This window comes from Capra hircus, unplaced genomic scaffold (assembly GCF_001704415.2).
Source record: "Capra hircus breed San Clemente unplaced genomic scaffold, ASM170441v1, whole genome shotgun sequence".
Lineage (NCBI taxonomy): Eukaryota > Metazoa > Chordata > Mammalia > Artiodactyla > Bovidae > Capra > Capra hircus.
The window spans coordinates 198,683-270,771 of record NW_017189629.1 but is presented as its reverse complement, the minus strand read 5'-3'; the positions used below and the strand labels follow the sequence as shown (position 1 = coordinate 270,771).

Sequence of the window (72,089 nt, the reverse complement as noted above, 5' to 3'; positions counted from 1 at the left end):
TCTAACTCAATTTTGGGGAAAATAGCCTTGAAAAGGATTGTCTGCAAAAAGCATGAAATCTTTTAAAAATCCTCCTTCCTTCTATATCATAATGTGGCCTCGTCCTTCTTTATTTCTCAGTGAGAACAGCAGTTAAACATTAACATGGAATGGCTGGATGTTCCTAAAGATATTCATCACAAGAAAACAAAAATATCCATCCTTTCACTTCTACAGAAGTGAAATTGTTTGGCTGACTATCCAGTTTGAGGGATCCGAAAAGTCATTGACCTCTGAAACGGTAAAACCTCTCCTAAGAATTCAAATTAAGTATTCAGGGACAAGTCAAGAAATGTTTGAAATTTTAAAAGAATACACAATTGTTGAGCAGGCTGAGTTCCTCAAACAAGTACGTGCAGATGCGCATGAAAATTACAGAAGACAATTATTAAGGACAGCTTAGAGACCTGCCCACTGATCAATGCTCCTAGTCCGTATGGTCTTGTAAAATCCATAAAGCCAAGTACTAAGTTTGTCTTGTTGCAGAGGAATACCCAATACCTAGAATAGTGCCTTGAATTTGGTAGCACCTCAATAAACATTTATGAAATTTACCAAAAAAAAAACAGGTGAATGAAAAGTCAAGGCAACTATAAACTCCACGAAAAAATGGTGTGGCAGAAATTATTTCCTACCTCCTCAGTCGCCATCCCTCTTTCTTTGCTAATGGAGCTCTAACTTCGTTTAAGTATAGGTCAGTTTCATCTACTTCAGGAGTGTGGGGACTCCTCTCTGTCCCCCAGAGGGAGACTGTGCATGTGTGTTAAGTTGCTCAGTCGTGTCCACCTCTTTGCGACCCCATGGACTGTAGCTCGCCAGGCTCCTCTGTCCATGGGATTTTCTAGGGAAGAATACTGCAGTGGGTTGCCATGCCCTCCTCCAGGGGATCTTCCCAACCCAGGGATTGAACCCAAGTCTCTTACGTCTCCTGCCTTGGCAAGTGGGTTCTTTACCACTAGTGCCACCTGGGAAGCCCAGAGGGAGAATTAGTCGTTTAGTTGTGTCCAAGTCTTTGGGATCCCATGGACTGCAGCCCACCAGGCTCCTCTGTCCATGAGATTCTCCAGGCAAGAGTACTGGAGTGGGTTGCTATTTCCTACTCCAGGGGATCTTCCCAACCCGAGGATCGTACCCAGGTCTCCTGCATTGCAGGTAGATTCTTTACCATCTGAGCCACCAGGAAGCCAGAGGGAGAATACTGATTAGTAAAAGCCAATCATGCTAATTTATCCCCTTTGATGGTGACTGGTTTACAAATAAATAGGTGATACAATATTGGTCAATGAGACCCAAAAAACCTGCTGTCAAGTTTCTAAGAAAAGGATAAGAAGGACTTCCCTGGTGGTAAAGAATCTGCCTGCCAATGCAGGAGACATGGGTTCAATCCCTGATCCGGGAAGATCCCATATGCCACAGAGCAACAGGTCCATGCGCCACAACTACTGAGCCTTTGCTCTAGAGCCTGGGAACCGCAACTATTAAGCCCATATGAGGCAACTTCTGAAGCCCATGCATCCTCCACAACAAGAGAAGCCACTGCAATGAGAAGCCCGCTCACCACAACTAGAGGAAAGCCCATGCAGCAACGAAGACCCAGCACAGCCAAAAATGAATAAATAAATAAAATTGTTTTTAAAAAAAAGAAAGGACAGGAAGACAGGACATTCTTTCTTCAATACAGCTGATGTTCTGTGACCCTTGCAGCTGCTACAGCCCCCCTGTGACCATGCAGAGACAAGCCAGAGGACCAAAGCCAACAATCAACACAGCAGAAAAATGGAAAAGGCTTGGAACTTGCCTGATACTGTTGAGTTAGTCGCTAAATTAACCAATTCTGGAATTCCCAAGCTCTGGACTTCTTTTATGAGATGACAAAGCTCACTATTGTTTAAGTCATTTTAAGCTGAGTCTTCTGCCACTTACGGGGAAAAAAACACCCCATGAGGCTGATGTTATTGGTTGGCTACTCATTCCTCACCTCTTTTTTCACTATAGAGAGTGAAAACGCAGATACTTGCTTTTCCAGCTTCCCTTACAGCTGGGAGTTTATGTGACCTAGTTTTGGCCAATGAGATATAAAGGAAAATCCACTTGGAGTTTTGAGAAAGGAATCACCCCCTGTACAATCAAAACAAAAGAGAGAGGTACGGGAGGAGAATTTTCTTTCTCTTGTAGAAGCAAAACTGAATATGAAAACCAGGACACAGGGTGGCAAAATGGAAGGAGGGAAGGGACTGGGTTCTGATGATACTGCCAGGCCTCTGAACCAACCCATTGGCCCTCCTACTTTATACATGTTAAGAAAGTAAGAAACAGCCTTGTGGTTTAAGCCACTGTTGGTGAGATGGGTTTTCTATTACTTGCAGCTTAGTGTATCCTTACTGATATATCCACATTTACAGAGCTGTTGAATCAGAAAGGAAGTGTGGCTGTGAAGCACAGTCTAGCTCAGCAGTGAACGTTTGCATGGCCATAATAATGTATACAGTGACTTGTTTTAATCAAAAATTTAAAAAAGAACTCTACTGGGGGGAGCAGAGGGAAGGGAACAAATGGGATCAGGGTATCTGAAAAGGTCCAGTCTTCATCACCATGATAGTAAGCAACAGGTAACATCTAAACTTTAAAAATAAGACATACCTGGTGGTCCAGTTCCGGGGGTACAGGTTAGATCCCACATGTGACTTGGTGGGGCCAAAACCAAAAAAAAAAAAAAAAAAACCATAGTGGCTTAAGTGTATTAGAAATATGGAGAAATACATCAGGAGAAAGAAAGAAAAAACTGAAAATATCTGCTTTGGAAGAAAAGTGAAGGAGATAGGAAAGGCTGGGGCAGAGTGATTGCCCTGATTTATCATGAGCCTTTCAGTTCAACTTGACTCTAAGAAATGAACACATATTCTCTGATAAAATCTTAAATTAATTTCAAATCAGATAACATGCAAAAATGTTACAGATTTGGAGACACATTTCACTGATCAAACCATGTCAAAGAGAAACTAACCAAAAATATGAGTAACTACATGAGAGAATACTCATTAACATGCTGTGTGCTGTGTTGTGCTTAGTCGCTCAATTGTGTCCGACTCTTTGAGACCCCATGGACTGCAGCCTCCTCTGTCCATGAGGATTCTCCAGCAAGAATACTGGACTGGGTTGTCATGCCCTCCTCCAGGGGGCCTTCCCAACCCATGGATCAAACCCAGGTTTCCCACATCTCAGGCAGATTCTTTACCATCTGAGCTACCAAGAAAGCCCTTAACATGCTCAGGTATCTTGTAATAATTACAAAAATGGATGGACGTCACAAAGACTAGGCCGTTAAGGGTGTGTGGTGATGTGTATTTGTAATAAACATAGGAAATGTGAAGACAAAACCTGCAATTTTGATTTCCAGTTCAAGGCATCGATTTATCGGTTTACTGATACCAGTTTTGTGCATGCTTAGCCTAATACCCGAATCTCTTTGAATCCCTGTCGTAAAAAGCACTCAACATCCCAGCTGGGGAGCCAAAAGTAACCAATAAACATAAAGCACAGAACAGGGTAAGAAATGAATGAAGAGGAGTTGATAAGTGAGTACTGGTAAAGTCAGGCATGGCCTCTGGGCAATGTGGGTTTGACTTGGGCTGTAAAGAATGAATGGTACTTCTGGATGCAGCAAGGAGGAGGGTAGGGCTCTAGATAAAATACATAAGACAAAGTCATTATGGTAGGAAAGATCCTTAACATATAAAGAGCTCTCCTAGGGACTTCTCTGGCAGTCCAGTGGTTGAGAATACTAGCTTCTCCTGCAGGGAACAGAGGTTTGATCCCTGGTCACGGAATTAAGATCCCACATGCCAGTGTGGTATGGCTCAAAGAAAAAAAAAAAGCTCTGTTATTTAAAAAGAAAAAAGAAAAAGACCAGGAACCCAGTAGTAAAGGGGGCAGAGGATATAAGCAGATGTCATTCACCAAAGCGTGGGGGGGGGGGGGAACCCACAAAGAAATGCAAATGGATCTTAAACACTGAAAAGATTCCCAGGCAAAGAAAGAAAAATATCCAATAAATTCCATTTTCATCTCCCACATTTTACAAACATGAAAAAGTTTGATAATCCAGTGTGTGGCAGGCAAAATTCTAAGATACCAAGATTCCCACCTCATGGTATACCAGCAGCTTCTCCCAGTTCTTCATTCATACACTCATCTAGATGTTGCTGTGAAGAGATTCTGCAGATGTGATTATGTTCCCCAAGCAAGTGACTTTTCAGGGTAATCTGGATAGGTATAACCTAATCACATGAGTCCTTTAAATCTAGGTCTAGAGGTCAGAGACAGGGAAGGCAGACATCCAAAGCACAAGAAGATTTGATTTGTTGTTGTTCACTTAATATTGGGGTGAGGGGGCACGTGGCAAGGAAGGCGGGCAGTCTTTAGGAGTTGAGAATGGCCCCCAGCTGACAGCAAACAAGGAGAAGCAGACCTCAGTCCTACAACCATAAGGAACTGAATTCTGCCAACAACAGAAACAAGCTTGGAAGCAGATGTTTCACCAGAGCCTCCAGACAAGAACTCAGTCTAGCCAATACCTTGATTTTAACCTTATGAGACCCTGAGCAGAGAACTCAGCCATGCCATGCCAGACTTCCGACCTACAGAACTGTGAGCTAATAAATGGGTGGGGTTTTGAGCCACTGAGTTTGTGGTAATTAGAAAACTAATATGCTGTGTTTAAAAGGGTGTGGAGAAACCGGCTGATTCATTTCTCATTGGCCGGCATATAAATAGGTATATCCTCTCTGGAGGGCAAGCTGGCAATATCTATGAAAATTGAAGTTGCTCATCCATTTGACCCAGCAACTCCACCTTTATGGATTCATCCTACAGATGTACTCACACATGTGCAAGAAGATCCAAAACAACAACATACATTGCGGCATTGTTTGTAACCTAAATATTTAGTCTGCCACCTAAATATCTATCAATAGAAGACTAGCCAAATACATGATGATATGGCCCCCAAAATGCAACCATTCCAGATATACTGATGTAGAAACATCAGGAATTATATTTAGGCAAAAATGCAAGGTTTAGGTGGTGTGTAGAATGCTACTATCCATATAGGGCTCCCCAAAGATATACAATCAGATCTGTTGGTAAATGCACAAGATATTTTGGGGATATACCCGAGAAACCAGTCCCAAGAACACTTTGGGGAGTGGACTGTGTGACTAGGGGACAGAGGAAAGAGGAAGGCTGTTCAGGTTACCTTGGTTCTCTTGTGTGTGTTACGTGTTCAGAAAAAAATACAAACGGAAGAACAAAATGAGCTCTGCCCTTTGGCGTACTTGAAGAGAATGAAACGGTTTCATTTATTTGTTTTGTCTTCCTCCTTCAAAGGAGGAAAGGGAAACTAGTAGGAGCAATGGAAGGAGAGACTTCCCCTCTCTTCAACTGCCTCTTTCTACTTGGTACGAATGGTACTGAGAGAGGCAGGCCCCTGGGGGAGAAAGCGGTTACTTGCCTAGCACGGTGGCCAGTGAGCTCAGCATCTAGCATAACACCTTCACACAGAACGGAAGGCTATATTTCTTGTTGGTCTTTTTGTTCTTTTTAAAGTGATTTTATTTACTTTTACTTTTGTGGGCTTTCTCTAGTTGTGGCTGGAGGGGGCGCTATTCTCTAGTTGCGGTGCATGGGCTGCTCATCGTGGTGGCTTCCCTTGTTGCGGAGCCGGAGGGCGTCGGTAGTTGCATGATGTGGGCTCCGTAGCTGCAGTTCCTAGGCTCCAGAGCACAGGCTCAGTAATGAGGTGCTTAGCTGCCCTGCAGCATGTGGGATCTTCCCAGACCAGGGATCGAACCCATGTCCCCTGCATTGGCAGGCGGATTCGTAACCACTGGAGCACCAGGAATGTCCTATTTGTTTGTTTGTCTTTGGTCATGCGTTTTAGTTCCCCGACCAGGGATCGAGCCCGTGTTCCCTGCAATGGAAGTGTTGAGTCTTAACCACTGGTCCACCATGGCATTCCAGGGTATGTTTGTTTTTATTTTCTCCCTCCCTTCCCCCATCGACTATGTGTTTCATCTCTGAATCCTCAGCTTCAAGCAATATACTGGCACACACTTTGTGCTCTAAAACTGTTTACTGAATGCATGCATGCATGAATGAATGAATGAATGAACAAGCTTGGAGTGTATGTTACTGAGTACTAAGGGAGAAGAATGATTTTTGAGGTGCTAGGATCAAACTACAGTGGCTTTGAGTGCCAGCATGAGTTGTCTACTTGAATCATTTGAGGGAACAGCTTTCACACTTAAAAATTGGCAGAAAACACAGGCGTTTGAAATCAGAAAAATCTCAAAACCACTTGGCAAACGAGGCTGTGCCATATCCATGTTGTGTCACGAGGATGAATATTATTGCATGAAAAACGGCTGTCATTTCTGTAATTTCTTGAAGTACCCCAGAGCCTCAGAAAATGATATTCCCACTCTTCCCTTCTCAACCAGGGCTTTGAAAAGCTATCCACAAGTGGATAGGACCCTGTGCTTCCAATGCAGGGGGCCCCCTAGCCCACATGCCTCGGGGTGAGGTGGGGGAGCCTCGGCAGGAAAATGAAAGCCATCTCCAAACTTCCCTCTCAGTCCAAATAAAGATGCTCTTTTGGTTTCCTTTTTCAGTTGAACTGCTATGGAAAGTAACAACCGTGCCACAACTGAAATGACCCCAGACAGGAAGAACAAGAAGGGGCAAGTTATGTGGAAATCAGGGGTTGTATGCACAACCACTGCCATCCTCCGGAAATTGCCCAACATGCCTTCCTGGGCCAGGTCGGAGATGAACCAAGCAGGCCTGGCCACGGAAGTGACCTGCCCACCTGCCCTTGGGCACTCCCACGGCCTCTGCCATGCTGGCACCTAGATGGGGCCACCCTGCCCTGGTTGCCATGGTAGTGGATGGGAACTGAGTTGCTCCCATGTCCTCTGGCCCCAAGCCAGGACCAGGCTCCCTGCCGACAGGGAGCACTCCCTGGGGCTCTCGCCCGGCCCTGACTCACCTGTCCTGGCACTGATAGGTGTGGCCTGAGCAGGGACTCTACCAGTAAGGACCTGGGTGGCCTCCAGAAAATGAGCACCTGCTTTCCTGTCAGCCTGGGATCCAGCCAGAGTGTTCCAGGCCCCTCAGAAAAGTACACTCAAAGGGCTGGACGTCTTAATCTGCCTACCGTAAAATGTAAGGCAAGCATCAATATCAGAAGGATAGATAAGAGGAACACAATTCTTTCCACAGGGATTAGCCTGACTTGGCCACCCAGTACAGATGGGGCAGCCCAAGTACTTCTGGTGAAGCCCTGGCCTGCCCTGGCCTTTTTTTTTTTTGGCTGCACGGCATGCTGGATCTTCATTCCCTGACCAGGGATCAAACCAGAGCCCCCTGAACTGGAAGGTGGATTCTTAACCACTGGACCATCAGGGGAGCTCAATGAGATAGTTACTATTATTTGAAATTTACTGTTGGGAAGATTAAAGCACAGAGAGGTCATGTGACCTGCCTAAGTCACATAGCCAATAGCAGCAGAGCTAGGATTTAAACCAGGTTCTGGCCTCACTCAGGAAATAGCCATGTGTCTACAATTGTATCGACTTCCCTCTGACTGTTTTTATTCATTCTCCATTAGCCAAGCTCATGCTAAATTCCCCTTGAAACTCTGACTTTGCTCTTTCCTCTCCAGTCCCCGATCCAGCCCCAGGCCTAGACCCCCACCACTTCACTTCTTGATTCCTGCCCCAGCTTCTCAGTTGGCCTTTTACTGCCAGTCCTTGCTTAAAGCACACTTTTACACACAATCTGGGCTACACCTCCTAAAACCCTGCTTTGTTTCCATCATTATAATCATCTTTGGCTCTGCATCTTTGCCTGCAATGCATCCTGTATTCAGGGAGAAGCTCAGCCCACACCCGCATGTCAGTCTGCACAGACCCCCAACCAGCACGTGCCATGCACATTCTCAGGCCCCATTTCCCAGCAGAACACATTCTTCAGTCTGCATAATCCTGTCTCTCCTCCAAGGCTCAGCTTACTTCCCTCACCCTCCACCCCCCCACAGGCCACCCTGGCCCACAACTGTCCTCCCTCTCCACAACTGTGCTGTTTTCTAAGACCACACAGTCTGATCCTGAATTGTCCCATAGGAAACCCTTATGTTTCCCCAGTGTGACATGGGTGATGTTGAAACAGGAGGGGAGGGTGCAGGGCACAACCTTTAGAAGAATGACATAGCCGTTGAGGATACACAAAAACTGGTTAGGCCCAAGAAGGCAGAAAAGTAGGTTTCCAGTGGACCTTGAGCCTTATTATACTCTCATCGTTGGAGAAGGAAATGGCAACCCACTCCAGTACTCTTGCCTGGAGAATCCCAGGGACGGAGGGGCCTGGTGAGCTGCCGTCTATGGGGTCGCACAGAGTCGGACATGACTGAAGCAACTTAGCAGCAGCAGCACATTCTCATCGTAATACACTTCAATCGCTTATTTAACTTATATGCAGAGTATATCATGAGAAACGCTGGACTGGAAGAAGCACAAGCTGGAATCAAGATTGTCCGGAGAAATATCAATAACCTCAGATATGCAGATGATACCACCCTTATGGCAGAAAGTGAAGAGGAACTACAAAGCCTCTTGATCGCTTCAGTCATGTCTGACTCTTTGGGACTCCATGGACTGTAGCCCACCAGGCTCCTCTGTCCATGGGGATTCTCCAGGCAAGAATAGTGGAGTGCATTGCCCTCCTCCAGATCTTCACAACCCAGGGGTCGAACCACTGTCTGTTGGGTCTCCTGAGGGTTCTTTACCACTAGCACCACCTGGGAAGCCCTCATAATACATTCAGTTCAGTTCAGTTCAGTTCAGTCACTCAGTCGTGTCCGACTCTTTGCGACCCCATGAATCACAGCACGCTAGGCCTCCCTGTCCATCACCAACTCCCAGAGTTCACTCAAACTCATGTCCATCAAGTCGGTGATGCCATCCAGCCATCTCATCCTCTGTTGTCCCCTTCTCCTCCTGCCCCCAATCTCTCCCAGCATCAGAGTCTTTTCCAATGAGTCAACTCTTCACATGAGGTGGCCAAAGTACTGGAGTTTCAGCCTCAGCATCAGTCCTTCCAATGAACAACCCAGGACTGATCTCCTTTAGGATGGACTGGTTGGACCTCCTTGCAGTCCAAGGGACTCTCAAGCATCTTCCCCAACACCACAGTTCAAAAGCATCAATTCTTCAGCACTCAGCTTTCTTCACAGTCCAACTCTCATATCCATACATGACCAGTGGAAAAACCATAGCCTTGACTAGATGGACCTTTGTTGGCAAAGTAATGTCTCTGCTTTTCAACATGCTATCTAGGTTGGTCATAACTTTCCTTCCAAGGAGTAAGTGTCTTAATTTCATGGCTGCAATCACCATCTGCAGTGATTTTGGAGTCCCCATAAACAAAGTCTGACACTGTTTCCACTGTTTCCCCATCTATTTCCCATGAAGTGATGGGACCAGATGCCATGATCTTCGTTTTCTGAATGTTGAGCTTTAAGCCAACTTTTTCACTCTCCTCTTTCATTTTCATCAAGAGGCTTTGTAGTTCCTCTTCACTTTCTGCCATTAGGGTGGTATCATCTGCATATCTGAGGTTATTGATATTTCTCCGGACAATCTTGATTCCAGCTTGTGCTTCTTCCAGTCCAGCGTTTCTCATGATATACTCTGCATATAAGTTAAATAAGCAGGGTGACAATATACAGCCTTGACGTACTCCTTTTCCTATTTGGAACCAGTCTGTTGTTCCATGTCCAGTTCTAACTGTTGCTTCCTGACCTGCATACAGGTTTCACACCCACCAGCACCATGACAGCTCTGAAACAGAGCAGGACCCCATGGTCTTTGCTCCCCACCACCCCCCACCCGCGCCCACCCATGGCTTCTGCCTGCCTTTTGTCTGTGGAAAATTTCAAAGAATTAAGTTTAATCAGAGAAATGAGAAATGCAGAAACAAAGGAAAACAGTCCAAGGAGACCAAATCATAATAACGTAGTCATCAAGCATAGTCAAGGACCTTTAGTTCCTTCTCAAGGACTATAGATAATATTTTGAGCCACATCCTGTGAGCTGTCTTAGCGATACTAAAACCCCAGGTGGAGAAGTTAACCACATGATGGCCAGACTGTGCCCAGGACATGAGCTGCCACGGTTCTGAGAACTGGCCTCAGAGAAATGGGAACAAGTGGACCCTGGAACTGCAGATTAACTATTCCTAAATCAAGATGACCAATTTCCAGATGACTGTCAGAGCTGACTGTGCTGTTTCTGCAGGTAGCCCCTCCTTTTGACTATAAAAGCTCTTGCCCCACTGGTTGCCAGTTGGGGGGTGGGGCGGAGAGCCGGCCTTTGAACAGACGTCAGTCCTGACCCCGCCCACCAAGCCTGTTGCCGGCATCTGAAATAAAGCAAACTTTCGTTTCCACCATCCTGGCCTGTTTATTAGCTTTTGAGCAGCGAGTAGCCAGACCCACACACTCTTTCAGTAACAGTGCCAAGGCCAATCATAAAAGGCCAAAAAGTGGGCAGTGGTCCGGCTTCTGGAAATCCCTGCCCCTTCCTCTAAAGAGTTAGAACAATTCTCCCACTCATTAACCTAGGAAATTATCCAGTCCATAAAAACTAACCACCCTGTATTTCAGGGCCTCTCGCCTTCTGAGATGGCCCACACTCTATCTGTGGAATGTGTTTATCCCAAGGCTGTTCTTGCCTTTTGAGAGGGACTGCGTTCTATGAAATGTGTATCTCTCTAAATAAATCCACTTCTTACCTATCATTTTGTCTCTCACTGAATTCTTTCTGCAACATCAAGAATCTGAAAACCATAATTCCAAAAGATACATAGAGCCCAGTGGGTTTGTTTGTTTAAATATTTACGTATTTATTTGGCTACATGGGACCTTTATTTGTGGCATGTGGGATCTAGTCCTCTGACCAGGGATCGAACCCCAAGCCTCCTGCACTGGGCACACAGAGTCTTAGCCACTGGACCACCTGGGAAGTCCACAGCCCAGTGTTTGTTGCAGCACTATTTACAATAGCTAAGTTACATGGAAGCAACCTAAATGTCCATCAACAGAGGAATGGATAAAGAAGATGTGGTACACATATACAGTGGAAAATTATCAGTTGTAAAAAGGAACAAAATTGGGCTATTTGCAGAGACATGGATGGACACAGAAGAACTGTACAAAAAAGATCTTCACGACCCAGATAATCACGATGGTGTGATCACTCACCTAGAGCCAGACATCCTGGAATGTGAAGTCAAGAGGGCCTTAGAAAGCAATACTACGAACAAAGCTAGTGGAGGTGATGAAATTCCAGTTGAGCTATTTCAAATCCTGAAAGATGATGCTGTGAAAGTGCTGCACTCAATATGCCAGCAATTTTGGAAAACTCAGCAGTGGCCACAGGACTGGAAAAGGTCAGTTTTCATTCCAATCCCAAAGAAAGGCAATGCCAAAGAATGCTCAAACTACCGCACAATTGCACTCATCTCACACACTAGTAAAGTAAGACTCAAAATTCTCCAAGCCAGGCTTCAGCAATACGTGAACCGTGAACTTCCTGATGTTAAAGCTGGTTTTAGAAAAGGCAGAGTATCCAGAGATCAAATTGCCAACATCCGCTGGATCATGGAAAAAGCAAGAGAGTTCCAGGAAAACATCTATTTCTGCTTTATTGACTATGCCAAAGCCTTTGACTGTGTGGATCACAATAAGCTGTGGAAAATTCAAAGAGAGATGGGAATACAAGACCACCTGACCTGCCTCTTGAGAAACCTATATGCAGGTCAGGAAGCAACAGTTAGAACTGGACAATGGAACAACAGACTGGTTCCAAATAGGAAAAGGAGTACATCAAGGCTGTATATTGTCACCCTGCTTATTTAACTCATATGCAGAGTACGTCATGAGAAACGCTGGGCTGGAAGAAGCACAGGCTGGAATCAAGATTGCCAGGAGAAATATCAATAACCTCAGATATGCAGATGACACCACCCTTAGGGCAGAAAGTGAAGAGGAGCTAAAAAGCCTCTTGATGAAAGTGAAAGTGGAGAGTGAAAAAGTTGGCTTAAAGCTCAACATTCAGAAAACGAAGATCATGGCCTCCGGTCCCATCACTTCATGGGAAATAGATGGGGAAACAGTGGAAACAGTGTCAGACTTTATTTTGGGGGCTCCAAAAATCACTGCAGATAGTGACTGCAGCCATGAAATTAAAAGATGCTTACTCCTTGGAAGGAAATTTATGACCAACCTAGATAGCATGTTGAAAAGCAGAGACATTACTTTGCCAACAAAGGTCTGTCTAGTCAAGGCTATGGCTTTTCCTGTGGTCATGTATGGATATGAGAGTTGGACTGTGAAGAAAGCTGAGTTCCAAAGAATTGATGCTTTTGAACTGTGGTGTTGGAGAAGACTCTTGAGAGTCCCTTGGACTGCAAGGAGATCCAACCAGTCCATTCTGAAGGAGATCAGCCCTGGGATTTCTTTGGAGGGAATGATGCTAAAGCTGAAACTCCAGTACTTTGGCCACCTCATGTGAAGAGTTGACTCATTGGAAAAGACTCTGATGCTGGGAGGGATTGGGGGCAGGAGGAGAAGGGGATGATAGAGGATGAGATGGCTGGATGGCATCACTGACTCAAGGGACGTGAGTCTGAGTGAACTCCGGGAGTTGGTGATGGACAGGGAGGCCTGGTGTGCTGTGATTCATGGGGTAGCAAAGAGTCGGACACGACTGAGCGACTGAACTGAACTGGATGGACCTAGAGATTGTCATACAGAGTGAGGTAAGTCAGAAAGAGAAAAATATCATGTATTAACACATATATGTGGAATCTAGAAAGATAGTACAGATGAACCTATTTGCCAAGCAGAAATAGACACAGACATACAGAATAAATGTATGGACACCAAGGGGAGAAAGGGAGGGGTGGAATGAACTGGGAGATTGACATTAACATATAAACACTACTACGTATAAAATAGGTAACTAATGAAAAACTGTATAGCACAGGAAACTCTTTAAAAAAGGGGAAATACATCTTCAATTTGTTTAATATCCACACAGTGGGATACTACTTAGCAATGAAGAGAAATAAACTATTTCTCCTGTAACAACAACAAAAAGAACCTGAACTTCAGTAAGTCCTGAGATTAAGTATGTGATCTCAATTAAAAGACGGGGTGGGAGGCGCTTCCCTAGTGGCTCAGTGGTAAAGAATTTGCCTGCCAATGCAGGAGACATAGGTTCAAACCCTGGTCCAGGAAGATCCCACATTCTGAGGAGGAACTAAAGCCTGTGCACCACAACTGGAGAGTAGCCCCCGTTCTCTGCAACTAGAGAAAAGCACATACAGCAATGAAGACCCAGTGCAGTTATAAATAAATAAAATTATATCTTTTTACAATTATCATTCTAAAAATAAAAGATATATGGGGGGATTCCCTGGTTGTCCAGCAGTTAGGCCTTCTCACTCTCACTGCCAAGGGCCTGGGTTCAATCCCTGGTCAGGGAATTAAGTTCCCCACAAGCCACACAGCCCGAAAAGAAAAAAAAGGGACTTCCCTAGTGACCTGGTGGTTAAGACTCCGCTTTCACTGTAGGGGGTGTGGGTGGCATACCATGATGTGACCCCCCAAAATAAAAAAAGATTGGGTTCAAGTCCCAATCTGAGTTGTGCAGTTTCAAAGTCATACATTTCCTTGTAAATCACTCGTTTAGGGAACTTTACTAAAACGGCAATTACACAGATCCCATCTTAGACTTGCTTAACCAGAATCTCTGAGGGTAGGCTCGGATGTCTATATTTTTTTTTTGGTAATGGCTTAAGTGAGTTATAGGGCTTCCCAGATGGCTCAGATGGTAAAGTGTCTGCCCGCAATGTGGGAGACCTGGGTTCTATCCCTGGGTCGGGAAGATCCCCTGAAGAAGGAAATGGCAACCCACTCCAGTACTCTTGCCTGGAAAATTCTATGGACGGAGGAGCCTGGTAGGCTACAGTCCATGGGGTCGCAAAGAGTCGGACACGACTGAGCGACTTCACTCACTTTAAGTGAGTTATACCTTACATAAAATTCACCTTTCTTTCTCTTCTAGTTTTATTGAGATCTGGTTGACATACAATGCTGTATAAGTTTTAGGTCTACAGCATAATGATTTGGCTTACGTAAGTCATGAAAATGATTACCACAATAAGTTTGGTGAATATTCCTTGTGAGGAGAAAATTCACCCTTTTGAAGTATACAAGTTATAGTTTTTAATATATTCACAGAGTTTTGCAAGCATCACCACTGGCTAATTTTAGAACATTTTCATCACCCTCCCCCAAGGAAATTCCATACCCATTAGCAGTCACTCCCCATTCCCCTCTTCCTCCAGCCCCTAGCAACCACTAATCCACTTACTGTCTCTATGGATTTATTTATTCTGGAAATTTCCTTTAAACAAAATCATATACTGTGTGGTCCTTTGTGACTGCTTAGCTTTAAGTTTTCGAGGCTCATCTATGTTGTAACAGGTGTTAGTATTTCATTCCTTTTAATTGCTGAATGATATTCCACTGTAGGGATAGACCACATTTTGTTTCCATGCATCTTTTGCTGGATATTTGGCCTGTTTCCACTTTTTGACTATTATGAAAAAGCTGCTGTGAACATTTGTGTACAAGTTTTTGTGTGGACATAAGTTCTCACTTCTCTTGGGTAGACACTAGAATTGCTGGGTCATGGGATAACTCTTATGTTTAACTATTTGAGGAACCGCTGAAGTGTTTTCCACAGCAGCTGCACCAACAATAAGTGAGGGTTCTAGTTTCTCCACATCCTCGCCATATGTATTTTTAACACATTCCATGGGTATGACAAAGTTTGAGGATTCCTGTGCTAAATTCTGGAAGCCCTGCTTGTCTACCATCCTGAGAATTACCTGGGACTACTTTGAGGTGTTGGGTGGCCCTGGGTTGAATGACCTTCTGAGACAGGAGAGAATGGAGCTGGGCACAACCTCTAAACGAATGACATAGCTGTTGAGGATACACAAAAACTGGTTAGATCCAAGAGGGCAGAAGATTTGACCTCTTGTGGACCTTGAGCCTTATTACACACTTGTAATATATTAGCATATGCTAAATGACATAACCACAGACACCATGACAGTTACAATGCGGACCACAAAAGGCCAAAAAGTGGGCAGGGGCCAAATCCTGGAAATCCCTGCCCCTTCCCCAAAATAGTTAGAAAAATCCTCCCATTGTTAGCTTATGAAATTACCCAGCCCATAAAAACTAACCACTTACACAGAGAGACAAGCATACACCTCCTCTCCCTTTCTGAGATGGCCCACAGGCTATCTGTGGAGTGTGTATCTCTCAGAAAATCTACTTATCAGTTTGCCTCTTACCGAATTCCTTCTGGGCCAAGACGCAAAGAACCTGAGCTTCATTAAGTCCTGAGACGAGGTATGCAGTTTCAGCTGGGAGATTTGGGGTTCAAATCCCTTTCCTAAGCCAAAGATTGTAGGTTCAAGTCCCATCTGCGGTACGCAGTTTCACTTCCACAGAGATCCCCAGATGGAGGTGGTGGAAACAGCGTAACTAGGAGCAAAAGCATGGCAGCCCAGATGCTAAAACTAAAGGCCCAAGAAACTGAGGGCTTAGAGATATTTAGGAGGAAGTAGCTGCTCTGGGGGTAAGGCCTGAGACCCAGCCAGGTTCTGACTCAGCCTTTGTGTTGCTGTTTGTGTGTGACTGGGTCATTTAGCCTCCGGGGCAGGCCTCTATTGTGTAAAAAAAAAAAAAAATGAGGATGGCATTTGCCCTCCATCCTCACCCCTGCTCTCCACCCCCATCCCAAGAAGGATGCTGTAAGGTTAAAATCGGCTAATTGAAAGCATCTGGTGGTAGCCCTGGCTCACTCCTTTGCTTGATTATGCTATTGCCTCCTTCTAGTCCTCAGGTGGGAACCGGAGGGCGTGGTCCGTGGGCCAGGGGGTGCCACAATTTTCCAGACTGATCTAGCAGTTGTGATTCCTTCGAAGTGCTACAGCCCTGGTTTAAATCCCCGCCCCCACAGCTTTAAAGGACTCAAATAAACAGGAAGTTCCCGTTTCACCTCGATCTCACTGAGGCTTGGGCAGCATGTGGTTTTAGCTGTCTAGTTCTGTATCTCTCTTGAAGGACCTTTCAGGCCGAGGCGTGGCTCCTTTGTACTCAAAGCAGAGCGTCCTCTTTTTTGTTTGTTTCTGAGGTGTTTTTTTTTCTTTTTGCCTGTATGACTTCCTATCCAGAAATGATTCTAGTCCCCTCTCCCCTCCACACACATGGAGAGAAAAGGTGCTGAAATCACAGGGTTAGAATTCATAGCGAAGCCCACCACCCCACCCCACCCCCCGCCCCCGGATCCTGTGGCAAATCCACATGAAGCTGTTTGTGTAGGACTCTGACAGCTGTTACTCAGAAGCACAGTTCCTGAGAACACAAAGAACATTTCTTTGAACCAGTGAAACCTTAGTCCCTGGAACAACTGAAGGGTGTTTCCTTGCCTTGCCGGCGCAGGCTCCCTGTGGGGTGGGTCAGAGTCAGCGGAGCCCCGGCTTTTCTTTGTCTCTGGGTTTGTTACCGAGTCCCAGGGAGGACTCAGCCAAGGCCACCGCATGTCAGGCAAATGGTGGAGGGGGCGGGCGGGGCGGGGGTGGGGGTGGACGACTGCTGTACATGGAATCAGAGGTTTTGTTTCCTCTCTGCCATGTCGAGAACAGCAGACCCCTGCGAGAGGTCTACGTGGAAATAGTCGTTGAGGATAAACAACTGTTCACGGCTGACAGCCATCACCGATCAGCCCCGACAGGGCTCCCTTCTCCTACTTCCTGGAATTGTATTCCTTGGCTGGGAGAGGAGCAGATGGTGTAAGTTCATTTGCAGCTTTGGAATGAAGGCTTTCCCCTCTCCCACCTTTTTAAATAGAAAAACGAATGGATTCCACACGGTCTGCTGCCCAAGTCTCTGCTAAATTTTATCAAGCCTTTGTATGGTTCGCATGTCGCCTCGTGATCCAGATCTCAGTCATAAATAAACAAATAAGCCCATCGGAACCTCTGATCCTTTCCTTCCCAGAAATCGGATGAGTCACCAGCTCCTCAACCTCCCACTTGCAGAAGCCAGTGAGAGTGGAGTTGCAGAAGCCAGTGAGAGCAGAGCTAACTGGACTCTGCCCTGAGGGAGAAGCAGGTGAGACTTTTGCCCCCTGTCTGCTCGGCAGTCTTCTGGCCTTTCCAGAATGGGGTTCCAGTCCCAGGAGGGGGTAGGGGAGCTCTGTTCGTGACTGGAAGAGTCAAGAGGACTTCTCCTAAGAGGGCCAAGAAACTTCCCAGAGTTTTGAGGAAATGAGGCTACCCAGGTTTTCGGGCTGTGTCCCCAGCACCGTGTCCTAGGGATAGAGGCCGTTCAAGAAAGGGCTTTGAATTGGAGGGAGAAATCCATGGGGGAGCTCATGGTACACCTTCTTTTTTAAAAAAAAAAATTATTTATTGGGCTCTGTCGGGTCTTAGTTGCCTGCAGTACACGGAGTCTGTTGCATCATGTGGGATCTTTCATTGAGGTGCACGTAGTCTGACCAGGGATCAAACCCACAGCCCCTGCACTGCAAGGTGAATTCCCAACCACTGGACCACCAGGGAAGTCCCCAAGGTGCACCTTCTATTCCCTCGAGCTTGCTTAGGGTCAGCCCTCCAACTTCATCCAGCCCCAGACCAGACTTGGGGGACAGTGAGAATTGGACTCTGAATGCATCCACACTGACCTTCCAGAAGCTTCGGTTGGAGGCACGTTCCAGGCCTCATTCCATAGCAGCATCAGTGGATTGGAACTGCCTTGTTCCTTACCAGGTGCCCTGCCCACCCAGTTTGGTGGGTTGGGGGCAACTCTGTCCCCAGGGGGCAGTTTCTAGCCTGGCACTAGCGTCCCCCCACCTGGCAATGATAACCCTCAGACTCTAGGGCATCGTCCAGAATGTTGATGGTTGGCAGATGGCTCTGGAAAATGACCAAGGTTAAAAAAATAACTAAACAGTGCCTCCCATCCTCCCACCCCAACTCCCTGCCTGGCTATATGTAAAGGGGGACAGAGTCCCCTGTTTCAGGAATTTAATTCATTGGCTAATATTGCAAGCTCAAGATAGAGGACCTCTCAGCCATTCCTCCGCCCTGAGGGCAGTGCTGTCCTGCCTCCAGGGAGGCAGTGGCACTTCGGCAGGTCTCTGTGTCTCAGGCTGATGTTCCTTTGCTAGCCTGAGGTTGTCAATGAAAAGAAAAGAAGATAATGTAGGGGAACTCTCAGGACTGCTGCAATGTTCTATAATTTCATCTACCCAGGTGTAGACATGTGGCAGAATTCATTGAGCTGGTCACTTAGGATTTCTGCACTTTGCTACATATAAATCATATATCTGAAAAGAAGTATTGTTGGACTGAGAAAGAACAGAAAAACAAGACAACAGATGTGCAAAGGTACTTTGTAAACCATTTGTCTCATGGATTTTTAAAACTTTTTAGTGAAGTATAGCTACTATCCTGACTTCTAATATCAGGGATTCGTTTGTCTCCCTTTGAGCTTCATATAAACAGATCATTCAGTATGAACTCATGCTTGTTTGCCTTTTCCTTCCATATGATGAGACTCATCCATGTGATACCAATAGCTTGTTCATTCTTGTTACTATATAGTATTCAGTTGTGTAAGACACCAACCCTTTTTCTGTTCCATGTTGGTGGCAGGTATTTGGGTAGTTTCTAGCTGGGGGCTGTTCCAGAGTGCTCCTGTGAACATTTTTATCTTTGGGTAGACAACCATTTGCCTTTCTATTTGGTCTATACCTAGGAGCGGAATTGCTAGGTCAGGGAACGTATATATTCAGTTTGGATAGATATGTATTGTTAATTACTAAAGGACAATCCTGCAGCGTTCTCTTCACCAAGATAATTCAACATACAAAGCTTTAAATGAGCCCCTTACATCGATTTCACATAAAAAACGGTCACCTACCACCCCAGCACCATTCTGGAGCTCAGTATTTGTGCCAGCAGCATAGATTTACTTGTCTAGCCTCTATCCCTACTGCTGACACCAGTGGACACCAGTGGACACCAGTGAAGCTTGTTCAACAAGGCCCCATTTCCATATGTCACCATATCAAGGGTTTAGGGTTTCAATATATGAATGGTGGGGACAAGGTCAGGCAACAGTTCAGCCAGGAAAATCCTGTTCATTTCTCTGCTGGGTCAGAGTTATGGAGGAGACAGGTAGGGGTTGGGGGGCAGGCCACCTGAGCATGGCCAGGGCAGGACATGGAGCAGAGAGGAATCTTCCAGTAGGAGGAGCGGCTGTATAGCCTCCTTTCTTCCATTAGCTGGGGCTTCCCAGATGGTGCTAGTGGTAAAGAATTGCAGTGGCCTGCCAATGCAGGAGCCACAGGAGATGAGGGTTTGATCCCTAGGTCAGGAAGATCCCCTGGAGGAGGAAACAGCAACCCACTGCAGTATTCTTGCCTGGAGAATCCCATGGACAGAGGAGCCTGGTGGGCTACAGTGGCAAAGAGTTGGACACAACTGAGTGACTGAGCACACACACACACACATTTAGCTGGTTCACCACTGTGTCCCCAGCATCTGTAAGCAAAAGCTCTGGCATGCAGTGTGTGCCCCATAAATGCTGCTTTTAGAATCTATTCTTATGGGAATTCTCAGGCAGACAAAAACTGAGAGACTGGTGCAATGAGCTCCTATATTCCTATCATGCAACTTCAACATCATCTGGCCCATCTAATATCACCTACCGGCTGTAGGAATCAGCATTCCAAGGACAGCAAATGGCATGTAAAAGACACGGAGACATGAAGACTACATGATGTATGTGTTCGGCCTCCAAAGGGTTAAAGGGTGACCAGATCCAGGAGCGGAATCCTGCGGGAGTGGTGGTCCCTGTGACCGTTCCATATCTGGCCTGCATCACCCTGATCTCATCTTTTCCCACAACATACTAAGAGCCTACCAAGGGCCATCCCTGAGAGGGGTCACAGGGCAGCTCCACTTCTCTATCTAGGGAGAGAGACCAACAGGGGGAAACTAGCAATATGCCATGATAGTGCTCGGACAAGGAGGCTGTAGGCATCTGACCAGGCTTGGCAGTCAGGAAAGGACTCTTGGAAGGAGTGATATTTTGTGATGGTTATTCTCCATTTGCCCCCAGATCCATTCTATGCTTGGAAGCTGACCTTTAACAGACTTCAGCAACCAAGCTCCCTTGCCTCTCTGGCTTCTAGGTGATCCAGCTCATCAGAAAAACAGGCAGGAGACTGAGGTGGAAAAAAAAAGAAATTGGAGTCTCCATTCTTCTTTGTTTTATGCCCCACTGTAGTTCTGGCAGTGCCAGAACCATTTGTGGCCATGGCTTCTGTCAAGTGGCCCCTTTTCATGGCTTCAGCTCCTGCCAGAGCATCATTGCCTCCACCTACCCCTTCAGATCTATGGGTGTTAATGGCTTCCTGCTGTTGCTAGTTGCTGGGTGCCTCAATATCCCCTGTTAATTCCTTTCATCCTGCCAACACCTTTGCAAATGGTCCCTTCAATTAAAAAAATATATCTCTGACTCCCCTGCTGGTCCAGTGGTTAGGAATCCGCCTGCCAATGCAGGGGACATCAGTTCGATCCTTGATCTGGGAAGACTCCACATGCTTCAGAGCAACTAAGCCCGTGCAGCACAACCACTGAGCCCATGTGCCACAACTACTAAAGCCCAAACACCCTAGAGCGTGATCCTCAACAAGAGAAGCCACTGCAATGAGAAGCTGGCACACTACAAGGAAGAGTATTCCCACTCGCTGTAACTAGAGAAAGCCCATGTGCATCAGTGAAGACCCAGCACAGACAAATTTTTTTAAAAATCTCAAAAGTTCTGTATCAAGAAAGTAAGGAAGTGCTTGCGAAAGGATGGAAGAATGTTGAAAAGGCACTAAAGTCCACCTTTTATCCCCCCCACCCTCTGTTATTTATTTTTTTTGGCCAGGCCATGCAGCTTATGAGATCTTAGTTCATGACAAAGGATTAAACATGCACCCCCTGCAATGGAAGCATGGATTCAACCACTGGGGCCACTGGGGACACCCCTGAAAGAGCTCTTAATGGCCAAAGTTAGAACAATTTGAGGAACAAAATGAATAATGACAGTATTGAATTATATCCTATAGAATAAAATAAATATCCAGGAGTCCATACTAATAGTAATAACTGAATTAATGAATAAATGGGACTTCCCTGGTGGTCCAGAGGTTAGGACTTTGCACTTTCACAGTCGAGGGTGTGGGTGTGATCCCTGGTTGGAGAAATAGGATCCCACAAGCCAAGGGGTGTGGGCAAAACAATAAATAAATGAGGGAGAAGAGACAGCTCTTCCTTGCAGGAGAATTCCAATTAATAAATGTAAAAGGAATGAGGGGAAATACGAACAACACACAACACAGTAATAACAGTGGCGGGCAAGATCCACTGATGGATGCTAAAAGCCGAGAGCACAGAGAAGGCAATGGCAACCCACTCCAGTTCTCTTGTCTGGAAAATCCCATGGACGGAGGAGCCTGGTAGGCTGCAGTCCATGGGGTCACACACAGTCGCACATGACTGAAGTGACTTAGCAGCAGCAGCATATTCCCAACATCACAATTCTCCCCCTTCTTACTGTTCTCAGGAATAATCTGGTCCAGGACCAGGACCACCTCTTCAAATGACTGTATTTATAAAGACTTTTGGAGCTGCACTGAAACATCTGTAATAGTTAAACCAACCTGATTTTTCTTTTTTTTTTTTTTTGAATTGATTTCCCAAGGTACCTTATTAAAGATCTTTCAGAAAGCTCCAAAAAATACATAAATAAAAGCCAAGAGCAAAAGTGTGAAGGGAAACAGGATAGACACATAGTTTCAAACTATCTTCTCCAAGATATTTATTAATAACCAAGGAGGAAATAGTAAATTTCAATGGAGAAACACAGCACAAACCACCTTAACATCATCAGTAATGAGACACATTAATATCCTGTATCCCCAGATATGGTGAGAGGAGCATAGCATCATTATGTGGATTCTTGCTAAAAATGCATAACCTCAATAACCACAAGAAAACATCAGACAAACCTGAACGGAGAGATATTCCACAAAATACATGACCAGTACACTTCAGAGGCATCAAAGAAAGACAAGGGAAGAACCGTCAGAGATTGGAGGAGACTGAGATATAAGGACTAAATGCAATGAGGAATCCTGGGTTGGATCCTAAAACAGTAAAATAATATTGGTTTTTTAAAAAAGGTGAAATTTGAATTAATTTCATAGATTTTTGTTTTGCTATTATTCTTTATTTTTATTGAGGTAATATTGGTTTCTAACATTATGTAAGTTTCATGTGTGCAACATTCCTACTTCTGTATACCTGCAGTATGCTCACCACCAAAAGTTTAGCTTCCATGTGTCATCCTATAGGTGATCCCCTTTACCCATTTTTGCCCTTCCCCAACCCTACCCCTTCCTCTCTGGTAATCACTCCTTGGTTCTCTGTATTTACATATTTATTTTTGTTTGGTTTGTTTGTTCTTTTTTTTGTTTTTTGGACTCCACAAATAAGTGAAATCACACAGTACATGTCTTTCTCCATCTGACTTATTTCACTTAGCTGGATACCCTCAACATCAATCCAGTGTTGTTGTAAATGGATAACAGTTCATCTTTTTTATGGCTGAGTGTTGATTACTATATTAATCAGGTTGTACATTACATCCCTTGGTATTTACTTATAACTGGTAGTGTGTGTGTACCTTTTGACCACTGTCATCCAATTCCCCGTCCACCCTACCTGCTGCTTCTGACAACCACAAATCTGATCTCTTTTTCTATGAGTTTGTTTGTTTTTGAAATATAATTGATCTACTACACTGTTAGTTCCTGTTACACAACATAGTGATTTGATATTTCAAATGATGATTACCATGGTAAGTCTAGTTATGGTATGTCACCATACAAAAATATTACATAGTTATTTTCCCCACACTGTGCATTTCATACCCGTGACTCATTTATTTCACAACTGAAAGTCTGTACTTCTTAATCTCCTTCACCTAATTTTTTCTTCTCCCTACCCTCTCCCCTTTGGCAACCATCTGTTTCCCTGTATCTATAACTCTATTTCTGTTTTGTTATGTTTGCTCATTTGTTCTGTTTTTAATTTTTAATTTTATTTTACTTAGCCATTCTTTTGTGGGTTTTTTGTTTGTTTGTTTGTTTTTTGTTTTTTTTTTTTTTTGGCTGTGCTGGGTGTTTGTTACTGCATGCTCTTTTCTCTAGTTGCAGTGAGTCGGGGCTAATCTCTAGTTGTGGTGCACCGGCCTTTCATTGCGGTGGCTTCTCTTGTTTCAGAGCACAGGTTCTAGGCCACTCAGGCTCCAGGAATTGTGGCATGTAGGCTCAGTAGTTGCGATTCCTGGGCTCGAGAGCACAGGCTCAATAGTTGTGGCTCACAGGCTTAGTTGCTTTGCTGTATGTGAGATCTTCTCAGACGAGGGATCAAACCCATGTCTCCTGCTTTGGCAGGTGGATTCTTTACCACTGAGCCAACAAGGAAGCCCTGTTTGATTTTTTAGATTCCACATACAAGTAAAAACATGCAGTAGTTTTGATTTGCATTTCCCTAATAATTAGTGATGTTGAACATCCTTGCATGTGCCTATTGGCCATCTGTATGTCATCTTTGGCAAAATGTTTACTCAGCTCCTCTGCCTATTTTTTAATTGGGTGTTTTTTGTTGTTGTTGTTTCTGTTGCCAAGATTCACAGCATCACACTGAGCTTAAATTCCTGGTTTTGATCATTGTATTGGGTTGGCCAAAAAGTTCGTTCAGGTTTATGTACACTATTAGAACCAGGAAAAGCTGAGTGAAGGATATGTAGAAACTCTTTGTCCTTTTTTGTGTGACATGTTTGTAAATCTAAATTCAAAATAAAAACTTAGGTTCTGATTCTGGTTAAGATGATGGAGGAATTACTTTCAATCCTGCTTCTCTCACTAAATGCAACTGAAAATCCTGGGCTGAGTGTATGAAGCACCTTATTTGAGGACTGTGAAAAGGAAATGGTAGCAGGTAGACTGGGGATATATATCAGAACTCAAAGAATGGCCAATCCAGTGGTGAGATTCCTAGACTTTTTTTTTTACCTCCCATATCTCCTGGCCTGGATTAAGACAGTACAAATCCCAGAATTGTATACCAGATGTGGAGCGAAAGATATTCACATAAGTGTTCTCTTTCTGGTTCATAGAATGGGAAGGGGAGCCCCAAATGATAGAGAAAGTGGAAAAATACCTTTTTTTTCCTCCAACTCCAAACCCCAAGCAAGTCCCACTTTCAAAGCTACAGTCCCATGGCAGCAGCAATGGCAACAGTGGCTGAGCAGGTACCTAAAATTTCTCTCTAACCAAAGGAATTCTAACTAGAGGAACTGTGGTACAAAGAACTCAGGAAATCACTGTTGCTTTTTGATTGTTTTGTCCTTCAGCTTGACCGTGAAAACAGATAGAGGAAATTCCCTGGAGGTCCAATGGTTAGGATTCCTAGATTTCACTGCCAATGGCGTGAGTTTGGTCCCTGGTCAAGGAGACCCTACAAGCCACACAGCCAAAAAAATGAAATGAGGACTTCCCTGGTGGTCCAGTGGTTAAGAATCAGCCTTGCAATGCAGGGGATACTGATTCAGCCCCTGGTTGGGGAAGATCCCACATGCCACAGAGCAACTAAGCCCATGCGCCACAACTTCTAGAGCCCGTGACCTGCAACTACTGAGCCCACGTGCCCAGAGCCGGTGCTCTGCAACAAGAGTAGCCACTGCAATGAGAAACGCACACAACAAAACTAGAGAGTAGCCCCCACTCTCTACAACTAGAGAAAGCCCATACACAGCAATGAAGACCCAGCACAGCCATAAATAAACAAATATTTTTTAAAATTAAAAATGAAATGAAATGAAAATTAAAAGAAAGCAGACTCTGTCACAGCAGCTATATGGCAGAGCCACAAGGCTAAGGCCCAGGCTTTCTAACCATAGGACCAGGATGGGGGTCCTCTTGGAGCTGAGGAATATAGAGTGATTGCAAAGAGAAGGGAAATTGAGAAAGGGATCACATAAAGTTGTGCATAAAGTCCTGGACTCAAGCCCAAGCCCACATATATGGCCTTGACTCTAAAGAGTCAATACTGAAGATTTTGACGGCTAAGCTACGGAGCACAACACTGTCTAGCATGCAGATTGGCTCCTGGGTGGCCCACACATGGAGCAGATCTGAATAGCACTGCAAAATATTTCAAAACTAAACTGATATTGGAACCACAGCCTACAAAAGGAGAGGTCAGAACTTGGTGCCTAAACCTACCTGAAAGAAACAAACAAAAAAAAATCAACATTTTCCATAGAATCTAAGCAAGACTCAGAGTCTGATAACATAATAGTCAAATATCCATGACTTGGCATGGATATAACATGCCTTGGCATATGAAGAACCAAGAAAATCACAATAACTCACAAGGGAAAAGACAATCCATAGATACCAACCCTAAGGTGACCAAGGTGTTGGAAATGTCAGAAAACACTCTAAAACAGATAGTATAATCATGCTCCAAGAAGTATGAGCAAATACTCTTGGAATTATAAAAAGTGTCAGTAGAAAAAAAAATAGAAGCTACAAAAATAAACCAAGTAGAAGAAATTTTAGAACTTAAAAATTAGAATAACTGAAATAAGAAATACAAATTTGCTGGATGCGCTCAATTAAAATGGAGATAACAGAGAAGACTCAGTGACCTTGAAGATACATCAACAGAAATTATCTGATCTGAACAACAGAGGGAAAAAGATTTTTTTTAAGTGAACAAGGACTTCCCTGATGGTCCAGTAGTTACGAATCCACCTTCCAATGCAGAGGACTCAGGTTCCATCCCTGGTTGGGGAACTAAGATCCCACATGCCTTGGGGCAACTAAGCCAGTGTGCCACTACTGAGCCTGTGCACTGAAACCAAGACCCTACACAGCCAAAAAATAAAATTAATGACTTAAAAAAAAAACAACCAACATCCAGGATTTGACCAAAGGTGTAAGATTCATGTCATTGGAGTCTGAAGTAGAAAGGAGAAGCATGATGCAGAAAAAAATAGTTGAAGAAATAAATTGGAAAATTTCCCAAATTTGAAGGAAGACATGAGCATAAAGATTCAAAACGATTGGAAAAAAAAAAACATTATAAACTCAAAGAAATAAATCCCAGACACACAACCAAACTTCTGAAAAGCAAAGACAAAGAAAAAAAATTAAAGCAAAGAAAAACAATTCATTGCATACAAAGGAATAATGATTCAAATGACTAGATATTTCTCATCAGAAACCATAAGGCCAGAAGTTTAAAAATAACATTTTTAAGTGCTGAAAAATTTGTCAACTCAGAATTCTATATCTTGTGAAAATATCTTTCAGAATGTAGGCAAAATAAAGACATTCTCAGATGAAGAAAAGCTAAGAGAATATGCCACTGTGAGTCCTGCTCTAAAAAGAAGTTCTCTAGAGAGAAAGTAAATACCAGAAGGAAATATGAAATTTTACAAATGAAAGAAAAGAAAGAAAAATGGTAAGTATCTAAGTAAATATGATAGAGTTTTTCCTCCTAAGTTCTTTAAAATACATATGACATTTGAATGCAAAAATTGTAATGCTTCCTACAGGAGTTTTAATGTACATAGATGTAATACATACAATAACTAAAACATAAAAAAGAGTAAATGGTCTTATATGATGGGAAGGTTTCCACACTCCTTTTGGAGTAATAAAATATTAGTGAAAAGTTATGTATATGTATAATAATCCCTAGAGCAACCATTTAAAAAACTATATAGTGGGGGACTTCCCTGATAGTCCACTGGCTAAGATTCCAAGGTCTGATCCCTGGTCAGCGAACTAGACTCCACATTCCACAACTAAGACCTGGTGCAACCAAATACATAAATAAAAACCTACACAATGAAATAGAGTTAAAAAAATCCAATTAATAAATTAAACTGAAATGTTTAAAAATATTCCCATAATCCAAAAGAAGGCAGAAAAGGAAAAACAGGGGAATAAAAAGGCATGGGGAAAAACAGAAAACAAAATAATAACATGATGGTTCTAAATCTAATGTATCAATAACTACATTAAATGTAAGTGATTTTTTAATGTAGTGGATTACAATAAAAAGACAGAAATTTATAGGATAAATTTCTCAAAATGACCCAACTGTTTGCTATCTGCAAGAGACTCACTTTAGATCTAGGCATACAAATAGACTGAAAGTGAAAGGATGGAGAAAGATATTCCATGAATACAATAACCAAAAAGAGCGTAGAGGTGACTCTAATTAAGTCAATCAGAGAAGGCCAAATACTGTATGATTCCACTTACGTGAGGAACCCGGAATAGCGAAATCTGTAGAGGCAGAAAGTAGAACAGTGGTTGGGGGAGGGGGAAATGGGAAGTTACTGTTTTAGAGGTACAGAGTTTATTTTGCAAGATGAACATTTCAGAGATGCATGGTGGTGATGGCTGCACAACATGAATGAACTTAATACCAGTTCACTTCAGTTCAGTTCAGTCGCTCAGTCATGTCTGATTCTTTGCGACCCCATGGACTGCAGCATGCCAGGCTTCCCTGTCCATCACCAGCTCCCAGAGCTTGCTCAAACTCATGTCCATTGAGTCGGTGATGCCATCCAACCATCTCATCCTCTGTCGTCCCCTTCTCCTCCTGCCTTCACTCTTTCCCAGCATCAGGGTCTTTTCAAATGAGTCAGCTCTTCGCATCAGGTGGCCAAAGTATTGGAGTTCTACCTTCAGCATCAATCCTTCCAATAAATATTCAAGACTGATTTTAGGATTGACTGGTTAGATCTCCTTGCAGTCCAAGGGACTCTACCAGCTGAGCCACCAGGGAAGCCCTAGTCCAAGGGACTCTTAAGAGTCTTTTCCAACACCACAATTCAAAAGCATCAATTATTCGGTGCTCAGCTTTCTTTATAGACCAACTCTCACATCCATACATGACTACTAGAGAAACCATAGCTTTGACTAGACAGACCTTTGTTGGCAAAGTAACGTCTCTGCTTTTTAAATATGTTGTCTAGGTTGGTCATAGCTTTTTTACCAAGGAGTAAGCGTCTTTTAACTTCATGGCTGCAGTCACCATCTGCAGTGATTTTGGAGGTCCTCAAAAATAAAGTCTGTCACTGTTTCCATTGTTTCTCCATCCATTTGCCATGAAGTGATGGGACTGGATGCCATGATCTTAGTTTTCTGAATGTTGAGTTTTAAGCCAACTTTTTCACTCTCCTCTTCCACCTTCATCAAGGGGCTCTTTAGTTTGTTCTCTGCCATAAGGGTGGTATCATCTGCATTATTTATTATCATCTGAGTTTATTGATATTTCTCCCAGAAATCTTGATTCCAGCTTGTGCTTTATCCAGCCTGGCATTTCGCATGATGTACTCTGCATATAAGTTAAATAAGCAGGGTGATAATATACAGCCTTGTATTCCTTTCCCGATTTGGAACCAGTCTGTTGTTCCATGTCCAGTTCTAACTTGCTTCCTGACCTGCATACAGATTTCTCAGGAGGCAGGTAAGGTGGTCTTGTATTCCCATCTCTTTAAGAATTTTCCACAGTTTGTTGTGATCCACACGGTCAAAGGCTTTGGTGTAGTCAATAAAGCAGAAGTAGATGTTTTTCTGGAACTCTCTTGCTTTTTTGATGATCCAACAGATGCTGCCAATTTGATCTCTGGCTCCTCTGCCTTTTCTAAATCCAGCTTGAACATCTGGAAGTTCATGGTTCACGTACTATTGAAGCCTGGCTTGGAGCATTTTGAGCATTACTCTGCTACTGTGTGAGATGAGTGCAATTGTACGATAGTTTGAACATTCTTTGGCATTGCCTTTCTTTGGGATTGGAATGAAAACTGACTTTTTCCAGTCCTGTGGCCACTGCTGAGTTTTCCAAATTTGCTGGCATATTGAGTGCAGCACTTTCACAGCATCATCTTTTAGGATTTGAAATAGCTCAACTGGAATTCCATCACATCCACTAGCTTTGTTCGTAATGATGCTTCCTAAGGCCCACTTCACATTCCAGGATGTCTGGCTAGTGTGAGCGATCACTCCATTGTGGTTATCTGGGTCATGAAGATCTTTTTTGTATAGTTCTTCTGTATATTCATGCCACCTCTTCTTAATATCTTCTGTTTCTGTTAGGTCCATACCATTTCTGTCCTTTATTGTGCCCATGTTTGCATGAAATGTTACCTTGGAATCTCTAATTTTCTTGAAGAGATCTCTAGTCTTTCCCATTCTATTATTTTCCTCTATTTCTTTACATTGATCACAAAGGAAGGCTTTCTTATCTCTCCTTGCATTCAAGGAGAAATCTGCATTCACATGGGTATATCTTTCCTTTTCTCCTTTGCCTTTAGCTTCTCTTCTTTTCTCAGCTATTTGTAAGGCCTCCTCAGACAACCATTTTGCCTTTTTGCATTTCTTTTTCTTGGGGATGGTCTTGATCACTGCCTCCTGTACAATGTCATGAACCACCATCCATAGTCTTCAGGCACTCTATGAGATCTAATCCCTTGAATCACTTCCACTGTATAATTGGAAGGGATTTGATTTAGGTCATACCTGAATGGTCTAGTGGTTTTCCCTACTTTCTTCAATTTAAGTCTGAATTTGGCAATAAGGAGTTCATGATCTGAGCCACAGTCAGCTCCTGGTCTTGTTTTTGCTGACTGTATAGAGCTTCTCCATCTTCGGCTGCAAAGAATATAAGAATATAATCAATCTGATTTCAGTGTTGACCATCTGGTGATGTCCATGTGTAGAGTCTTCTCTTGTGTTGCTGGAAGAGGGTGTTTGCTATGTCCAGTGCATTCTCTTGGCAGAACTCTATTAGCCTTTCCCTGTTTCATTCTGTACTTCAAGGCCAAATTTGCCCGTTACTCTAGGTGTCTCTTGACCTTCTGCTTTTGCATTCCAGTCCCCTATAATGAGAAGGACATCTTTTTTGGGTGTTAGTTCTAGAAGGTCTTGTAGGTCTTCACAGAACCATTCAACTTCAGCTTCTTCAGCATTACTGATTGGGGCATAGACTTGGATTACTGTGATATTGAATGGTTTGCCTTGGAGACGGACAGAGATCATTCTGTCGTTTTTGAGATTGCATCCAAGTACTGCATTGCAGACTCTTTCATTGACTATGAGGGCTACTTCATTTCTTCTAAGGGATTCCTGCCCACAGTAGTAGATATAATGGTCATCTGAGTTAAATTCACCCATTCCAGTCCATTTTATTTCAGTGATTCCTAAAATGTTAATGTTCATTCTTGTCATCTCCTGTTTGACCACTTCCAATTTGCCTTGATTCATGGACCTAACATTCCAGGTTCCTATACAATATTGTTCTTAACAGCGAACCAGTGAACTCACCTAAAAACGGTCAAGATGATCAATGTTATGTTTATGTGTATTTTCCCTACAATAAAAAAAGTGTTATTAAATTTTTTTAAAGAGAATGAAAAGCAAGCTACAGACTGCAGAAAAAATATCTGTAATGCACATATCCAACAAAGGACCTCTATCCAGAATCAATCAATAACTCTTAATACTCAACAATAAGAAAACAAACCAGTTTTTGAAACAAGCAAAAGATTTAAACAAACAGAAAATATATATATGGTAAGTAGGCACATGACTAAATGGTCAACATCATTAACAATTAGGGAAAAGGAAAACAAAAGCACCAGGAGATACATAGTATTAAAATAGCTAAAACACATTACATATAGAATGGATAAACAACAAGGTCCTACTGTATAACACAGGGAAGTGTATTCAATATCCTGTGATAACCCATATTGAAAAAGAATATAAAAAAGAATGTATACATATGTATAACTGAGTCACTGTGCTGTACAGCAGAAATTAGCACATTGTAAATCAACTATACTTCAATAAAATAATTTTTAAAAAATAGGGATGAAAATTTAAAATGTGTAGAGAAAGAATGGCTAAAATTAAAAAAAAAAACATACTGACAACAGCAAGTGCTAGTCATGCAATGACATGGAAGGGCGGCTACTCTCAGATGTTACTGATGGGAGTTCACAATGCAAAACAGTTTGACAGTCTCATAAAATTAAATGTGTACTTATCACATGACCCATCAATCTGACTTGTAGCCATTTACCTGTAGAAACATAGAACTTATTTCTGCAGAAAAAGTTGTATAGGAATGTTTATAGCAGTATTATTCATAATCACCAAAACATGGAAACCATCCAAATGCCTTTCAACATGTGAATGGAAAAAATAACTGCGGTACGTCCATACAACAAACTATTTGCTCAGCAATAAAAGGAAAGGAATGATCTGTTAATGCATGCAATAACATGATTGAATCGCTAAGGTACGCTGAGTGAAAGAAGCGAGTTTCTAAAGGTTATATACTCTATGGTTTCATTTATATACCATTCTCAAAAAGATAAAACAATAGTACTAGAGAACAGATCAGGGGTTGCTGGGGAGGTAAGGGTGAGGGGAGGGTGTGACTTATAAAATAATACCTTTTGGGAGCATTTCAGGATGATGAGACTATTCTATATCCTGATTGTGGTGGTTACACAGGTCTATACATATGTTAGAACTCAGAGCTGTACACCCTTAAAAAAGTCAATCTTACTGCATGTAAATTGTTTTCATGTTGCCAAGTGTGCTTCGGGGTTTTTTGTTTTTTGGTTTTTTTTTTTTTAGGCCCCAGATGGATCCAATCACTAAAGAGATTTGGAGGATGTAAATTAGCCAGAGGAAGGGGAGGAAGTGTTTCTGACAGAACAGCATGTACAAAAGGCAGGAAGTGAGACAAAGACCCGGCAGGATCAGAAAAAGAAAGGTGGTTCCGTGTGACTGGAGTCAAGGGAATGATGAAAAAAATTTTTTAAAGAGATAGGAAAGATGAAGCAGGAGCCATGCGATGTCAACACATTAGGAATCTGGGTTTCCATGAGGGCAACAGGGACCCACTGGAGTTGTGGCTCACGGGCTTAGTTGAAAGTGAAAGTTGCTCAGTAGTGTCCGACTGTTTGTGACCCCATGGACTATACAGTCCATGGAATTCTCCAGACCAGAATACTGGAGTGGGTAGCTGTTCCCTTCTCCAGGTGACCTTCCCAACCTAGGGATTGAACCTAGGTCTCCCGCACTGCAGGCAGATTCTTTACGAGGTAAGCCACAAGGGAAGCCCAATGGGCTTAGTTACCCCTCAGCATATGGGATTTTCCCAGACCAGGGATTGAACCTGTGACCACTGCATTGGCAGGCGAATTCTTAACCGCTGGACCATGAGGGAAGTCTGGGGACTTTTTTTTTTTAAGTCTTACCCATCACCCAACTTCAACAACTATCACCTCATGGCCAATCTTGCTTAATCTCTACCCTGACCCACTTTCCCCTTTGATTATTTTGAAACAAATCCCAGACATCATTTCATTGTTAAAAATGTATCTCTAAAAGGTAAGGAGCCCCCTCTCAAAAATAACTGCATTACCATTATCACAACTACTGCAATTCCTAATATCAGGGTGCTTGTAAGAACTAGCAAGTTCAATGACTCAAAGAGAGAATTTTATCTTTATCATCTGAGCCACCAGGGAAGCCCTTAAAACAAGAGTGATGGTCATTATCACAGAGTCATTGGCTGTGGATGACTTGCTATTGGTTTTTCCATGTAGCAGGCTCACCTCTGTCCTAGTGGAACTATGATGACACAGTATCATTGCTCTCAATATCCCTGGGAGGAGTGTGTATATGTGTGTTGTCTTTTTAAAAAAATATACAGCTAGAGTTTTAAAACAAGGAACTTTATAATATTTGTAGAAGGGTCATGTAAATAATCTCATATGATGGAAAATATTTGTGTCATGAGAGATCATTGGATGTGTCCTTTTCCACTAGCATACAAGTTCTTTTATGTCTCAATTTTTTATTTAGAAAAAAATTAAACCTGCCGAAGACTTACAAACATAGCAGCCCAAAGGATGGAGAATGAGATACACAGGGATTTATGTTTCTTATGTAAAAAGAGGTCCAGAGAAAGACAGCTCAGGCTGGGGCACTGGCCTCACCGGGTCATCTAGAATACAGGCTGGCTTATCTTCCACTCCACCATTGTCAGCATATATTTTTGTCCTCATGGTTGCAGAAGAGTTCCTGCCTCTCTGGGTGTTATGCTCCAAGTTCTAGGAGAGAAAAAAAATAGTAGAGCCAAAAGTCTTCTCATGAGGTTTTATCGGGGAAGGGGCGCTCAGCTTAGGGACTTTCTACCTACATTGACCAGAACTGGGGCATAAGGTGATTCAAGCTGCAAGGGAGGCTGAGGAGCCAAATATTCTTAGAGAAGTACATCCATACTGAGCCAAACTGGAGTTCTGTTAGTGAGGAGAGCAGAGAGGGATGTGTCACAGATGGAGAGAGGATGGAGGCAGAAAGACAGCTGTTTCTGTGGTCTGAGCTGAAGGCAGCAGGAAGGGAAGGGACCACAAACGTGAGCAGTGTTCAGAAACGATGAGGCAGCTTTGGGTGACCGGCTGGTGGAGAGAGGTAGTGAAATAAGTTGTCAGGGTGATTCTGAGCTTTCTACCCTGGGAGAGTAGAGGAAGGATGGGGGTTTGGGGGGGTAAGGTTTTTTTTTTTGTGACAGTTGTGACTGTTTACTATTAGATATCCATTGATATCATGGGATCATAATATGACACTTTACATACATTGTCCCCTTAATTATCACAAGCTAAGTGTATGGGCAGGTACTGTTATTCCTACTTCACGGTAAAGAAGCTGTGATTCAGAGGTTAAGGTACTTGCTGAAGGTCACAGTTAGTGGGGTAGTGTTCTCTTGCATATAAAGAGACAACATCTTAGTTTTAGAAAGTGAAAGTGGTTTCATGCTATAGATCTTTGCATGGAGGGAAGGCAGTAGGGGAGGATGGCCCTCAATATATGAGTGTCAAGGTAACCAGGAAGCATCTGGCAAGCATGTACCGCATCTAGTGACCAGGAGACAGTGGAAGCACAGCCCTCTGTGACCTGTCCCCCACTAGCTGGAAGTGCAACCAAAGAGTCATCAGCCTCAGCGGCTCCCGCCGCACCTTTCCTAGGCAAGGGACTGGCCCAGGGTCCTGTCCGAGATTGCACATCTCTCCTTTAGGGCTTGCGTGGAACTTTTATTAGTTAGCTAGCAATGTCAGGGTAGGCCTCTCTGAAGAGGCGGCATTTGAGTTAAGACCTGAATGAGGAGGAGACAGCCATGAGAAAAAAGGAGGATCTAGCCGAAAGGATGATGTTGGCATGGTTAGGGGTTGGAACATTGGTATGATATTAATAGGAGCAGGGTGGATGGGAAGTTGGGAGGAACCTAATCAGGTAGCGATCAGAAACCATAAAGGAGGCAGGGAGACCAGTTAAGGAGGCTGTTAGAATAGTTCTGGTGAGAAAGGAAGTTATCTTGGACCAAGATTTTAGCAGCTAGGAAATATAGTGGAAGAAGATACTCCATCTATAACAGTGACAAATAATAACATAAAATACCTAAAAATAAACATCACATAAAATGTAAAAGATCTTCATTTCAAAAAAACCTAACAAATGTTTAGACCTAAACTGTCATTTAAAAAATAATAATAATAAGCAAGAAGCATCTATACTCCAATAAAAATTAAACTATAGAAAATAAAAATAAGCAAGAAGAGAAAAATTAAACTCTAAAAGAACATTGATATTAAAGATATTAAACCATATCACAAAGCCTCAGCAATTAAAACTATGTGGATCTAGCACATGACATAAAAGGCCAGGGTTAACACAATAGAAAAATTTCAGAAGTAAGTCCATTGGTATAATGGGAGTTTCATATCTGAAAATTGTTAACTGTGTTGGAGACTGTTAGGTACCCTCCCAAATACATTCACACCTTCTTTTCTACTAGTAGAATGTGCCCAGCTAAATTACAATTCCCAACCTTCCTTGTGGTTAGATGCGGCTGTGTGATGAAGATTTTGCCAAAATGGCATGAGTAAAGTGATGTGTGCCACTTCTGTACTGACACATGAAAATATTGGTTAGTGTGCCTCCTCTGGGTTCTTTGTCTTTTTTCAGCTTATCTATAATGCAGGTTTATTTGAACCACACAGATGAGGACAATGCCCTAAATGAGGGGTTCTCACACGTAAGGGCATCAGAATCCCCTGGAGGGCTTGTTAAAACACAGATCACTGGACCCCATCTCCATTGTTTCTGAGTCAGCAGATCTGGGGTGGGCCCCAAGAATTTGTGTTTCTAACAAGTTCCCAGGTGATGTTGATGCTGCTGGAGTAGGGATCATGTTTTGAGAACTACTGCCCTAAAGGTAGAGGAATAAAAGGGAAGGAACTTCAATCCGAATGACTGAGGGCAACAGAGTCACCTACTGACCTGTGAACATGAATTCTGTACTGGTAGGTAAGAGAAATCATTACTACCTTGTTTAAGTCATTGCATTTCAGAGCCTCTTTGTTACATTTTAACCCTATCCTAACTAATATAGCGTAGAAAAGACAGATACTTCAGTAGATGGTAACTGCGTCAAAAAGTAAAAAATGTTGGATCTATACACCATTATCATTCACCAAGATGAACTCCAAACAGATTAAAAAATTAATATATAAAATATAACCATAAGACATAGCCATAAAAATAGACATGTAACTATTATAAAAGAAGAAAACAGGGACTTCCATGGTGGTTCAGTGGTTAAGAATCTGCCTTCCAATGCACGGACGGGGGTTCAATCCCTGAATGGGGAACTAAGATCCCACATGCCCCAGGGCAACTAAGCCCAAGAGCTGCAGCTAGAGAAGCCAGAGGGTCAAAACAAAGAGCCAGCCTGCTGCAACCAAAACCCAATGCAGCTAAAAGTAAACAAACAAAATAAAAATGTGTTTTTTAAAAAAGAAGAAAACATAGAGGAATTCTTTGATAACATGTTGGAGTAGGGAAAAAATATGGAAAATATATGCTTCAGTTAGTATCTCCAGTACATCATTAAATAATAATTGTGAATTCTTCTGGTGTCTCCCCACCAACTATGATGCTGGAATAATGTTAAAGAATCTGTCTGCCAATGCAGGAGACACAGGTTCGATCCCTCATCCAGGAAGATCCCACATGCTGTAGAGCAACTAAGGCCATGGACCACAGCTACTGAACTTGTGCACTAGAGCCTGGGAGCCACAGCTACGGAGCCACAGCTACTGAGCCGGTGCACTTTAGAGCCATGCTCTGCAGCAAGAGCAGCCACCGCAATAAGAAGCCTGCACGCTGCCACTGGAGAGTAGCCCCAGCTCGCTGCAACTAGAGAAAAGCCTCCAGCACAACTGAAAATAATTAATTAAAAAAAGAGAATCCGGGAGAGAGGGCATTATGGATAATGCATTAATAGATGAGAGAGGGGATCCCCTGGTGGTCCAGTGGTTAAGACTCCTTGCTCCCAATGCAGGGGGCCTGGGTTCAATCCCTGGTCAGGGAACTAGATTATATATGCTGCGACTAAAACCCCGTGCACCCAAATAAATATTAAAAAGCAAAAAAAGAGATGAGATTGCTAGGTTTTTGAAAAAGGCAGAAATAGATGAAAAAGGCACAAACAGAAGACTGGTCCTTAAACAAGAGCCCTCCATACTTCCTCTACGAGAAAGTAATAGAAAGCACGTGAGAGGAGAAAAAGCACAATAAGGCCAGGGATGATGCGAGTTCCTTTCTTAAGCTTTTAAGCAGATCTATTATCAAAACACAGCCTTATCTTCTAGTGCTACACACTTTTATTTTGGCTGCTTGATTAAAACATAGTAACCCTGTAGCTATGTCTAACTTATTGATATTACCATTCAAAACAAATCTCACTAGTTGTTTGATCTCCCCTAGTAGATTCTCAGCCCAGGTGGCGTTAGTGGTAAAGAACCCGCCTGCCAATGCAGGAGACATAGAGATGCGGGTTTGATCCCTGGGTTGGGAAGATCCCCTAGAGAAGGAAATAGTAACCCACTCCAGTACTCTTGCCTGGAGAATTCTATGTACAGAGGAGCCTAGGTGGCTGCAATCCATGGGGTTGCAAAGAGTCAGACGTGACTGAGGGAGTAACACTTTCAAGTCCTAAGTAGATAATGAAGGACAGGGAACCCTGGCATGCTGCAGTCCATGGGTCACAGAGAGTCACGGCACAGCTAAGCAACTGAACGACAAAGTCCTAAGCAAGAAATGAGTAAGATCACTTGAGTTGCTGTGCTGCCAGATTTAATTTTTATCATCCTTAAATCTAAATTCCCGTCTCAGGATACTCGTTTGGTAAGAAACCAAAACCAAAAATAGTGTGAAGTTTCATTTTATAGATTTATACTTTAACTCTGAAATTTGGAGGCAACTTATACATGTCCATGCAAGAAAATGAAAAAAGTCAGAAAAGAAAAAATGAGTAGGTAAAAGAAAAAAAAAAAATTAGTAGGTGAAGATCCAACTAGGGGTAAATGCCATAGACCTTGAGGGTGGGGTTGGCGGGGGGCGGGGGGTGGAGAGTGAAATCATGTAGTTTTCACACTGTTCAGAAGAGAAAAACATGTTTCTCAGAAGCAAAGCCTGTTTGTCACACTGATATCTGAGATAAATTTATCCCACAGGTCCTCTTATAAAATAAACTGTTAACACTGTAGATTTCTTTGAAATCCACAGACTAAACAGGACCATGAATTGCACTTGGCAGCTTCAGGGCCCCTTGTGAAAGACAAGGCTCTGCCTAAGTGTATGCCAACTAAAGAATGTCTACAGGAAGTCACCACAGTACATTCCAAGGACACAGTTCCTTGATGAAAACTGCCATTAAATTTTTAAGTGTTATTAAAATTCTAGAACATTATGGTAATTAAATTCCAAGCATGCTGAGAATGAATATTGAAATAAGACTCCAAAGTACTCTCAAAATAATGAGTTTTAAGATGAAATTGAAAAGGTGTAAGGTTTCTTCCAAGTTTGGGATTAGCTGAATATTGCCATTTTGGAACAGGCAGTTACTAACTTACTTACTTGTCTCTAACAGGCACCCTTCCAGAAGATGCTTACTGGCTCAGAACAGGAAGGCCTGCATGAAATTTATACTTGCAGTTTTATGGTCATCTTCAGCAGGAGGGTTGATCTGAAATACCCAGGCTGCCATGGCTAGCAACTGGACTCCTTAATATTCTTATATGAATGTTCTCCACAAAATGTGGCATTTCATAGATACACTTGTACCATGGACATGTTTCAAAAGAGAAGTATGATCCTAGGATAAATAAATAGCAGTGTTCCATGTAAAAAGTATTAGATAATCTCCCGTTAGCTGGATATTCTGAATTCTCGACTTAAAAAAAAGTTTTAAGCACTAATTCAAAAAGATACATGCACCTCAATGTTCAAGCATTATTTACAATTGCCAAGATAGGAGAGCAACCTAAGTGTCTATCAACAGATGACTGGATAAAGAAGACGTGTATATATAAACAATGGAATACCATGCAGCCATAAAAAAGAATGAAAATTTGCCATTTGCAACAACACAGAAGAACCTGGAGGACATTAGTGAAATAATTCAGAGAAAGACAAATACTGTATGATACCACTTATAGTTAGCGTCTAAAAAATAAACAAACCAGTGAATATAACAAAAAAAAGAAACAAAACCTCACAGATACAGAGAACCAGTGGGGAGAGAGAATGGAGGGCAAAATAGGGGTAGCAGATTAAGAGGAACAAATATGTATGAAATAAACAATATACAAGGGTATATTATACAACAAAGGGAATATAGCCAATATTTTATAACTGTAAACGGAATAGAACCTTTAAAAATTATGAACCACTATTGTATACCTGAAACATACAATTATACCTCAACTAAAATTATACACACACACACATACATGGGCTTCCCAAGTGGCTCAGTGGTAAAAATTCCACCTGTCAATGCAGGAGACTCAGGTTCAATCCCTGGATGGGAAAGACCCCCTGGAGAAGAAAATGGCTACCCACTCCAGTATTGCCTCGGAAACCCCATGGACAGAGGAGCCTGGCGGGCTCCAGTCCATGGTGTCACAGAGTCAGATACAACTGAGTTACTAACACTTTCTTTTGGGGGTTGTGAATAATGCTAAGGCATATTCACATGCAAGCCTAAACTGTAAATTCTTTTCCTAGAATTGCTAGGTCATAAAATTAACTCTTTTGAGACACCTCCTTGAAGTAAATGTGTTGATTTACTGTTTTCTCCAAAAAACATTTCCACAAGAAATATTCTTCCACAACATACTGCCATGTCAAAATAATCTTATGAAATTTTTCTAAAGACAACCTAGTCAGATATAGGTAGGGAAAACAGAGGAGAAAAGAATCAACAATGAAAACAAGAAATGGAAGTCACTAAGAGGAACCAAGATGGCCAGGAGAAATATCAATAACCTTGACATGCAGATGACATCACCCTTATGGCAGAAAGCAAAGAACTAAAGAGCCTCTTGATGAGTGAAAAGGTTAGCTTAAAACTCAACATTCAGAAAACTAAGATCATGGCATCTGGTCCCATCACTTCAAGGCAAATAGACGGAAACAGTGGGAACAGTGACAGACTTATTTTCTTGGGCTCCGAAATCACTGCAGATGGTGACTGCAGCCATGAAGTTAAAAGATGCTCCTTGGAAGAAAAGCTACGACCAACCTAGACAGCATATTAAAAAGCAGAGACATTACTTTGCCAACAAAGCTGTCTACTCCAGTAGTCATGTATGGATGTGAGTTGGACTATAAAGAAAGCTGAACACCAAATTGATGCTTTTGAACTGTAGCGCTGGGGAAGACTCAGTCCCTTGGACTGCAGGGAGATCCAACCAGTCCAGCCTAAGGGAAATCAGTCCTGAATATTCACTGGAAGGACTGATGCTAAAGCTGAAACTCCCAATACTTTGGCCACCTGATGCAAAGAACTGACTTATTGGCAAAGACCCTGATGTTGGGAAAGATTGAAGGCGGGAGAAGGATGATGGTTGCATAGCATCACTGACTCAACGGATAAGAGTTTTGAGTAAACCCTGGGAGTTGGTGATGGACAGGGAGGCCTGGCGTGCTGCAGTCCATGGGGTTGCAGAGTCAGACACAACTGAGCGACTGATCACCCCAAACCCAAATAACGTTCTTGATCTGTAAGTACTTATTGCACATATTAGATTACTAATGCATTTTTTTACCCAATTCATTACTGGACTGTTCAATCATCTTATGTATCAAGTGCTTCCAAGAATAGTTTCCTCCCCACCATCCATAAATGTCAAACTATAATTATAAACTGTACATCAACAAGGATCTTTTGGATTTCCATCTATTACAAAAGTCTTTTTCACTGTATTCCAAACTAATACCATCTTCATCTTTTATTAACGTAGCAGTGTAATTCCATATCCAAGAGGTGTTTCAAAATCAGCACTGGATGGCAACCCCAAAAAAATTACATCTTACAACTCTTCAGGCAAGACCACAACTTTATTTTCACCTAATAATAAACCACAATTGACAACAACAAAAGAGACTGTGCAGTTCAACTTTTATTTTAATAAAATCAGAATATGCACAGCACATGCAGTGCTAGCATCTAAACTAATACAATAAGCAATTACTAAAGCTACAGTGACTTGAGGTTCAATCTTTACATTCAGCAAGTTTAACTTCTTACATGATTTTTGAAACCTTATTTATTAACTGAAAATATTGCTTGCTGATAAAACTTGCTCAAATGCTATCGCTGAATGTCCAAGTCACTGACTATGCCAATACAACAAAGATAACCACATGTTTCAGGATTGCAATGAGCCAGACATTCACTGGAAAAAAAAAAATACACACAACGAAACAAAACACACAATATTTGAATATGGACACTTCGTATCAGTGTTTTGAAGTGTTTCATTAATATCTTAAGACGAGTGTATCAAAACCTTGGCATGATTTAATTTAAAGTCGCCAATTTTGTTTTTACTAACATCAGAAAGTTATGGCTACACTGCCAATGCCGGGTCTGCTTAATTTGACTTAAGAGTTTAATATGACTTAACATTAAAAGCTCACACTACCCCGAAATATATAATTTCACGCATACGGTGACATTCAACATTCAAGTGCCAGTGTTTTTGTACTGTCTTTTGGTCAAGTTTCTTTAAACTTTCAAAGAATCACTTTTAGGCTTACAAAAATAAATATTTGTCAAAATGTTCAATAAATATTACATAAAACTAGCAGCAAAAAGTATCTAGAAATCTGTCGTGTGCAAATAGTTTTCTTCCCAACTATCATTCCCATGGTCCCAAATAAATTTTAGAATCTAGTCCCATCCCCTTCCTAGACAAGCTGCGTTCAACAATCTCCAAGAGACAAAATAAGATTGGAAGTTTAAGGACACGCACACAAGACATATATATAAAATTCTCTGAATGTGCAATAAAAGAAGTACTTTGTAAAAAGTTATGGGCAAAATGTACAAGGGCCTAAACCTAGACTAATTGAAATAGCACCATAACAAATGACCTCAATACTGTCAAGTGCACCTACTTAATAAAAGTTTTAGAACAAGGCACAATACACTTGAAAATCTATTGCACTTTAGGAAATTTTTGCCATCTTCCTATGCCACTGTAAAAAGATTGAGCATTTTGATCACCGCATTCTGGCCACAAAATTAGCACAGAATTCAATAGTGGCAGAGGCATTTTAGTGGTGGACAATGCTCATCTTTGGCCAGATTTAGCATAAACAGACTATAAATACAATGGAAACCTATGCAACTAAAACTGACTAAAACTGCACTGTATAGCAGAATTGACACCTTGTGCAGTTATGTACATATTTCCAACCTGTGTGATCTCAAAGATTTCAGTTTGTTACTCTTCTGGAGCCATTTTTACAAAGTCTATAGTAAGCCAGTTTAACATCTCAACGCAGCTTGAACAGAGTAATATGAATCGGCATTTAAAAGAAAGCCTGCTGCATTTAATTCTTCCTGTTCATACCCTCTTGACCAAAAAACATCAACACTAGCATGCGTTATTAGACCAAAAATCATCCAGGGCCCTAATGAGGGCTGGTCATTGCTGTGGTCAGCCATTCTACCATTTCAATTTCACTTATGGCAGGCATTTAAAAAGTCTAAGTAGATGAATTCTCCTAAAACCCTATCTCAAGTTATCAGACCTTTAAACTTTCCCTGTAATATTATGCCCACATTTGGCTAGCTCATAATTAATGATCTGCCTAAACACTGAAAGAGGAATTGCTGTATTTACTTGCATTAACTTTGAAAACAGTGCTTTGAATGTATGCATGTATTCATACATCACCTCATCATGACTGGAATGGCTTGTTTAAAGACTATCAGGTTCTAAATACCTATCCAGGATAGAGTGAGCAAATCAGAACTTTAACTTAATACAGTTCGCCACATTAGAAACTAATTCCATTAATATGCTTCAAAGACATTTGTTGTTTGTTTTCCCCCAATCTGCAAGTATCAAAAAGCCCTAATGCAGGCTACTGCATAAGTTTTTTCCTTATAATATTTATGGATGAATCGATGATTCCTGTTAAGTTGTATCACACCTGTGTGCCAAGGTTTGATTTTAGCCCAAGTTCAGTAAATTTATTTTGTCAAAAACAATTGGTATCTTGAGCATTACTGAGCCAACAGGACATCAAAATAAAAAGTTGTCTAAAGTTAAAGGCACAGTACATTAACAAACAAATGATCCTCAGTCACAAATTATAAATGCAGTTTGGGATGGGGGTTGGGAGGGGAGTTAATCCAAACTACAGCAATGAAATCTTCAAACCACCTTCTGAACAGGGCTGCTGATTGTTCCTTTCGACTCTTCATGTGACCTTGAGCTCCCTTAAAAAAAAAATTTCAGTGGAGAATCACAGCTGGTAATGTACTGCGAGTTCTTGAAGCTACACAAGGTATAGTCTGGCTAAGTTACATGTGGTTTCCATATTAGCTTGTTTGGCAGGGTGACCTACTGCAAAGCAGGTTCAGTTACCCCACCAGTCAACCCCCTGGGAGTTATAATTTCCTCCATATCCATCACTGTTGTAAAAGCCTCCATAGCCACCTAATGAGAGATTAAAAAAAAAAAAATTATTAAGTCATCCATTGTGTAATACAACCTTTCCCTTCTTTAAATATTTTGATGTAAAATGACAAAAAGCAATCTATGGGGCCAATATTTTAAATTACTCTTTGAAAAGGATGAAAAAGGGCAAAAGCCTTTCCCAAAGGTATGAGATTAAAATGTAACATCACCTCCACCAAACCCTCTGCTGCTTCCATGGCCGCCTCCACCACTGCGGCTGCTGCTGGCGCGGCTGCTGCTGAAGCTGGAACTGCTGCCACCACTACTCTGTCGATAGTCTCTGGCACCAAATCCTCCACTGAATCTACTACTATAAGGACAAAATGTTAGTTTACATAAAGACAACCCAATTCTTGTTAAAATTTCCAATGACCAATTTCTGATTTTCCAATTCAAGCAATTCCACTTAGCCCTTCTTTTCTGTAATAAGAATTTTATATATAAGGCCTTAGCTGTGAAAAGCTGACACTGAAGGTCACTTAAATAACCTTAAAAATCACACCCCTCTCCATTATACACATTATTTAATAAAACACATTATTTCTAACTCACCTTTTGGATCGTCCACGACTGCTACCCTTGTAGTGGTGTTCATAAGCCATGTTTTCTAACCAAGATGGCACTTCCTGTTTAGCTTCAACAAGAAGATCCAACAAATCCTTGGTAATATTTATGTTCCTCTCATTAAAGAATGAGGTGGCAAGGCCTAAAACAGTTCCAAAAAGTACATAAATTAAGGTCTTCCACAGAGCAGCACAATATTCTTACTTTCATATTAGAATATTAAGTAGAATAATAATTTTTAAAAAAGATAATTTGCTATTTGTTCTTTGAACAAACCTTGACTTTCCCCTCTTGCCACTTCTGATATTTTAATAGCATTCCTTGAAAATCAGAGTTCATCTAAGACCCTGAAAAGTTCTTTGCTGTAAGAATCACACTGAAAATCAGAAGCCACCAGATCATCCTAAGTAATCACACACTTACCAAGGTTTCCTACACGTCCTGTACGGCCAATGCGATGTACATATTCTTCAATATCACTTGGCAAGTCAAAATTGATAACATGTTTCACATTTGATATGTCCAGTCCTCTTGCTGCTACCTAGAAAATAATTTTTGTTACATATGGTCCATTTAAAACAAAGTAAATAGTTGAACATGCTGGCCTAGAAAATAAAATTAAATTTTACATACTGCTGTAGCCACGAGAATTGGGCTTTTTCCTGAGCGGAACTGGTGAAGGGCCTCTTCTCTATCTCTCTGAGATCGGTCTCCATGGATACTGGTACAAGCATATCCTTCATGGTATAAGAAATCCTCCAGAGAATCTGCACCCTTTTTGGTCTCCACAAACACTAAGGTCAGTGAATCTTTGCCTGAAGTTAAAATATCACAAGGTTTCTGTCACTAATAGTGGCTTGGTTCTCTGTGCACTTAGTAAACTTACGAATAGAGGCAAATAGACTGTCTCAACAGAATGTATTGGATGAGAAGGAAAAGCACTAAAGGTGATCCAAATAGATTACCCTAAGCCACCAGACTAATGCTAAAATTATACCTGTTGCATTTAGAAGATCAAGCAGAAATGACCGTTTGTCTGACTCTTCAACCCAAACTACTTTCTGTGTTATGTTCTCAGAGGTAGAGCCAACTCTTCCTACGGCCAAAAAGATATACTCATCCAAGAAGTCACGAGCAAGCATCTGAAAGAAAAAAATTTTTGTTTTATCATCTATTGAGATAAACAAATTCTCTAAGTAAGATCTGCAGCACCAAACAATACCTGTATTTCCTTAGGGAAAGTAGCACTAAACATCATAGTGTGGCGAACTCCCTTTGGTGGCATAGTATCTTGTTCAACGATTCTACGTATCTGAGGTTCAAACCCCATATCCAACATCCGATCTGCTTCATCTAACACCAAGTACCTGCCATGAAAAAAAAAATCCAGCTTAGAATTTGAGGCGAAAAGGTAGTTTCCATTTCTATAAGCACAGTTAATTATTCATTCAGGTAGTTTAGTTCCTCACACCATACAATCTGACCCATGTACATAAGACACAGCACAGGATCTCTGCCACTAAATCGCACAGCCAAATCAGCTCTGTATACTTGACTCTGGTCTGAAGGTCTGGTCATTCTTAGCCTCTACTAAAATCACCTCAAATTAAAATTACAATCAGTTAACTTTTAAGTTGGAAGACTAAAAAATGCTTTTCACACATTTAAAAATTAACATACTTGCAGAAGTCTAATCCAATTTTTCCTCTTTCCATCATATCCACTAGACGTCCTGGAGTCGCAACTAACAAATGGCATCCACGTTCCAAGTCTCGAATTTGCTGACCAATATCAGCACCACCATAAACCACGCAAGGACGAACTCTAGATCGGTATGAAAACTATAAGCAAAGAAAAATTTATTAATTTTAAGACCAAGATTTTTACATGGTCATAAAACACTTCATCAGAATCAATGAGAAGGCCAATAACCTGAAAGGCATACTTACTTTCCTGGCTTCCTCATAGATCTGTACAGCCAATTCTCTAGTTGGTGCTAACACCAAAGAGATTGGGTATTGTTTGCGGCGCCCGTATCTTCCATTTTCCTAAGAAATAATTTATTAAACTTGTTAACATCCTCTCTTAAAAGGTTCATTACAACATAATCCCCTTCTGCAATTTATAGATTACATGTAAATGCTGTTACTAATTATACAGATTAGAACGCACAAGTCTGTCATTTAGAAAGCTTTCTCATTTTATACAGAAATATTTACCTTCATGGCCCTCAGAGCCTCGCCGGGACCATCAGAATAAATCTGACTCAAGATGGGCAAGAGAAATGCTGCAGTTTTTCCAGACCCTATTTTAAAGAAAGGATATTCATTTAACCACAGAAAAACTGGCTTATTACTTTTGAACATATATTGGTAGATGATGGCGTTTTAACTGCCGAATTACTTGGCAATTAATTAGTAATCTCACTTTAATTCCCAAATTAAATTTCTAAAAATAGGCTAATTTTAAAATACCATCAAGTGATGACTTTGATCAACCTGTAATAGGAGTTAGTGAACTAAGTTTAAACTATTTATTTTTATAAATAAAGCTTTACTGGAATATAGCTGTGACCAGTAATTTACATATCATCTATGGCCGCTTTCATACAACAGCAGAGTAGTAGCAGAGACCACATGGTCCATCAGCCAAAAAAATATTTTTGTTCATTTACCAAAAAAACCCTACCATATATATATATATATACACACACACCAAATTTTGGTCACTAACATTGTAGTAGTTTTCACTTCTTTGCTTCACTTGTGTAACGTATGTGTCACGCAGTCATGTCTGATTCTTTGCAACCCCATGGACTGTAGCCCACCAGGCACCTCTGTCCATGAGGATTCTCCAGCCAAGAATACTGGAGCTGTCATGCCCACATCCAGGGGATCCTCCCAACCCAGGGATCAAACCCTAGGTCTCCTGCATTGCAGGCAGATTAATACCATCTGAGCCACTAGGAAGCACTTGTGTAAAGAGAGCAGGAATTCTGTCTCAAAACTGGTGTCAATTTCTAATACTTCCTTATAAGTATTGTATATACTGATAGGGAGGTACTACTTTACCCGTCAATGAACCTTCTTTTGGCCACATTTCCACGGATCACAGGCTATTCTCTATCTTTCTCTAATTTTCTACAGTTCTCACTTCCCCACCACTGCAATCACAAAAACCTATCTACTTGTTACAGTAGTATCAAGCTCACGACTTTCTATAGGCCATCCCTAAGATACCCTAATAAAAGCACTAGAAGTAATATAACCAAAAGGCTAAGACAAAAGAGATACCATCCAGCTACTCCTTACCAAGGTGTACCAGTCAGGTTACATACAGGACACTCAAGCTTCCTCATGAAACTTAAAATGCTCCATGCATATTTTCCTGGTATTGGTTTTTATTAGAGCAAGCCAAGTCAAGGTATTCTTGACAACTTTTTACTTTCATCAAGTCTGCTTACCTGTTTGGGCACAGGCCATCAAGTCTCTCTTCTCTTTGATAATAGGAATAGCATGCTTTTGCACTGGAGTTGGGCGAGTGTAACGAGTAAGCTCAATGTTTCCCATAATAATTTCTCCCATCTCAACATCACTGAACTGTTAAGAAATTCATCAGGGTAAACAAGCAGAAATGCTATCTGGAGCATTTTGTTTCATACAAATACAAGGTGGGGACAACTATCAACCAATTTGAACCTTCAATTTGCTTTACAGTAAAAGTCATCATCTTACACATTTTGAGGAAAAACAAAACCAAACCACTCCATAAGCTTAAACTACAATGGAAAAGTTTTGGGTTCTTCCTATGTTTGACCCACTTACTATTTCTTTTTACCCCCAATCTTTTGCCTTGTTTATTTCAACTCTCAGCTTCTTGACTATTTACTTTTTAAGTTAGTTTTTATAGGCATACAATTACTTTACAATGATGTGTTAGTTTCCACTGTACGGCAAAGTTAAATCAGCTATATGTATACACATCCCCCTTTTGGATTTCCTTCCCATTTAGGTCAACACCCGACCCATTTTCTATTTCAAATTATTAGTAATGGTAACACCGAATTCACTCTCCCCCTTCCCACAAACCACGAGGCAGGTTTTTAAATTAACTTTAAAAAACTGTCAAGATAAAGCAAGCAGTCTACCTATGTTAGGAAGCCCATCTCATCTTGATGTGCTGCGAAAAGATCTACACTTCCCTATCTTAAAGGTCATGCAAAAATACCTACACTTTCAATGTGTGGAGGACAGTTGTTGCCTGTTGCCTCAACTGGAATGTCATCATATTTTTCAAAGTTAATCCCAGTGTTGCCTCCAGAAAAGAGTTCTCTGAAATCAGAAGATTGGTATGTTTGTTACACGGAGCTGATAAGGCTTCATCACAATTAACATACACTTCAGAAACTTACTGTTCCAAGCGTTCACTTGGTGGGAGTGGTTTTGACCAATCATCTTCATCTGATTTGTCACACCAGCGACTATTTCCACGTTCATATTTGCCAAAACCACCTCTGTCACCACGGCCGCCAATGCCGTCATAGTCACCTCGTCCACGATCATCAAACCTAAATAGCACAAGCAATTAATCAAAATCTTATTTAACCATTATCAGATTCCTACCACTAGAACTGTACCTGGAGAGAGGTTCATTATGGCTAATTTCAAGGATGTCACCAGTCCAATTCGGGCTTACTCTTACTTGACAAATAAGGCCCTCTAACCAGACTATACCATTTATATAACTTTATTTTCTAAATTCAGTATCCTCTTTTATTATTATATAGCTGATACAGTCCTCATACATGTTGAGATCAAGAATCAAGTCTTTGTACCTGAAATATAATATTGTAAAGCAACTATACTTCAATAAATATAGATATAAAAATCCTTGGGGCAGTCAGTCTTATATGTGAAACCAGCACATTAACTTACACCTTTAAATGTTTTCATCCAAATATTTTTAGTGTTAGAGAAAAAAAGGAAAAGTATCACACCAAATATCAATTGTCCTGGTTACATTAGGATGCTACTTAAAGGACAACTTACTTGTGTGACAGACTTTGGATAAAAGGTAGAAAATAATCCTTACCTGAATTAAGATGTTTTTAGTTTTAGGCCTGTTTTCGAAAAAGCAGGACACACAGGACTAACCACAGCTATTAGGCGCATGAGGTCAGTTCATCACACTTGTGTAATCAAAAATATAAGGTTTAAAAATTGTCATAGAATATCCACAAAAATGTCAACCAAAATTAGGCCATTCACTAAACTTACTCTTTAAAGTAGAATACATAAAATTAGAGAAATATAAAAATAATTGATTTCATTATGCCAAAGGGCATATTCTTATTCTCATTTAATTTTGGTGTAGTAAGTTCAATTTAGTAAAGACTTCTTACAGTTAAAAATCTATGATTAAAAAGACATACTTAACATCCAAACAGGTGGTACACTAAGGGGGAAAGATAATCATGCTTAATGGTCAGGGTCCAGACCAATTTCTAAATTGCTTTATTGTACACATGCAAGAAAGGCAAGAAGATAATAAGTCACTTACCTTCCCCTTGATCCACTTCCACGATCACTGAAGAAACTAGACTTTCCTCTTGAATCACTTCGGGAACCAAAACTGCTGTATGCATCCTTATCTTTACTAGAACTCCACCCTGAACTGTCTTTATCATAGAATCCTTCAATTAAAAAAAAAAGCAAACTCATTTTATTGTAGTAATTAGAAAATGACACTAGTTTAAAACATGATTTCTTTGTTTCTGAGTTTGAAGCCCTCCAATGACTATCACATCTCTGGATCAGAGGGACAACGGAAATATTCCTACCATAGTACTAGAACATACTATACGCTGAACAAAACAATCAAGTCTGAAAATGTTCTAAACGAATACAACTTCTAAAAGGTCAGTAGGTTTGCCTTTAACACAATGACTATGGTCTTGTTACATGACCATCACAATTTAATTTCATTTTACAGGCGTGAATGAGTCTACCAGGAAAGAGCAATCATTGTCTCTAAGTTTCTTAGTGATATTCACTTAAAACATTAAGAAATTTACTTTGTTTAATATAGTATTTCTTGGTTTCAATAGTAAAAAATTTAAGAACAGTGCTCTGTTCACATGTAATACATGGTATCAGATGAGAATTAGGAATACCTAGAAAAAAGGAAAATCCTGATACCTACACACTCCGTGTAGACAGGTTCCTAGGGTATAGCTATAAACACTCAGTAAAAGGGGATGACAAAGGTATAAATTAGCCCAACAGGTATACGGTTTAAAGACAAGCAGAGGATTTAACTAGCTTCAGTGACATTTTATTAAATAGTCAGAGACAGTTTACAAGTTAATTAGGTTACTTTCCTTCTCCCTGTGCCTCTACTAGCCCAGTGATTAACAGCCTTAGCTACCAATAAAGAGCTGAGTTAGATTTCTAAGACCTATTTCAGCTCTAACTCCTATATGATACTGCCTCTTTCCCTGCTTTGATTCCTATCATTGCAATAAGGCAGGAAAAGCACTAAATACACATGGGGGTCAATTTCAGCTAGTACATTCTAAGGAATAAGAATCCGACTATACAGTAACTAAAGACAATGATGTGACACCTAAGAAATAATATAGGAGTTCTTTTAATGTTTTTGGCCCCATGGCATGTAGGATTTTAGTTCCATTCCCTAGATCTTATACTCCGTGTATTGCCTTAGATAGTGAAGCTAATACAGACTACCTATGAATATAGACAAATGACAGCAAATCATGGGCTCCTGTGGACTCTCCACCCTTCCAATCCTGCTTTCTTTATCCAGTATCTTCCCTCTTGATGACTTTTAGTTTTCCTGACCTTCCCTTTTCCTCCAAAATCTCAGATGACCTATTTAAAGGAAGCAGTTGAAGCCAGAGAACCACTCCCATCTATCAGGAGCATGCCTGATGCTTGTTAACTATTCCCCAATAATCCCATTTCATTTCGGCACCTCTGCAAGACCGAAATAACTGGATTGTTATCACTGTGCAGCAGTTTTGTTTACACAGTAGGATCCCCACTCACCTTTTTCAAATTGAACTCATGCTATTTATGATTACATACAGAGGTTCAGCACAAGACTAGAGAAATTGTACAAAACCATGCCCTTGGCCTGAGATGAGTGTGACATAGGAAATGCAGAGATTTCCTCTATCTGACATTAGATGAGTTTTTTCTAAGTCCTAGTATCTGAAATTATTCTGACAGTAGGAGAAAAGAGCACAGTGTTCAGACTTCGAGGTGTCTCACTTTCCCTAAGCTCCAATTTTTAAATGCAGCAATAATTAAGTATACCAAGTTGCTCAAAAAACTTACCTTTAGTAGCTTCTCTGTTCCTTAAGTGAGGAGGAATATAGCGCCCTTCTAAAAGAAATGACAAAGTTAAATTTCACATTCCAAAAAACTTTAAAGCTTTTTATCTAAGTTTGTGATGCTAAAAAAGTCCTGGAAAGAAAAAATTTAAATCTCTAGTCTTCTAGTCTGGTCTACGTCTATTTTAAATGAGTTACTGCTTTAATAAGATGAATTTTAAAAGGGGAAGAAGAACAGATTTGAATTGAATTGGAACCTAATAGTTGAAATCTACGAATAAATTTAATTTGCCACTAGCGGCCAATTTAACACACTATTTTTAAAAAGTCTGCTAAGATTTCAGAGAATTGTCATAAATAACAAGAGTTGCAACATTGTTACTACAATAATCTAGCAAAGACACAACAAAAATATTAACAAGTCTCTTATGGAGCATAAGTATTACTGTAACAACCTAAAAAGTAACAAATCGTGTATCTAGTCACTAAGAAGCTTTTTTGTTCCTGCTCTGGTTAAATCCAAAACATATGTACATATGTAATATGGGAAAAGCTGCAGAGTGAAATGATTTCAAGGAATTGTGGGTTTTGACACTTGCACTGTTTAAGGAAAGTCAACTGTTGTTCTATATGCAAATAAAAACACAGCCTAGACTATGAGTGAGAACAAAAGCAAGTAATATATTTCCAACTAATAACATCAACTTGCTTTATTACTAGTTAATGTTCAATTTAACCTCTTCACTTCTGGGCTGAATTAAAGATCTCCATTAGAATGGTCAATTACTAAAAGATTCTTAGCCTGACAAAGTGAAATTTAAAACAAATACCAATTAACTGTGCCCAGTGAGGCCCTTCCTGCATAAAAATAAACATCCCTTAACTACGCAATAAACAGAGCTTGAAGAAACAGTGCTTTCAGCCCTTAACACATTCAATATACATACTACATTTTTTCTTTCAGTTAATTCAATAGGAAGAGATCTGAGCTGAAGCAGGTCTACTGCCAATAATAAACCAAGAGCCCCTACACCTTAATCTTTACCATGTCTCAAAAAAAATCCTTTCAAGAGAAAATAACAAAAAAACAAAAACTTTTCAGGGAAAAAAAAATTCAGCATTTAAAATCCTGACCACCACTTTGAGATTCATTATAGCCTTGTTCTATTAGTAATTCTCATGTTCTTCATGGAAAAGGAGTGGCTGTACCTGATGCATGTGAATATGTGAATATTCTCTTTATTCAGTTTAATTCCAGTAAATTCACTCTTAATAGCGAAATAAACACTCCCACCACCTTTAAGCTGTGTTCAGGATTCATAATGGACATAATCAAACTGTAATTTGTGTGCTGTATAAGGTCCCTAACGATTTTTTCACTCAAGAAAACTACTCCTCATTATCAAAAGACCACACTACCCACATTCTTTACACAGTTAAAACTGGAAGGGAAATTCCTAAATTTTAAATAAATCCAATGAAACATTAAGTTATTATAGTTCTAATACTCAGTAACACAACATTGTAAATCAACTATATTCTGACAATTTTTTAAAAAAGCTCTAACATTCAGTAAATGCATAAAATATTTTACTTACTGCTGGCTGTACTTCCTCCACTCTGATTATCTGAAGAGTTCAGGTCTAGGCCAGCAAACTAGAAGAGAGTTAAATTTTGGTTAGCAGCCCATGCGCAGAAACATTACACTAAAGGAAAACTTGGTGGAACTCTTAAGGAGAATGTGACTAAGAATGTGAGCAAACGCAAAATACTACAGTACTACAGTTTACACTGCAGAAAGTACCTAACCAAGATGGTGGCGCTATCCAGGAGAAACCAGGTCCAAATTCATAATCAAAATGAATTTTCCCTGTAACTTTTTCCATTGTAAAAGTTCAAAAAATTTAAATTATTTCAAAATGTCAAGTAGTCAGTGGATTCATTTTAGCTCCAAATATTTGGAGATAAATGTTTCCTACTGGGAATTATTCTAAACCTACAGAGCACACCTGAAAAATATTCAGAACAAAACTTGTATTGACCATTTCTCAGCTTTCATTTCTAAATACTGCAACTAGAGTAGCACTCTTCAGAACAAAAATTTACAATATAACCACTACACAACCATATTAAGTAGGTACCTATTTATTTTTCCATTTTCACAGCGAAGCTGAGAACACTTTGGACATACATGGCACATTTTACTGCCTTTCATCTCCATTTCTACCCATCCCTTTACACTGGTAACTTAAAAGCCTCAACATTCTAAAAAAAAAAAAGCGCTTCATCGAATTCTGTGATGACTAAACAAACTATTTACAAAGCAACGAGGAGAAAACTGTGCCAAAAGCAGTATTTCATTAAAAAAAAAATTCAACCAGCCACACGGCACTATTGCCACGTGTTTCCAATAAACCACAACGTTTAAGTCCTGTTAAAAGCTTAAAATTGTATACTGTAAAGTTGCAAGCATCAATGTAATCACTGAAAACTGGAAGATGCTAAATCTTAAAGAAAAAATGAATACAGTAACACTTCGGAGGCAGCTCGTTTCCTAACTTCTATTAACAAAACGCTGCGGTGCTTTCTCTGCACGATTGTCTCAGCAACAGACTAATACTTTAAGGCACAAAAACTTCCTTTTTGTACTTATTGCAATACGTTTTGTTACTAATTTTACACTTGGCAAAATGAACTACGTAGAGCACTTTAAATGCTACTGTAAATTGCTAGGGTGACATTAATGCAATTTTCTCATTTGTGAATTTGCTTGCTGCTTAATTCTAACGACTGTGTATATGTTTTTCCAATTATTTCGATTTCAAAGTTTATTCCTGCTTATAATCTTAAATAGGTGCCGGCACCACCTATATGTTAAATTTTAAAACTGGGGACCGGCCATGTTCTTGATCAGATTTTTTTAATGTCTCTGCTCCATTTAACACGGAACATGTCAGCATTTGGAAGGTTTATTCCGATTCATTAATGGAAAAAATGCTCTCCCCCTAACAGATAGCCGAGTCCCTAAAAAACACTATACACGACTGAAAATCTATTAACAATTCAGTTGTGTCACTCAAGTTCGTTTCAGAATTCTGGAGCTCGCGGTACGCAGAAGTTTACTTAAAAGCAGCAAACCATCGATTGAAGAGCTTCTCTGAAGCGTGGTGCCACTGTTGCTGAGGGATGCAGACTTCTGCCATCTCCGCCCAGAACCCCTCCTCTGCGATCACGCGCCCTCCCGTCCTCTACCTCTAAACCCTTACAAGAGGGGCTCCAATTAAGACAAACCCGGGGCCCCTGACTGATTTCAAAATTTTCAGTCCACAAGCAGCAACAAGTCACCAACAAAATTCTTTATTTCTTCCCAAGCCACATTCCAGGCGTTTTTTCCCAGGCCGAGCCCCGCACCAAACGTCCCCAACCTGAGGACACTGGTACACTCCGTGGTACCTCCCAAAACGACGCGTGGCTCGAAGCAAAGCCTCCACACTCACTATTGCGACCACGTGAGGCGGAGCCGGCAGTGCCGGGTCGCTAACCTCCTCGCCGCGTTCCACTTCGATCTCCAGAGCCCGGCGCCACCGCGCACGCAGCGGCCCATTCCTCCCTCCTCTCCATCCCTCCCCCCCCCACTCCTCCTCGAATCTTCTGCGTCACAAAACTTTCCACTCCGGAAACGCGGCCTCGCGGGCCACGGACCCGAGGCTGCGGAAACCGGGCTGGAACGAAAAAAAAGCCCCGGGGAAGGAAGCCCAGGAAGAACAAGATGCCCATCCATCCCTGTTTCCGGGCCCTCGGCGGCCCGTCTTCCCCCGTTCGGGGGGCGCAGCGCCGCCCAGCCACCCGACACCACACAAAGGAGGCCGCCGCCATTACCCCGAGCGAAGGCCACCCCCCGCACCGCCCCCTCCCACATTCCAGGGCCGCTTTCCACCTCCCGCTCACACGCGCGTGCACACACAGACACGCCAACGCCGCCTGGGTCTCCGACAAGAATCCGAGCCGCGCACGCCCTAACTCTCAGGGCCATAAAGGTCCCCTTTCGCGAACCTCCGCGCCGCGCCCCTCCCCCCCCGCAGCACCCATGGGTCACAAGTCAAGTCGAGGTTCGCGCGTGCGCGCCTCCGCGAGAACGCGCGCCCCCTCCCCCTCCGCCCGCCTGCGCACGCACACACAAAAGCCGCCATTGTGCTCTGCCCGGGGACAATACCGCCGGCCAAGCTGGGGCCCCTGCGACAGCCACAATCAGCATTCCGGTCACCTTCCCGTTTCCCCACAGCCCCGGGACACTGACACTCGCTAGCCTAAGGTACCCAGAAAATGGGAACTGAGGGTACTAGGTAGCACTGCGCCACAAACCAGGTTAGATCGGGGGAGGGATTCCTGCAGCAACAATCCCGGTAGGCTCCTTGCGGCTCACCTGCTGGTCCAGCCCGAGCGCATTTTCCACCGCCACATGACTCATCCCTGAAGAGTACCGAGAACTCGGAGTCTTCCGCTGCTGAGCTAATGTGTTGGGTTCACCGCGAAGGTCCTCTCACGGGAGAACTGCGGCTCTGAAATGCACGGCGCGGCCACGGATCTAATATACCCGCTCGAGTGACTGCTACGTCAGCACGTACGACGTGTGCCCTCCCTCTCACACCCGCACTCCTCCCGCCGCTACGACTTTTGCCTAGCTACTGCGCGCTCGTTTAGTCCTAACCTCGCGGGATTTCCTAGTCGGTCGCGTCTGCGCTTCGTCGTCCTACCTTGGCACTCAGCGCTAAATGCTGTCCTAGATCGCTTGAGTGCCACTTCCCCTGTCCTCCGCTATTACCTTTTCTCAGGACTGGGAGGTCTCGAGATCTCGCGAGACCTCATCCCCTCCCGTTTTCCGCCAGCTGTGAGACCTTAAAATATAACCTAGACTTTTTTCCCCTTTTTTTCCCAACGTTCTCAGTTTTCACTGTTCCTTTCTTTCTAGGGAGCACTCTTTCCTTCTCTCTCAGTCCCCTAGACTTTGAAAGGTTGTGCGATTTCTCCAAACTAATCAGCCCATGTATTTTCCCGGGCAGAAGCCCCGAAATCCAAGTTTGGCAATGAGGGGCCCGAAACCCAGGGGACAGCGGGTCACGTGACCGCAGGTGCCAAATGCGGAGGCCATTTTGTGGAGCAGGAAACCGTGGTTTTAAATAGAGTGCTCGGAATCGGGGGGAGGAGGGGAAAGAGGGAGGGAGGAGACGGGAAGAGGAGAAGGGGGGAGGGGGAAAAGAGAGGAAGGAGGAGGGAAGAGAGCGTGATGGTGACGGGGCGTGGGGGGGAGGGAGAAGTGGAGGGGCGCTGGCGGCGGGCGCGGGTGGTGGGACACTAGTTGCCTAGGCAGCGGGTGCGCTGCCTAGGAATGCCATAGCCCCTTGGCTCCCACACGCACCTCCGACTCCCCCACCAAGAGAGCGCGCTCTAGCGCGCGCGTCCCCGCCCCCCGCAGTTAAGAAACAATGAGACAATCGGGCTGAACGCGAGCGGGAGGTAGCGCACCCTCTTGGGACCCCCGCCCTTCGCCGGCACCACAGCTCCATTAGGCCGCAGGTTTCCTATTGCGGGGCGTCCAGCGGCTCAGGGCCGATGGCCACCACCGGCGCGGTGCTGCTTCCCTCAAAGCCAGAGGACTCGGGATGGAGAGCCGTTCTCCTAGGGAGTCGGAGGCGTTTGTGGTTGGGCGCAATCTCGGCCTGCCGAAGAAAGTCTACCGCATCATCGGCCTGGGTTCAGGGTGACCCCGGGCCACTGCGGTGAATGGGGAATTGCCGGAATGGGTCGGAGGCACCCCTTATGCTCCCCCCTCCTAAGCAGGCGACCTCCGGTCCCTACCTCAGTGCCACAGAACCTTAAATAGAAGAAAATGTGTTGACTAGTGAATCCCTGGCTTTAAGCGAGCGGCGGCACATATATGGTTTTTAGAAACGTTTTTCTCTCTTTTCTGACCCTCAGCCTGACAGAATTAAATAATATACAGGGTTTCCAACCATCCCCCAAAGGATCTGCTGCTGCCAGAATTCAAACAGCTCGTTCACATCACGTACTTTACCACTTTGCTTTTCTCTTCCAGTTTTTAAAATTGAAACAAATTCTAACGAGATAGGGAGATAAAATAACACTTCTCTCCTGGGCAAGTTGCTTAACTGCTTTAGGTTTCGATTTCCTCTATAAAAGGAGGTGGACTACATGACCCCGCGAAAGACCAGATTCCTTTTTATAACAACTATTTGGTAATGTCCCCTTTAACCATACTGAAATAGTACACCACAGATAATGTAACCTAACAACACACAATTTCAAAAAACACGACATAACGAGAATAAAAGCAAAATAATTATAATAAAGCAATATATTTTAATATATGAATGCTCCCACACAGGGGCACTAAATGATGATAGATACCTGCCTAGCGCAGTCACAAATGCAAACTGAAAAAAGTGTTTTCACAATTCAAGTACCATAAACAATGTTACATTGGTGACCTTAGTTTCCAAAATGGCAAACTCTTGGTAATGTTTGAAACAAAAACACAATAGTCTTCTCTTAAGTGATAGTTTTATTCCTAGAATTCAGTGTATATCGAAACTGGGTAAAATATTTTTGTTTATAGGTAAAATATAGTGTGTGTTCTAAGCTTATATCATGATGAACTGTTTTTTTTCCATTGAGTCAATTTTTCTCTGTATGGGACAGTTCAGATTTGAACTGTCAGATATTGAACTCTTCAGATATCGCTAGAGTATCTAGCAAACCTGGTCTCTGCTCACTAACTTTAGTAGCCCTTGCCAATCATTGCAACACCCTATATATATATAATTTTTAAAAAATTATTTTTCACAATGCCCCCTTGAGAACTATTAAGCTTAATAATGATCATTAAGGTCCCTTTCAGCCCTACAAGCACGGGTGAGGTGAGTTTTCACTTGGTTTTGCTTCCTTTTCGTATGGACCAGAGTAAATATTTGAAAGCCCAGAGTTCCGACAGTTCAAACTGCATATAGCAACGATGGGATGTTCTGAGTACCCAGGTTCTGCTTATAAGTAGAGCCAATTAAAGGGTACTGCCATGGGAGTATCTAAAAGAATTAAAATATATAGCTGTTTCCCGTTTTCAATTAACCCCTGCTCATAGGCATTCTCAGTTCAAACCAGTGGCATGTTTTGTTAATCAATTTGTTTAGCATTGGAATACCAATTTGGAAAGGAAGCAAAGTAAACATAAAGCTTTGTTTTCAAACGCATTCGTTCTGAAAAAGGATGGCGCGCTTGAGGTAGCTAAATGAGCCAACTTTCACAACACTCGGAATAACTTTACCTCTAAGCAAGTATTTGAATATCTTTTCCATTAGGCCCTTTTTGTAGGTTTTATTTTTGTTTGGCCACACTGTGCGGTTCGCTGGATCTTAATTCCCCAACCGGGGATGGAACTTGCACCCTCTGCAGTGAAAATGAGGCGTCTTAACCACTGGACCTGGACCGCCAGGGAAGTCCCGTCACAAGGCCCTTCTTTGTGAATTTTATTTGAAGGGACCTAAAAATAGTTAGGAAAAGCTGAAGCCAAAGAAACTTTTTTCACAAGTTCCTTTTCTTACATTCCCGGGGCATTGTTAAACCGCATTCCCAGGCATTGTTAAGCTGAGCACCCATACTGAAACAAATATACTATTCGCACCACCCCACTCTTGTCCCCTCCTCACCGCTCCATCGGGAGCAGATCGCCTGCCATTCTACTGCTTACAAGCTGTGTGACTGGGGGTAACTTACTTGACATCTTAGAGCCTCAGGTTCTTTGTCTATAAAGTTAGAATAAAAATAGTTTAGTTTCTGCCTCAAAACATGGTTGGGATTCAAGGGTTCATGCATGAAAGGAGTGAGAATATGTCTATATCTATCTCTCCATTGTCTCAACTACCCCAGCAGAGTAGGTTGCTGGGCTCCAAGAGCACTCGCTGTTCAAGTCTCCACTGTGACACTCGCTATGTTGTACTGCAGTTGTGTGTGAGCCCACCGAGGGAAAGGAACTTGTCCCACCCCAGGACTGCACAAGGTGTGGTACACACACAGGCCCAATAGATGTTAAAGATGAATGAACAGTACAGATATTCGGCTTCAGCAACATATGGGACATGTTACATGCATTATTTTGCTTCCACACACGGCTTTAGGAAAATTTCATCACCACTCTCTGAGACTAACATAGACTGAAATCACATTATCGTGATGCAAATAAAATAAAATGTCCAAGTAACCTAAAACCTCACAGAAAGATAATTACAGTAGTCTGCAACTTGAAGAAAAGCAGTAATAAGAGGAATTCCAGGAGACAGAAACCTCAGAGCCTTTAATCAACCTCATGATTGCCAGTCATTTTTCTGCAAGGTCCAGGAGGCCTTTTGGGTCCAACTGACCCACACTTCCCTTTAGTGTGGATGGTGAGTAAAGTTCAAGGAGGGCAGAACTCCCCTGTAATCGGAACGATAATTATAGGTGTAGAGTTAAAGCTGTTGCCTAGTGAGTCTCCTTTTATGTTTTAAAGTGTCATTGCCTTCTTGAGTGTTTGTTTGTTTGTTTGTTTGTGGCTTCAGATACAACTGGTTAAGCTTCCAATGCCAGGTGATTTACAGTAATTAAGAAGATGTTACTATGAAGGCAAATAGAAGTTCTAAAGGGAAAAGAGGAGTCCTAGGCTCTAGGATATTGTTGTACACTTTTATTCTCCAAGGATGAGAGCTGGTACATACAAAACCAGCTTTGTTTTAGGCAATTATTATACTCCCCAACGGGCTTCCCTCAGCGGTAAAGAACCCGCCTTTAAATGCAGGAGAGGGAGACATAGGTTCAATCCCTGAGTCGGGAAGATCCCCTGGAGAGGGAAATGGCAACTCTCTTCAGTATTCTTGCCTGGGAAATTGAGTGGACAGAGGATCCTGGCAGTCTACAGTCCACAGGGTCGCAGAGAGTCAGACACGACTTGGCGACTAAACAACAACAGCGTACTCCCAAATAGCAGATCTGGCCTGGAATCTGCTTTCCTTTCACAGAGATGGCAAGATTAAAAACAAAATTATATTGGAGGGCATCTTCTCTACAACTAACATTGCTAAAAATATTTTCAAACAGAAGAATCCAGTGTCCTTCTGCCTTCATTCATGCGAAGTGATTGGGCAGTAATAGGACTAAATAACAAAGAAACATTGGGTAAAGCTGCCTTGCTTTGAGAGAAAAGACAAGAGGTCCTGGAAATACAGCAAAGGGATCACAGACCTTCAAAATTCCTTGCTGTGTCTTAAGTAATAGGGGCATTTTTAGCAGTTTCTCTCTCAGATGATAAAGAACTTGGCCATGACCTCACAGATATGGCTGAATAGCAGTCCTTGTGTTGGAATTACAATCATTCCTCTGTATCCACGGGGAATTGGATCCAGGATCCCACTCAAATACTCAAATCCTCAGATGCTCGAGTCCCTTATATAAAATGGCATAGTATATGCATATAAGCTATGCATATCCTCCCATATATAGGCAAACTTCGGAGATTTCAGGTTCAGTTCCAGGGCACCACAATAAATTGAATATTGCAATAACTCGAGTCATACACTTTTTTTTTTGCTTTCTCAGTGTGTATAGAAGTTATGTTGGGAAGTCTGTGACAGTCCAGTGGTTAGGACTTCACACTGTCACTGCTGAAGGCTTGGGTTCAATCCTTAATCCCACAAGCTGCGCGGCGCGGCTCCAAAAGGAAATTAGTTATGTTTACACTGTACTGTAGTGTATTAAGTGTGCAATAGCATGTCTAAAAAAAGGACATACCTTAATTTTAAAATACTTCATTGCTAAAAATGTTAACCGTCATCTGAGCTTTCAGAGTCTTACTCTTTTTGCAATAGTAATATCAAAGATCATTGATCACAGATCACCATAACAAATATAATAACGAAAAAGCTTGAAATATTGTGAGAATTACAAAAATATGACACAGAGAGATGAAGTGAGCAAATGCTGTTGGTAAAACGATCCCCAGAAACTTGCTCCATCTGGGCTTGCCACAGACCTTCAATTTGTAACAAACAAATTATCTCGGAAGCACAGGAGAAAGAGATGTGCCTGTCCTTGACACCATCTCTTGATTACTTATAAAACCTAATACAATATAAAGACTATGTAAATAGTTGTAAGCAGGGCTTCCCAGGTGGCAGTAGTGGTAAAGAGCCCGCCTGCCAGTGTAGGAAACATAAGAGACTCGCGTTCGAACCCTGGATCCATGGAGGAGGGCATGGCAACCCACTCCAGTATTCTTGCCTGGAGAATCCCATGGACAGAGGAGCCTGGCAGGCTACAGTGCAGGTCCGTGGGGTCCAAAGAGTCGGACACGACTGAAGCGACTTAGCAGGCACACACGAAAAAATGGTTATAAATACAATGTAAATGTTATGTAAATAGTTGCTTGAAAAGTGAAGCAGTCGTGTCCGACTCTTTGCGACCCCGTTTTATCAGGCTCCTCCGTCCATGGGATTTTCCAGGCAATAGTACTGGAATGGGTTGCCATTTCCTTCTCCAGGGTATCTTCCCGACCCAGGGATCGAACCCCGATCTCCCTCATTGTAGACAGATGCTTTACTGTCTGAACCACCAGGGAAGTCCTTGCCACAGGGCAAATTCAAGTTTTGCTTTAGGAACCTTTATGGAATTTTTTTCCGTGAATATTTTCCTTCTTTGGATACAGAACTAGAAGATATGAAGGGCCAACTGTATGTACTCTGAGCTTCCTGAAATTAATTCACTTTCTCCTACCCCTTCCGATTTGGTGATTATCACTCTCGTTGCCCTATAGACCTTGATAGCTAGTAGGTTTAATCATTTTTAAAGTTTTTAAAATCTTTTCAATGTTTTAATTTTTATTCCTGCAAAGATGTCTTGTTTTGACTGTAATTTTGAGATTAATAATAAGAAATATATACAGCATTTGGTCTTTGACCTTGTTCCTGGCACAGAGCTCCTAAAACCCTAGGAATTTCCTGTGACGGGAGTGATTAAAGGTCTTTTGTTATGTTAATGAGGTGGCTTTGTGAAGGCTGCTAAAGATGGGGGCTGGTTGCCAGAGAAGGCAATCACGTGATTAGAGGGTGGGAACATTCAATCCCACGCCTTCATCCCTGGGGAGAGGAGAGAGGCTGGAGGGTTCAATTGTTCTGTCACTCAGTCATGTCCGACTCTGCAGCCCCACTGACTGCAGCACTCCAGGCTTCCCTGTCCTTCGCTATCTCCCGGAGTTTGCTCAGACTCACGTCTATTAAGTTGGTGATGCCATCCTCTGTCACCCCCTTCTCCTCCTGCCCTCAATCTTTCCCAGCGTCAGGATTTTTCCCAGTGAGTCAACTCTTCGAATCAAGTGGCCAAAGTATTGGAGCTTCAGCTTCAGCATCAGTCCTTCCAATGAATATTCAGGGTTGATTTCCTTTAGGATGGACTGGCTTGATCTCTTTGCAGTCCAAGGGACTCTCAAGAGTCTTCTCCAGCACAACAGTTGGAAAGCATCAATTCCTCAGCGCTCAGCCTTCTTTATGGTCCAACTCACATCTGTACATGACTACTGGAAAAACCATAGCTTTGACTGTATGGACTTTTGTTGGCAAAGTGATGTCTCTGCTTTTTAATACACTGTCTGTGTCTGTCATAGCTTTGCTTCCAAGGAGCAAGCGTCTTAATTTTGTGGTTGCAGTCACTGTACGCAGTGATTTTGGGACCCTCTGGGGAGGGGGGAGAGGCTGGAGAGTGAATTCAATTACCAGTGGCCAGTGATTTAATCCATCATGCCTACATAATGAAACCTCCATGCTGCTGCTGCTGCTGCTAAGTCACTTCAGTCGTGTCCGACTCTGTGCGACCCCATAGACAGCAGCCCACCAGGCTCCCCTGTCCCTGGGATTCTCCAGGCAAGAACACTGGAGTGGGTTGCCATTTCCTTCTCCAATGCATGAAAGTGAAAAGTGAAAGTGAAGTCGCTCAGTCTTATCCGACTCTTAGCAATCCCATGGACTGCAGCTTACCAGGCTCCTCCACCCATGGGATTTTCCAGGCAAGAGTACTGGAGTGGGTTGCCATTGCCTTCTCCGGAAACCTCCATAAACACCCAAAAAAGACTGGTTTCAGAGAGTTTCCAGGTTGGTGTGGAAGCTTGTGCCCTTTTCCCATAGCTTACCCTATGCTCTCTCTTTCATCTGGCTGTCTCTAAGTTACATCCTTTTATAATAAATCGGTAATCTAGTAAGTAAAATGTTCTTTTTGAGTTCTGGGAGCCACTCTGGTAAATTAATTGAACCCTAGGCAGGGGTGGGGGACAGGCGGGGGTATTGGAGCCTCCATTCTATAGTCCTGTGGTCAGAAGTGCAGGTGACACCTGGATTTACAATTCTTTTCTTAAGTGGGGGGAGCCAGTCTGCTGAAACTGAGCCCTTGGCCTGTGGGGCCTGCTTCTCCAGGTAGATGGTGTCAGAACTGAGTTGAATTGTAGGACCCAGCTGGTGACAGAGAATTGCAGGGTGATGTGGGAAAACAAACATGCATTGTGATTGGAGCCAGAATTGTACTGTCCAGCCCATTACTCTATTAAGAACTACCGAATCTGGTTCCTAGATAGAACCGTGGAGCTTCTATGAATTCTCCCTTCACACTGGCCATTCTCATATTATAAAGCAAAAAGGCAGGGAAGATTCATCCTGGAAATACAGTTTAATTACAGTCTGTGACTGTCACCACATACACAGGGCAGGTGACTCCTCTTGGGATGTGGAGTCCGGAGAAGGTGCTTTGGAACTCTTCTTCTTGTTCTCTGGGAAGCTAAAGAGCTGCAGGTTCAATGGTTTTCTGGGTCTATTTAGAAGCATTATTCTAAGTGCTTCAAGCGTAGTTAGCTCGTCGAATTCTCACAGCAGCCCTCGAGGAAGGTACGGTACCCCACCCCACCCCACGTGTACAGATGAGAGGCCCCAGGACTTGCTGTGATTCGCACATAAGGCTAGTAAGGCTAGTGAGACCAGAGCATCTCAGACCTCTCAAACTCAGACAGTCCTATATCGGACAAAATAACTTCCTCCTACGGTCTTTATCTCAGATAAGAGCATCATCATCTCTTAAGATTTAGACTTAAAACCACTGTGTCTCTTCTCTCCTTCCCGCTAAGCATAAACAGTCCCTTTCTCTTTTCTACCTATGCCTCTCAAACTGGTCTTTTCTCACTGCCAAGTTCAAGCCTTTTTTTTTTTTAACTTCCACATTAGTAGTGAGCATTCTTTTTTTTTCTTTTGGCATTAGTGTCAATTTAAGAACAATATACATGTTTATAAGCTGTCTTTTCCCACAAGAGGGAAAAAAAAAAAACCCACTATCTTCTCCCAGATGGTTGGAACATGGCTCAAGCCTGCTCTTGATTATGCCAGGAGCTTCCTCACTGCCTCTGCTCCTTCCCTCCTCCCCCCTCTACCCAACCCTTTACAGATCTGCCAGAGTTTTCTTCTTCAGAGTCCTAGTGTGCCACTTCCCTGCTCAGAAACCTCTGACACCTCCCATTGCTTCCAAGGTCCTTCCTGACCTAGCTTGCTGCTCCCCACCATTCCCCACCCCGCTTGTGCGCCTTGCCCCCTGCCTCGTGTGTCCAGTTCCTTCCTGGCACTTTTCGCCTCTCCGCTGCACTGCGCAGTACTCTGAACAGACTCAGACTTCGTTTTTCTCCACCTCTGTTCCTTCTTTTCACAGTGTTTCCTCCCTATGAAATGTTCCTCCTCTGTGTTCCCACCTCTCAGATCCCTACCTGAACCTACACGCAGACACAAGCAACACCTGCACGCTCCAATGCAGCCTGCGATGTGTCCACTTTGGCCCAGCCGTGGTACCCAGGTATTTGGTCAGATCCAATCTAGGCGTTGCTGGGAAGATACTTTTCAGGTGAGAATAACTTTTAAGTCGGTAGACTTTGAATAAAGCAGATAATCATCGCCCATAATGTACATGCATGCGTGCCTGCTTTGGTCGTGTCTGACTCTTTGCGACCCTATGGACTGTAGCCTGCCAGAAGAAGGCTTTTGCAACAGCAGCCCCTCTCTGGGTGTCCAGCCTCTCAGCCCACCCTGCATATTTCAAACTTCTGAGCACCCACATCACATGAGCCAATTCTTTAAAATCTATCTCTTGATAGATAGAAAGACGTATCAATAAAAAAGACACATACACAGAACCTTATTGGTTCTCTGTTTCTTTGAGAACTCTGCCTGCTCTGTGCTCACAGTTTCTGCCTGCTCTGTGCTCCCGCGGCCCTTTCTCTGTTTCCATTGCTTCCTGTCTTGCGTAACATACATACATGTGTACGCAGGTCAGTACCTCCATGGGTACATGTCCACTGAGGGCAGAGACACTTTCTTTTCTGCAGATCTCCATAGAACCCAGTGCCTCGTAAAGATCTTGCTTCACCCAGAAAAGACATGCCCCAAAGCAAACACAGGAGAACTGGGGAAATGAAGGGCTTGAATAGGGCAAAGGGGAAATAACCAACCCCGAAAGGAAACACACGGGCCGAAGGTTATAACCTTAAGACTCCTCAGGGCCAGACAAGCCTAGTGGATGAAGGAAGACAGCCAGACATAGTGGGGGACATGGTGAAACTGGAGGGGCAACTCCATGCAGGGCCTACTAATTATTTCCCTAGAGGAATGCAGGCCCAGGGGTGCCAGGTTTTTCCAGAGAGGCTAGCCATCCAGACTTTTGTGTGAAATGCCCCAGTCTTACAGTGTCTGCCTAGAAGGTTTCAGGCTGTTGGTACTGTTTTAATTGTTAAGCCTGATTCCTCTTGCCTCACAGATGTTCGAAATACCCATTTCTGTGCGTTGCAAATTAAACTGAAAAATCTGTAAACCCTTTATATGAATTCAGTCGTGCCAGCAGACCACCCATCTGTGTCCTCTACTGCAGGTTAGTTTGTTGTTTTGCAAAACTTGCAGATTAAATGAAGCTCTGTGGCTATATACCTTCTCTTGAATAATAATTGGATTAGTTAAGTGTTACTTTGGGACGAAAATAGAAAAAAGGCAGCAATGCTGTTTCTTCCACAAGAATTGCTCTATGAAAGGAAAAATGTTGCAGCTCACTGACTGCCACCCACTCCTTCCTCTCTGGAATGTTTTTGTATCTTTCATATGTTACCTTTTGCACAACTTGATCTTGAATAGAAGGATATTAATTATACTGCACAAACCAAACTCTGACTCCAAGCATATACATGTCCCTCTTTGCAGCTTTGAAGAAGTCTGTATGTGTGTGTAACAGGGCACAATTTGTACTCAGCGTCTGAGAGAGAGAGAGCTAAATACTAGCACCATGGAGATAGCTCTGTCTTTGCTTCCAAAAATGTTCAGCCTCTATTTTGAATGAAGCAACTATGACTCCCTTGCAGCTGGGAACAAGTTACTTCACCATTCTTCGCCTCAGTTTCCTCATTGATAAAATAAGAATAATGAGAGCCATCTCCTAAGTATCATGTATGGGTGATAGGAAATTATTTTATCTGGCTGGAGGAAGAAAACTACAGAGAGGGAAAAATATCAAATCAAATTATTATTTTAATCATTCTGCTACCAAGCCAAACTTGGGTCTACTCCCCTGAGTACAGTAAAGCCAATCTACTGACAACCAGGTTGTCATGAAGGAAAAGTGTGGTATTTATTATAAGGCTTTATACAAGTCATCTGGGCCAGCTAGTGCTGAAAAAACCCCAACTGGGTTTCAGAAACTTTCTTTTTTAACTTTTTTTTATTATGGAAAATTTCAAACATACACCAGTGTAATAAATTCCCATGGGGGATTAGCCTTGAGAATTATCAACACAAGGCCAATCTCATCTCATCTATCTCATTCTCTTGTCCCTTCTTCATTTATTTACTTTCAATTGGAGGATAGTTGCTTTACAATATTTTATTGGTTTCTGCCATATCTATTGTTTTTTAACAGTAGGTCCTTTTGTTTGTTATTTATTTTAAATAGCAGTGTGTGCATGTCAGTCCCAAACTCTAATTATCCCTCCCCACCAGGTAACTATAAAATAGTTCTCTAGGCCTATGAGTCTGTTTTGTTTTGTAAATAAGCTCATTTGTATGGCTGTTTTTTTTTTCTTCTTAGATTCCCCATATAAGCGATATCATAAGGTATTTCTCTTTTTCTGTCTTACTTCACTCAGTTTGAAACAGGAAAGTATTTTTAAAGGACGGGTGAGGGAGGTAGTTTTCGAGGTCTGTAATCATCTTATGCAGAGTTCTCTGATTGGCTGATGGTGAGGTAGCAGGGGGATGTCACAGGAGTTAACATCAATCCTTAGGCTCCAGTAGGCCTGGAGGCTATGTGCTCAGGGTCAGTAGATAACATGATGCCATGTGGTGGAGAGTTTTCACATCTGTAAAACAACTCAGATACTGTTATCTGGGTATCACCTTCCAAAGGCCCCATCTCCTCTGGAGAGGAGCCTAAAGCTAAGGATACAGGGGAGGGGCCTGCCCCAGGAATGCCCCATAAGGTCCTGTTGGTTATGATTCAAAAGATGTTTATTGAACACCATGATAAGAGCTGGATGTGAGGGGGTGGCAAGTTTAAAACATGGCCTCTGCCTATGTATGACTGAGTCCCTTTGCTGGTCACCTGAAACTATCACAACATTGTTAATCAGCTACACCCCAATACAAAATAAAAAGAAAGAAAGAATACTAGATTCAAAAATGGCTTCTGCAATCATAGAACTGGGGAGACAAGACATATACACAAAAAGTGATTAACCCAACATGAGGCAATATGTGGTAAATGCCTTCTAGACTGTGAGCTCCTCTACTGCTGGGCCTGCGTTTTGTTTGTCTTGTTAAATGTGGACCAAATGAATGAGTCCAGGGCAAACTGGCGGGCTATAGTCCATGAGATCGTAAGGGGTTGGACATTGGACGAGACTGAATGACTAACACTTTCTTTTGTGACCCCATGGACTGTAGCCCGCCAGGCTCTTCTGTCCATGGGATTCTCCAAGCAAGAGTACTGGAGTGGGGTGCCATTTCCTTCTCCAGGGGATCTTCCCAACCCAGGGATCGAACCCAGGTCTCCCACATTGCAGGCAGATGCTTTAACCTCTGAGCCACCAACAGTACAATAGCTCTTCTAAGAAGGAAGACACCTGGGTGGGCTAGAAAGTTCCAGAAGCCTTCAAAGTTGCAGCTTGAGTCAAACCTGGAGATATGGTTAGGACTCAGATATGGTTAGGATCAGAGAGGAGGGGAAAGGCATTTCTGGTGGGGGTAGCTATGGGGATGAGGGAGAAGAAAAAAGCTAGTATATGGAAACTTGTGGGCGGGGTGGGGTAGAAATGGCCAGGGAATTTTTTGAAACAGTGAGTTTTAGAAACAATGGTTGGAGGGGACAATTTGATCGTTTATCAACAAAACAAAGCAGGAATACAGTGGTGAATAAGCAAGACTCCCGTCCTTGACGTCATGGAGTTGGCCATCCATTGACTATGGTGTTTAAGTTTAGACAAATGGGGGAGACTAAAAGGTAAGAAGAAAAAAAAGTAGGTTGAAGCTGATTATGGAAAATGAAGTATTTGGACTTTATTTTGTAAGCAGTGGGGAGCAACTAAAAATTTCTAAGCAGAGAGTGACAGGAGGAACTGTTGCATTTGAGATGTAAATCTAGTGTTGTTTTCTTAGCTTATGCTGCTATCACAGAATGCCACAAGACTGGGTGGCTTATGAACAACAGACTTCTGTTGTTCTTGTAATGTTCTGCTTTCTGCTTCATGGAAGAGACCTTCTTACCATGTCTTCACAAGGTAGAAGAGACGAGGGAGCTCTCAGGTCTCTTTTATAAAGGCACTGATCCCATTCTTGAGGGCTCCACCCCTAGGACCTAACCACCTCCTAATGCCAGCACATTGGGGATTAGGCTTCAACACATGAATTTGGGAGGACACAAACTTTCAGTCTAGAGTGTACAGGATGGGTTGGGGCAGGGGGCAGAGAAGCTGAAGCTGGATATGTCAAGTGTCCCCACACCAAACTGAAGTAGGAATAGGAAGAAAGGGAGAATATAAGGGAGCAACGTCACCAAGGGAGAATTTACAGAATGAAGTCCTGATTAGACATAAGAACAGAAAGCATTCTCACATTTTCAGCCTCAAGTATTTGTTATAATGATAATTTGATCAAGCTTTCTATTTAAAAGATTCTTGACCTAAACCACTGGTTCCATCTTTTTTTTTATATATAAGATTTTTCTTTTGTTTTGTGTGTTTGGCCTTGCCTGCTCTGCATAGCTGTCTATGGGGTCGCACAGAGTCGGACACGACTGAAGGAATTTAGCAGCAGCAGCAGCTATGCACAGCTCCCTGAACAGGGACCAGGGATCAAACCCTTGCCCCCTGCAGTGGAAGCACTGGAAGCTGAGCCTTCACCACTGGACCACCAGGGAATTCCAAGTTTGATCCTCTTTTCTCACTTAAGAATCCCTAAAGTGTTAGCGTTAGTCACTTAGTCATGTCCAACTCTTTGTGACCCCATGGACTGTCTGCCAAGCTCCTCTGTCCATGGGATTCTCCAGGCAAGAATACTAGAGTGGGTTGCCATTCCCTTCTCCAGGAGATCTTCCTAATCTTGGGATCGAACCCTGGTCTCCCGCATTGCAGGCAGATTCTTTACTGTCTGAGCCACCAGGGAAGCCCCTAAGAATCCCTAGGTTCCTCCCAAATGTGTCGCTGGACATACTCTTCTAGGTCCCTGGGGAGGGAACATCATACTTTACTTGGAATATAGGCCACTGCATAATAAATCTTGTCTTGCCTTCTTTGAAGAGTCAGTGCAAAATGAGGCAGCTTGTCATGTGAGTCCAGTCCTTTAAGCTTCTTGGGTGATGTTGCTATATTAAGACCAAGGACTGTTATGCAACAAGACCCAGCTACACCTTTCCTTGATGCCGGAACTTCTTAGTGAAGACCACCTGTTGAACTAACAGGTGTCATTTTATTTTTGAAAAATGATGATATCCAGGGGTGAATTCTCCATTAATCTCATAAGATCTCAGTTGGAGTATTAATCAGTGGGGGATGTGGAAAGAATATTCTAGAAAATGAATGAGTGGTAATTTTCATGAGAAGAATAGGTGGAAATGTTTTTACAAAATATACCATGGCCTATGTATAGCTAAAATAATACTAGGGTTTCAACTCACCCATAACTGACAGTCCTTGAGAAGCTGTGTGAAAAGAGGCAAGCAAGGATCGGCCTTCCCACCTGCCCCAGTCAGAGCAAGTGCTCTATCTTGGGCTCCCACAACCTGCTTTCCATCCCTTACCACATTCCATAGAAGGCACGTGCTCCATGTCCCTGTCCTTGCTAGATTATGGACACCTAAAGGCAACTGTGCTTTATTCCTTTTCATATCACTAGGACCTGACTCTGAACCTGAAACATAGTAAGTGTTTAATAAAAACACTGGATGAATGGATGGATGGGCAGACAGATGGACGACATATGTACATGCCCTTATTTGGCATGGAATACAGGGTAGGCTGGGAGATCACTATATATATATTTTTAACTTTAAAATGAAACCACGTCAAAATTTCAAACTTTATTCTGCCAAAGACCCTGGTAAGAAGAAGAAAAGACAAGTTAACAACTGGAAGAAAATATTTGCAAATCATACATCTTACAAAGTACTTGTATCTGTAATATATAAAGAACTCTCCATTTTAATGATAATAAATAGTACAATTAGAAAATTGGCAAAAGACATGAACAGATATTTCACTGAAGAGAGTATACAGATGGCAAATGAACACATGAAAAGTTGTTCAATATCATTAACCATTACAGAAATACACATTAAAACCACAGTGAGATCGTACCATACACCTATCAGAATGGCTAAAATTTTTAAAATTCTGACAACACCAGATGCTGGAGAGGATGTAAAGAAATGGAATTTCTCCTGTGTTGCTGCTGGAAATGTAAAATGATGCAGCCACTCTGGAAAACAGTTGGGCAGGTCCTTTTAAAACTAAAAATGGATTTACCATACAACCTAGCCCTTGCACTCAGGCATTTTTCCCAGAAAAAATGAGAACTTATTTTCACACAGAAACTTGTTTACAAAGGTTCATAGACGCTTTATTTGTAATAGTCAAAGACTGAAAGCTACCCAAATGTCCTTCAGTGGATGACTGGTTCAACTATGGTACATCCATACCATGAACACACTATACCATAGAACAAACTATTGCATTATGGGCTCAATGTTTTATGGACTCACAAAGTTGATAGGCTGAAACCCTAATCCCTCCCTGCTCCAGTGTGATGGTGTTTGGAGGTGGTGCCTTTGGGAGGTTATTAGGTTTAGATGAGGTTTGGAGGATGGGACCCTCATTGTGGGATTGGTGCTCTTCTAAAAAAGAGGAAGAGATGCCAGGGAGTGCTTGCATTTGCTTTTCCTCCCTCTCCCTCCCTCCCCGTCACCATCCTAACACGCAGAGGAAAGGTCAGGTGAGGACACTGCAAGAAGGCAGCTGTCTGAAGCCAGAAAGAGGGCCTTCACCAAGAACCCAATCTACCATACCTTGATCTT

General features: G+C 42.3%; 1 protein-coding gene and 1 long non-coding RNA gene across 4 annotated transcripts; one reads left to right on the top strand and one right to left on the bottom strand.

Moving 5' to 3' along the window:
- Window positions 1-16,846: 16,846 nt before the first annotated feature.
- On the top strand, window positions 16,847-38,662 carry LOC108634585. The gene is made up of 5 exons (XR_001917654.1): window positions 16,847-17,031; window positions 17,240-17,353; window positions 26,685-26,835; window positions 32,037-32,175; window positions 38,401-38,662. It is a non-coding gene; the product is annotated as an uncharacterized LOC108634585 (long non-coding RNA).
- A 2,190-nt stretch (window positions 38,663-40,852) lies between these two features.
- On the bottom strand, window positions 40,853-56,344 carry DDX3X (DEAD-box helicase 3, X-linked). Of its 3 annotated transcripts, none has more exons than XM_005700910.3 (17): window positions 55,849-56,344; window positions 53,024-53,081; window positions 51,430-51,477; window positions 49,631-49,763; window positions 48,483-48,638; window positions 48,303-48,402; window positions 47,535-47,670; window positions 46,291-46,376; window positions 46,021-46,119; window positions 45,752-45,912; window positions 45,294-45,438; window positions 45,069-45,213; window positions 44,705-44,886; window positions 44,495-44,612; window positions 44,060-44,213; window positions 43,678-43,817; window positions 40,853-43,486 (listed from the first exon to the last, which is right to left on the bottom strand). In XM_005700910.3, the coding sequence occupies exons 1-17, from the start codon at window positions 55,891-55,893 to the stop codon at window positions 43,407-43,409; spliced, it is 1,986 nt and encodes a 661-aa protein (XP_005700967.1). In that variant the 5' UTR covers window positions 55,894-56,344; the 3' UTR covers window positions 40,853-43,406. The 3 variants fall into 3 exon arrangements, with proteins under 3 accessions (XP_005700967.1, XP_005700968.1, XP_013832038.1); XM_005700911.3 differs by having other exon boundaries at window positions 43,678-43,814; window positions 55,849-56,011; XM_013976584.2 differs by having other exon boundaries at window positions 51,430-51,474; window positions 55,849-56,011.
- Window positions 56,345-72,089: the final 15,745 nt, after the last annotated feature.

What these genes read in the sequence shown, in the direction of transcription:
- DDX3X (XM_005700910.3), bottom strand. Translation starts at nt 55,893, where the DNA reads ATGAGTCATGTGGCGGTGGAAAATGCGCTCGGGCTGGACCAGCAG. An exon ending in TGATCTTCTAAATGCAACAG is followed by an intron (nt 44,887 to 45,068) that starts GTATAATTTTAG and finishes TTTTAACTTCAG; the next exon opens with GCAAAGATTCACTGACCTTA. An exon ending in AGTCGTGGACGATCCAAAAG is followed by an intron (nt 43,818 to 44,059) that starts GTGAGTTAGAAA and finishes TTGTCCTTATAG; the next exon opens with TAGTAGATTCAGTGGAGGAT.